Genomic DNA, 72089 nt, shown 5'->3' on the forward strand with positions numbered 1-72089 from the left:
AAAGAACTGTTCAGCATTCTGAAAGAATTGGAAACACCCATTGTACCCCAAGAAAACTGCACCAAGGATAAAAAATGGTGCTCTAGCATACAACTTGCCTTAACAAACAAGGTAGCAAACCTACAAACCAAAATTGCCATCAAGAAGGCATCACTAACACCACACATCCCTCAGAGCTCAGCGCCACCGCCACAGCCCAAGTTGGGAGCCCGTTTCTGCTTCTCTAAGGTATCGCCCATAGAAGTAGAAAAGGTCATCCTGGGACTCAAACCGTCTAACTGCAAAGGCGACCAATGGCCAGCACAACTCATCAAGGATGCTGCGAGAGAACTGTCGCCATTTATAACCAAACTAATCAACTCTTCCTTCACCTCAGGCTCAGTACCGATCAACCTAAAAGAGTCCTGGGTACTGCCACTACTAAAGAAGCAAACCCTTGACCCTACCATTCCGACTAACTTCAGGCCCATCACGACTGTGCCCTTTCTCCTAAAAATTTTAGATAAAGTGGCTTACTTGCAAATTCAAAGTTTCCTAGAGTCGAACCACCTACTTGGAATCCGTCAATCAGGATTCCGCCCGCAACATGGGACCGAGACAGCGTTAATAGATCTTAAGGCCCAAATAGACGATTGCAGAGACAATGGCCAAGCGGCCCTACTTCTCCTCCTGGACCTATCAGCGGCATTCGACTTAGTGGACCACACAGTCCTCTGTAGTCACCTCGACTCGGCAGCCCACTTTTCAAAAGAGGCCATAATTTGGATCAAGTCATTCCTGAGTAATCGGACCATGAGAGTCTTCGCTCCATCAGCCTCAGCAGATCCAATCCCCATAACATGCGGTGTTCCACAAGGGTCTTGTGTGTCACCCACCCTCTACAATGTCTTCACGAAGCCTCTCTTTGATGAAATGGATCATCTGGGTATCGCCTACACTAACTATGCAGACGATACCCAGATCCTCCTCCCGCTCTCAGGAGACTACGCCAAGGACCTGGCCCTAGTGAACAGGATCTATAGCATCGTTCAGGCATGGATGGCCACACACGGCCTATGCCTGAACGATGATAAAACTGAGCTTATCATCCTGGGCACCACTACCTATATATCCAAACTCACCCCTGAGTACGACAGCTTCATTATTGATGGGAACATCATAAAAGTAGCGCATGAAGTAAAAACCTTAGGATTCTACCTTGACGCCACCATGAACTTTACCAAACAAGTCAACTCTCTAGCTTCTGCCACCGCATATACATGCAAACTTATCAGAGCGAGCAAACAATTCCTCTCCACAAATAGTTGCATTACACTTGCCAGAGCCTTGATACTGTCCAAATTAGACTATTGTAATGGACTTTACATTGGAGCTAATAAACAGACCATCCACAAAATTCAAGTGCTCCAGAACAATGCCTTGAGAGCAGCACTCAAGATTAATAGAAACGAACATATATCCTCGACAAGAAGAGAATACAAATGGCTCGCCACCGTAGACAAAATTCATCTCAAAATCGCTTCCCTCACCCACAAATGTATCAACAACAAAGCTCCACCTTACCTCATGGATAGATTACGCAAAAGGACCTCTTCCAGACCTACCAGAATAGCCAACGCAAACTGCCTCCAAGTCCCGCGTTTCAAACTTGCCACTATAGGAGGAAATAGCTTCCCGGTCAAGGCTGCGCAGCTATGGAACTCCCTCCCGCATGATGTCAGAGAACCTCAGCCTTTCGCAAAATTTAGACAAAACCTCACTAGGTGGCTGAGAGCCAACGACAGCTAACTAGTCCACTTGTCACATTGTACATTACTGTATATAACTATATATTACGTGAACAGGAGCATGCTCCTCGCTCCCCTGTCCTGATCCCTCCTTGCTCCCCTGTCCTTGATCTCTCCCAACGACTGCTAACTAGTCCACTTGTCACATTGTACATTACTGTAAATAACTTTATACTATGCGAACAGGAGTATGCTCCTTGCTCCCCTGTCCTTGATCTCTCCTTGTTCATATCTGCTTGCTGTAATATTGCTGATGTCTATGTCTACACTTCCTGCCTTTTCCTGTACTTGCAATCAGCCGAGCATATCTGTAACCAAGCTCAGCGCATCTCTGCACCTTCATCTGATTTCTATGTACCTGTAACCAAGTCGAACATATCCTTGTCTGTTTGCGCCCTGATACTCCAGGGTATGGCGCGCTATACAAATAATAAACTAAACTAATGTTACAGTGTTCTCTGGGCTATGAGGTCTTTTACCCCATAGGTCTCATATGTTTTTACTATGTGTGTTACACAGCACCCTCCGTGCCGTAACACAGGGGTGTCTTAGACGACCACCACCATAGACTCCATACCCTGGGACTGACTGTCTCCCAGGGCATGTAAAGTCACCATTGGCTTTACTAGACCTAAATTCCCAACAGAACCAGTACAAACCATCTTAATGTGGACGTACTGGTCGGGGCAATTCGATTGCCTCGGGGTCTGTTGTTCGAGGGGGCACGTCTCCGTCCCCCCTGATCGAGTTTTGGCTGGTGGCAGTGGATACTACTTGAAATATTCGACCGCGAATATTTCCCTATGGGATTTTCCCATTGTTCGAGGCTAATACTTTTTCTATGTAGCCTTGGTCATACCGCCGGTTTATTAAATTAATATAAATTCACCGGTTGGTATTTTCTGCCAGAACTCGGTTTTAAAATGGCGTATGTGCTCGCCTCTGTAAGTCCAAACCCAAGGTTGAGCCCTTTGTTCACTTTTGGCGGGCTTCTACTCAGAAGCCCTCCGGAGTGGTGCCATTCTGTCTGGGTTACCACAGGGGGTGTGGGAGGGGGTTTAGGCACCCTGGACTGAGTTGCCTTGCCAACTCAGGTCGCACTCTGGTGTGATTGGCCCAAGTGGTGAGCCACCCCGCTCACCACTTAGCATGTTTGAGTGACAGCTAGGCTGAATGAATGGGGGTTTTCTGCAAAAAAGCAGGGTCTTTGGGACTGGTTCTTCAGAAGTCGCCACAGGACCTAAGAATCCGAAGAGGGAGAAGCTGAGCCGACCTGCCACGACGACACCTACGGTGGAGCCCTGCTGAACCGACTCACCACTTCCCGACGACAGAGGAGATCTCCCTGCTGGAGAGTCTTCTTCCCTTGACTGGTGGGAACAACCAGTCCCTTGCTTTTTCTTCGCTTCCAGGACGACTGGTTGGTCGAATTGCCCGTGTACAGCACCCTGGCAACCGGATAACCGCTTACCTGCCTTGCGACCAAAAGGTGGTGCCTTGTCCCTGAGCCTCCGCGGCTGGTCTCATCCCTGGTGGTGCAACGATCTTCAACTTTCCTCGACGACGGGAGAATCTCATCTTCAGGCAAAGCCTCGACCTTGCATCCACCACCAGGAACGTCTGCCCTCCGCCGGAGCTGCTCCAGGACACTAAGGTACTGTTTCCCGCCAGGCGTCCCTAGTCACGGTTAGCGTAAGGTGTTTTAAATCCTTGCCGGACCCATAGGGTGCCTCCAGACCCTTCTTAACATTGTTCTCTTTACTGGTCCAACCTTTCTGAGACATTGCTGCTACAAAGACTTTAAGTGCATTTTCACTGTATTGTCTTGGGACAATTCGCCTTGCCCCTCTCCAAGTGGGCCTGGCCTCTGAACTTTAGGATATACAGCTTACCCTGCCTTACTTGCCTTGCATCTATCTCATAGAACTGTTGGTATTGAGTTGGTTTCGTACCCTGTCTTTTTCTCTCCCTCTCACAAAAATATTAGAGTGTCAGTTAGGTTAAGCACTCACCTCTGTCTGCAAATAAGTGGTGCCTCTTGAAACCTAACGTTGTCGAAATACTGTTGAAGGGTTGATTATACTCATAGTATTGTGTTTGAAATTGTTTGCCATATTAGTGCCAGTGTGTTTTCATAGATGTGTTCTTTTTAAATAAATAATTATATATCTTTACACCCAAGCTTTGATCAGTGTATACTTGTTCTATTGTGTGAATTGACCTATTTTGTATACTCTACATACTGCCTAACTCTTCTTGAGAGAAGTCTGACTGCTCAGCCACAGCTACCAGGTAAATCTGGGTGGTGCAGACTGCTACCAATTGGGTTTACTGACAACACCTGTAGTCTTAAATCTTTTGCAGTGGTCCCAGAGGGAACTGCACAGGTTTCTGCCTAACAACATGGTCTGGACACTGGGGAATCAGGTGGTGGGGACTAACCTGGCGGACCTTCGTATCCATTGATGGCATCGGGTGACTTTTCCGTTCCACCTTTCTGCAATCACAGAGTCCATGCATTGACATGGTCTGGACAGTGGGGAATCAGGTGGTGAGGACTAATGTCATGATCTCTGCTTCCAAAAGGTCAGGGTTTTCCCAACTCCCTTGGAAGCAGATCCATAACCCAGGTTCCGAGTGCCAACCAGTCCCAATTGGGACCTTTTGGACCCAGTCCTGGCGCCAGTGGCACCAGGCTCATAAATATGCCCAGTCCCAGCGCTGGAAGCGCCGGGCTCATAATGCTTGGGTGGACTTACCTGCAGCAGACCATGCTGCTTACTTGCCTGCCAGTTGAGCCTCTGATCCTCTTCTGTTTGGAACTACTTTTCCTGTTGGGTGGGGCAGGAGCCACTCCCTAGGTTCAGAACACTGGAACTCTTCTGGAAAGCAGGAACTCTTTTCTTACCTAGGCGTGGCTGTGGAAGGAGACACCTAAGCACTACAGGAGGCTATTTAAACCACACCCGATGGATGAATCTTGCTTTGCGTTATTCTGCATCCCCTGCAGCAGAACGCTCATCGTGTCTTCTGCATCTGATCCTGGGCCTAAGGAAAAAGGCTTACCATCCTGAATCCAGTCTTCAGCAACACCTATAAAGACAAGAAAGAACAGGTTAGCATTACGGTCTTCAGTGACAGCGCTTCACTTACCTGACCCATCGGCTGTCACCAACGCCTCGCGCTGCATTCCGGCATCTGAAAGACAAAGGCTTACCTACTCTTCGTGCGCTCCGGAGGTCTTCGCTCTGCATTCCGGCATCTGAAAGACAAAAGCTTACCAACTCTTCGCACGCTCCGGAGGCCTTCGGCGCTGCATCCCGCATCTGAAAGACAAAACAAGGTGCGTTTAAAGACATTGGGGAACTTTAATACTCACGTGCCATTACTCCGTTCCACATCTAACCCAGTGGGTATTCCGGCACACTGCAGCCGCTCCGAACTTGTACCTGCAAAAGAAAAAGACAGTTAGAGCGCATCGTGAAGCAGGCAACAAGCGCTTACTTACGTGCTTCCAGGCGCTTCTATTCATCACACGGGCTCCATCTTCAACTCACTTCAGCCCATCATCCGCCATCGCCGGAACCCTGCAAAACAAAAGACATCATTACTAAAGACTTTTAAAGACATTAGAATTACTCGAAACTTACCGTTCGTGAAGTAAACGACGGACAGCAGTCCTCTGAAGTCAAGAGGCCTGCTCCCCTTATCCAGTGAAGAAACTGGTTACAGCACCCTGCCCCGAAGCAGATGGAGAGCACGGCGTTCACTTACCTAAGGTGAGCGCGTTAACCTTTGGGGTTCTACAGGAGAGGAGAAAGGGAAGAAGAGAGAGACATTCAATAACCCAGTTCATTAATCCCATATTTTCTATCTGCAGACACCTTACCCTTCGAGTCAGACATACAGTGCACAGGGGTCCAGCCCAAAGAGCCAGCTGTGTGTTACACATCACCTTTGAAGATACGGTATACGCCCAGTCAAGACCGGCGCCTCTACGGGAATCAGTTGAGCGTTACAGAACGCAAAGCCTACTGCAAAACTCCCGTCCAGGCGCTATAGAAACCTCGGATACCGACCAGCTAGCCCAGTTACTTGGGGAACTAAGGGCAGAAGTGCATGCAGCCCGTCAGGAAACAAACGCTCTAAGAAGGGAACTGATTATTTCTAAGGAGCGAACAGATGATCTTGCTAGACAATTGCTACAGTCACAAGCCGGACAGACCCCGTTACCCGCATCTGGGGGAAATCTTCCTTCTACATCCTCTATGAATCCAGTGCAGATCAACCTACCTGGGAATGTACCTCTGGCTCCGCCCGAACGATTTTCTGGTGACCCAAAGAGGTTTGCAGTATTTATCAATCAGTGCTGGTTGCATTTCTTATGCCGGCCAGCAGCATTTCCAACTGATCAAGCTAAAGTAGCTTTCGTGCTTTCGTACCTTAGTGGTAATGCGGCAGACTGGTCGATCCCTCTAGTAAATCAAGATGATCCGGTCCTCCATGATTTTCAAGATTTTCAGCTCAGTATGGAAAAACTTTTCGCAAGACATTCACAGGGGCAGGCCTTGGACAATGAGCTTCTTTCGTTGCGACAAGGTAATCAAGACCTTTTGGCTTATATTGCATCTTTCAACAGACTGATAGTGGAAACTCAATGGCCTGAGGACAAAAGGATTACGCTGTTTTATAGAGGTCTACGTGGAGAGCTCAAAGATGTGTTAGCCCAAGTAGTGAATCCCCCACAAGATTGTTCGGACTATATAGACTTAGTCGTTCAAATAGATCACAGACTGCAGAACAGGAAGGCCGATCGTTCCAAGTTTGATGCTCGAGTATTTTCCAAACCGCCAACTCCTTCCAAAGGAGTAGACTCCGGGGAACCCATGCAAATAGGGGGCCTGAAAGGTCCTCTAACACAAAAGGAGCGGGAAAGGAGAAAACAGTTGCAATTATGCCTCTATTGTGGAAACTCAGGGCACTTTCTTCGAGACTGTCCGGTGAAACCTGCCAAGAAGGCAGTAGGAGCTGCAGTTACCAAAGTTACAAACTCTGAGCAGGGAAACAACCTCGCCCGACAAGAATAGAGGTCCTCTTGCCGAGCGTGAAAACCAGTTCCGTGACCTCGCATTTCGTGATACCTATGGTCCTCATCAGCCCTGATAATCCGGATCGATTACATGCAATTGAAGCTTACGTCGACAGCGGTGCCATCGGCAATTTTGTGGATCATGAAATGGTTTTGAGGATGAATCTAACTCTTTGTCCCAAGGCTGTAAAGGACGTCATTACTACCGTGGATGGGACGGAGATAGCCTCCGGACCAGTAACGCATACCACTCAAGAAGTGACGCTTGTAAGTCAAGATGGACACCATGAGAAGATCGTGTTCGATGTGATCAAGGCCCCTCAGTTTCAGATTATTCTAGGAATACCTTGGTTAGGGAAACACAATCCTCTGATCGATTGGCGAGCAAGAACGGTCCAGTTTCCAGAATGTGTCTCTACTTGTCACCCTCCACCTGGTGTTGCACTGGCAGCAATTTCTTCAGAGACTCCCCAGTTACCTCCCGAATACCTAGAATACCAAGATGTTTTCCGGAAGGATCAGGCTAACTCTCTACCTCCTCATAGGTCTTATGACTGCCAGATAGACCTGATACCTGGATCTACTCCTCCTTGTAGTAGAATTTATGCCCTCACCGAGCCTGAGAACCTTCACCTTCGACAATACCTGGATCAATACCTGGCAAATGGGTTTATTCGTCCTTTCAAGTCCCCTGCTTCTTCAGCTTTGTTCTTCGTTCCAAAAAATGAAGGAGACCTTAGAACTTGTATAGATTATCGCTCCCTGAACCAGATCACCGTCAAGAATAGATATCCGTTACCTTTGATCCCTGAACTCCTGGTCCAGGTCAGAAAAGCATGCATATATACAAAGTTGGATCTTAGAGGAGCCTACCACTTGGTTCGAATAAAAGAGGGCGATGAATGGAAGACGGGCTTCCGCACCAAATATGGGCTATTTGAATATCAGGTCATGCCCTTCGGACTTTGCAATGCCCCGGCCGCCTTTCAATATTTTATGAACGATGTCCTCAGAGAGCTCATAGATGTGTGTGTTGTTGTTTACATTGACGACATCCTCGTTTATTCTTCATCGGAATCTGAACATCGGAAACACGTGAAAATGGTCCTCGAAAGATTGCGTCAACACAAACTTTTCGCTAAGTTGGAAAAATGTGTTTTCAACGTGACTGAAGTTGAATTCTTGGGATTCATATTATCACCTAGCGGAGTGCGTATGGATTCAAAGAAGGTCGATGCAGTTCTCAAATGGCCATCACCATCCTCCGTAAAAGGTGTGCAAAGCATGTTAGGCTTCGCTAACTTTTACTGCAGGTTTATCCCCGAATTTTCTCGAATAGTCCAGCCCATCACTGCCTTGTTAAAGAAAAATAAACATTTTGAATGGTCTACCGAGGCGGAACAAGCTTTCCAGGATTTGAAGACTAAATTTATCTCTGCACCAATCTTAAAACACCCTCGCCCCGAACTCCCCTACATCGTGGAAACTGATGCTTCAAGCCTTGCCATGGGGGCAGTTCTATCACAAAAGGACCCGGTAACCAATCAGTTGCATCCCGTGGCATTTTGGTCCAGCAAATTCTCGCCTCCTGAAATCAATTACACGATTACTGACAAGGAACTTCTGGCTATCAAGTCTGCTTTTAAGGCTTGGCGGCATTATCTGCTGGGGGCCCGACACACCGTTACTGTGATTACGGATCACCGAAACCTGCAATATTTGAAAACTGCAAAAGCCCAATCCTCTAGACAACTCTGTTGGGCATTATTCTTTGCCGAGTTTGATTTCATAATTACCTATTGACCTGGTACAAAAAACGGTGAAGCCGATGCCCTTTCTCGGATGGGAGTGGAAGAACACTTGATCAACCCTAAACCTGTACCAATCATTCCCGAACAAAGAATTCTGGGTGTAATCGCCACACAATCCATAGAGGAAGTTAAGGATAAAGCCAGGCAACTTGTAACTCCAGCAGACATACAGAATTGGCATTTGCAGGGAAAGGACTTTGCAGTAAAGGACAACTTGTTGTATTTCCAAGAACGATTATACCTGCCCAGCACAGATTTACAGAAAAAAGTAATCTCTTGTTATCACGATTCTTTAATGGAAGGACATCCCGGTATGGCCAAGACCTCAGAAAAGATCAAGCGCTACTTCTGGTGGCCGTCTTGGAAAAAAGATATCAGAGACTTTATAATGTCCTGTGGAGTATGCGCCCAAAACAAGAGTCAAAAGGAAAGACCAGCAGGCCTCTTACGCCCTATTGACATCCCACCTCGCCCTTGGCATACGCTTTCTATGGACTTCATCACCGATCTACCTCCATGCTCCGGATACAATACGATTCTAGTAATCGTGGACTTATTCTCCAAGATGGCGCATTTCATTCCACTCAAAGGCTTGCCAACAGCAGCAACTCTGGCCCGAGAATTTCTTGAAAACATCGTCCGACTGCACGGTTTTCCTTCGGTTCTAATATCGGATCGAGGTAGTCAATTTATTTCTCATTTTTGGCGAAGTTGCTGTCGGTCGGCTCAAATTGATGTGAGACTATCGACCAGTCACCACCCTCAGACCGACGGACAAACCGAGAGGACCAATCAAACTCTGGAACAGTATTTACGCTGCATGCTGCAACAAACTGAAAAAACTTGGAAAGACATCCTTTGGATAGCCGAATATGCCTACAATAACTCTGTCCGTTCGGGAACTGGGAAAACCCCGTTTTTTCTTTTATACGGCAGTCACCCTCGAACCTCGGAGTTGGATCCCCTCCAAGATCTTGAAACACCAGCAGTAGACTACCTGCATTCTACAATCACCCAAGCCTTTAAGGAAGCTGTTTCTCACCTTCAAAGGGCTAAAGAACAATACAAGAAAGGAGCAGATCAACATCGGAAGGAAGCCCCTCAATATCAAGTAGGGGATCAAATCTGGTTATCCACCAAATATCTACCTCTAAAAGGGCCACGTACATTTAACCCAAGATACCTTGGTCCCTATTCCATCACTACCATAGTAAACCCAGTAGCGGTCAAGTTGGACTTGCCCCCGCACATGAAGATACATCCGGTCTTCCACGTCTCTCTATTAAAACCCGTGCAACCTCAAACCCGACTAACTAAATCTCCAAAACCTATCCTAGTTGACGGAGAACTCGAGTTTGAAGTCAAGAGTATTCTGGACTCCAAGATCTCCAAATCTACACTATTTTACCTAATTGACTGGAAAGGCTACGTCCCCCAAGAGAGATCCTGGGAACCTGCTGAATATGTCCACGCTCCTCGCCTAATCAAAAGATTTCACCGAACATTTCCTGACAAGCCAAAACCCCCGGAGAAGCCCGGTTTGGGAGGGGCCTTGAGAGGGGGTACTGTCATGATCTCTGCTTCCAAAAGGTCAGGGTTTTCCCAACTCCCTTGGATGCAGATCCATAACCCAGGTTCCGAGTGCCAACCAGTCCCAATTGGGACCTTTTGGACCCAGTCCTGGCGCCAGTGGCACCAGGCTCATAAATATGCCCAGTCCCAGCGCTGGAAGCGCCGGGCTCATAATGCTTGGGTGGACTTACCTGCAGCAGACCATGCTGCTTACTTGCCTGCCAGTTGAGCCTCTGATCCTCTTCTGTTTGGAACTACTTTTCCTGTTGGGTGGGGCAGGAGCCACGCCCTAGGTTCAGAACACTGGAACTCTTCTGGAAAGCAGGAACTCTTTTCTTACCTAGGCGTGGCTGTGGAAGGAGACATCTAAGCACTACAGGAGGCTATTTAAACCACACCCGATGGATGAATCTTGCTTTGCGTTATTCTGCATCCCCTGCAGCAGAACGCTCATCGTGTCTTCTGCATCTGATCCTGGGCCCAAGGAAAAAGGCTTACCATCCTGAATCCAGTCTTCAGCAACACCTATAAAGACAAGAAAGAACAGGTTAGCATTACGGTCTTCAGTGACAGCGCTTCACTTACCTGACCCATCGGCTGTCACCAACGCCTCGCGCTGCATTCCGGCATCTGAAAGACAAAGGCTTACCTACTCTTCGTGCGCTCCGGAGGTCTTCACTCTGCATTCCGGCATCTGAAAGACAAAAGCTTACTAACTCTTTGCACGCTCCGGAGGCCTTCGGCGCTGCATCCCGCATCTGAAAGACAAAACAAGGTGCGTTTAAAGACATTGGGGAACTTTAATACTCACGTGCCATTACTCCGTTCCACATCTAACCCAGTGGGTATTCCGGCACACTGCAGCCGCTCCGAACTTGTACCTGCAAAAGAAAAAGACAGTTAGAGCGCATCGTGAAGCAGGCAACAAGCGCTTACTTACGTGCTTCCAGGCGCTTCTATTCATCACACGGGCTCCATCTTCAACTCACTTCAGCCCATCATCCGCCATCGCCGGAACCCTGCAAAACAAAAGACATCATTACTAAAGACTTTTAAAGACGTTAGAATTACTCGAAACTTACCGTTCGTGAAGTAAACGACGGACAGCAGTCCTCTGAAGTCAAGAGGCCTGCTCCCCTTATCCAGTGAAGAAACTGGTTACAGCACCCTGCCCCGAAGCAGATGGAGAGCACGGCGTTCACTTACCTAAGGTGAGCGCGTTAACCTTTGGGGTTCTACAGGAGAGGAGAAAGGGAAGAAGAGAGAGACATTCAATAACCCAGTTCATTAATCCCATATTTTCTATCTGCAGACACCTTACCCTTCGAGTCAGACATACAGTGCACAGGGGTCCAGCCCAAAGAGCCAGCCGTGTGTTACACATCACCTTTGAAGATACGGTATACGCCCAGTCAAGACGGGCACCTCTACGGGAATCAGGTGAGCGTTACAACTAACCTTGCAGACCTGTGTATCGATTGATGACAGCATGTGACTTTTCCCTTCCACCTTTCTGCGATCACAGAGTCCATGCATTGACATGGTCTGGACAGTGGGGAATCAGGTGGTGGGGACTACCCTTGCGGACCTTCATATTGATTGATGACATCAGGTGACTTTTCCTCCCACCTTTCTGCGATCACAGAGTCCATGCATTGACATGGTCTGGACAGTGGGGAATCGAGTGGTGGGGGCTAACTTGGCGGACCTTCGTATCCATTGATGACATCGGGTGACTTTTCCCTTCCACATTTCTGCGATCACAGAGTCCATGCATGAGATGGTCTGGCCAGTGGGGAATCAGGAGGTGAGGGCTAATCTTACAGACCTACCTATGAATTGATGACATCAGGTGACTTTTTCCTCCCACCTTTCGGCTTAGTTCCTGAGCAGTACAGTTTATTTGTTGTCCAGGGAAATGTATTTAGGGGTAAGTCCCGCTGGATGCTGCAATGACGTCATCTGTCAAGCACAGAAAGTGGGGGACGAGGGGGCTCAGTAAGCCACTTTCATACCGATGCAACCCCGGGCGGCAGTATATCGAAGGCCGCCCACCCCCAGAGTCACTTTCTTCTTTCTGCAGAAGTTATTTTGCAGCAGTAACAAACATGGGTGAAAACATGTGGGTTTTCACGGCTATCATGACCGGTTAGGAGGCTTGCAAGCTAGCTTGCACTGGGAGTAAACTGTAGAGTGTATGATTAGCACTTGAACCCACTCACGTTCCTTTTCTGATGCTCAGATGTAGGGACAGGTGTAGGGAAGCGGTTGACCCCCTCCCATGCCCCTAAGCGCTTCTTGGTAAGGTGAGACTACTTCGAGGGGCTATGATGATCCGGGGGGGGGAGGGATGATAGTAGAAACTTATGAGGTTATAGTTAGGGTGCACAATATAGCACAAAAGATTTGGGAAGGATAGGCATCAGTTTTAAAAACGGTTCTATGTGATATCGCCGACCTTTTTTTCATCCCGTGTTTTTTCATCGAATATTTTTCATCGGAAAAAGTTATCAAATTTTTTTCTTTTTTTTTGGGGGGGTCCCCCCCACACCCCCTGTTTTTTTTAATTTTTTTAAATTCCCTTTTACCCACAACTATTTATTTATTTTTTAAACCCCCCCAAAAAAAAAAAAATTCAATGAAATTCGATGAAAAATAGGCGATGAAAAAACACGGGATGAAAAATATGGCGATGAAACAACGGTATACCTTAAAAACACAATATTCGGAGATCATTAGAGCCGCCATTTTGCATAAGATGTATGTTGATAACGGTTGTGATGGTTTTGGCTTGGTGCAGCGAATGTGACATTGAGACAGCAGGCCCCAGATACGAAAGTAGACGAGAACCGCAATGGATTTAAAGCCTATTTAGTAAAATCTCTCTGTTGTCAATCAGCTCTGCACTCATACACAGACCTGCAGTGGAGTCCCGAGTTGGTCCAGGTAGAGCTTTATTATACATAATTATATATGTACAGTCAACCAGTTACTCTTGGAGTATTTACATCAGTTCATTTGACAGGACAGGAACAAGGATGGGTAATTAACACTACTAATAGAGGAGCAGACCCACTGGCCATCCTACCATACCCAGCTCAGGCCCCAACTGACACTCCTAGAACATTCACTCACAGATCCACACAATATTCTACTGAGCTGCTCATTCATACATCAACATTCTGACAGCATGCACTCCAGGTCAGTGACAAGACAAGACTACAATATAACATCTCCCTTTCCTACCAGATTCAACCACAACATCTCCCTTTCACACAAAAGCCTTCCAACCACAACTAACACCCTTCCATCTGGACCCGCCACATCCAGACACAGAGCCTGCCACACTCTGGCACACAACCAAAACAATCAGGGGAAATAACAATCATGCAACAGGTGGGGAACAGGAGGGGGGACCACGGATTGCCCCGCAACGGATCCGGGTGCAACCACATCCGTGAAGCAACACCCAATGGAAACTTTTGTCTGTGAAATTTCAGCAAGCTAACCAACAGAGAGAGGTGTTGACAGGCCCTGGACAACGATTGTAGAAGGGATACGTTGATCGCACTTCTTCCACTCTCACATTCATATCTCATTCAACCACAACCGCTCCCACTTATCTCCCTACAGACATCCCACAGGGCACAACCATTGAACAAACTTAGCAATCACCAACCAAACTTCAAGCAACCTCCAACCAAGCTCATCACTCGCAACACGCATACAGAGGTCCCATAAATGTAGGGGGACGGTGGAACAAGACGGCATAAACACAGCCAGTCCTTTCAACAACAGATGGGCAAATCATTCCCAACCGCGCCACGTACATTCTTACCCATACACCCATGCAAGCATCACACAACCCACACACTTCCAGAATCATGCGCAAAAACAACATGTAACAAATAATGTGCTCCCGGTAGCACTAATGCATTGAACAGACTTAAACTTTACCCCTATAGGAAACAATAGCTACATTTGCATGACTAATACCTATTAACTAGAGTGCACTCTATATACATATAAATACATTCACTGGCCAGTTCAACCCACTTTGGTTCATATAACTTGACAGGATGGGTGGATTTCCCTCGGCGGCCGCTGCTATGCTTGCCCAAAGAGGAGCAGCGTTAACTGGATCGCTGCTGGGGGTCTTCTCTACGATCCCATCCTCGTCGCCATTGTTATGAAGACGCGCATCACACCAGGCATATCTTCATCAAGTATTTATTAAGGTAATTGGTATAAAGACCCCCAACAACAGCAGAGGCCCACCAGCAATCAAAGGTAACATCAACTGACAAAATACAGAACGTTAAGAACACCACAAGTAAACACAGGTTCTATGACCTCACTGGAACCTCAGACAGAGAAACATTCCATAGGTCATTAACCCTCGCTGAACATAGCTCATTCTCCATAAGAAACCACATTACAACACATCTTCCCTTTTTTCACAAATCACATTCACAAAACACTAACACCCTCAAATGTGGCCTCTTTTCACTGTAGCAACTCTATCCTTATTCCAGACCTGTCCACCCGCAACACGCACCGCACCTTTTAACACAGCAACTACCCTGACAGGATCTGAGTATAGCGAATCACCCTTTGTTTTCACAACACCTTTTTTTATTCTTACCCAATCACCACACTCTACACGCAACTCCTTTCTCCCTCTTCTTTCATTCTCACGCATGACCCAATCACTCTTTTTCCTCTTCAACACATTCCTCACCTCATCAATTACTACATCCGACTCTCTACTCCTCCCTAACCATGGAGGACATGCCATAGAGAAAGGCTTCCGACCCCTCATGAGTTCGAATGGACATAAACCAGTGGTCGCATGAGGCGCCATACGCAACGCCCACATCCTATTTTTTATGGTTACCATTTTGTCGAAACCACACTCTTGCCCCATGCGAATGCTTTCCATCACACATCTGTTCAACCTTTCGACTACCCCATTGGTTTCAGGGTGATACAAAGCAGCTCTTTTATGTATTATCCCACACTTCTTCAGATAACTTGGAAAGCATCCACCAGTAAACTGAGTACCATTGTCTGTAAGGACATTCTCTGGAAGGCCCTCACTCGCAAAAATCCCTTGCAACACATTCACCATGCTTTCCCCCGAGATTTCTCTCACAACTCTGAAATCTCACCACCTGGAGAATAGATCAACAACCAATACCACAAACCTTCCCCTACCATAACCTAAGTCAACAGGTCCCAGAATGTCCATGGCTATGTCACTCCACACCTTAGATGGAACACTAACATCCACCAGTGGCTGATTCCTAGCTTCGATCCCATTTCCACTCTTAATGCACATGTGACATTCGCTCAAACACCTCTCAACATGCCCGGACACCATTAGTCCGATCTCAATACACCCTTGGTCTTGGTAAGGTCAATATGACCACTATGTGCCAAATCAATAACTTTGGTATGAATACCTGCTGGAACCACTGCTCTCTTCCATCTGAACAATATTCCGTCGGCAAACGACAATTCATCTTTCACCTCCCAATAAGGTCTTTCTCCTTCAGTGAACTCCGACTTAATGGGCCAAACCGAGGTTAACACATACGTCATCACCTTGTTAATCACTTCGTCCCTTCTTACTTCTGCTAGCCACTCCTCCTTAGACACAATCCCTTCCGTGTTCACAAACACCATCTCCATGTCAACATCCTCCACCACGTCCCGTGTTACGACTCTTACTCTCGATAAATTATCAGCCAAAATATTCTCTTTCCCAGGGATCACTTCCATTCTGAAGTTATGAGCTTGCATTCTGGTAACCTATCCAGCTACCCTGCGCGAGACCTTATCAAGACCTCTGCTCTCAAAAATAACCTTCAGGGGTTTGTGGTCCGTCCGAATCACAAAATCCACCCCCCACACAAAATTTCTGAACCGCTCTACTGCCCAATAGCATGCCAAATCTTCTTTCTCAAGAACAGAATATCGTAGCTCTGCACCTTTCAGGCCATGTGACGCATGTGCGATCACTTCTTCTGATCCATCCTCTTGTGTTTGGGAAAGGACAGCACCTAGACCACCCTCACTAGCATCCACAGTAATCATAGACAACCTTTTTGTGTCAAAACAGCCTAACGGGCGAGCTAGATCTATCTCCTCCTTAATTCTCTGACACTCCAATTCACAAGCTCGGCTCCATATGAAATCAGTAGTGAAAAAGAAGATGATCAGCCTAAGAAACAGTGGTGGCGCTCTAGGTGGAAGATGTTTGACAGAATGATAATTGTGAAAAACTGGAGATGCTGCAACTGAAGGATATGAAATCAGTACCTTTCCTTAAAATTTTCCTCATTTCCAGAACTATCGTGGCATAATTTTGGGCATAATTCTCTACACATTTTTGGTAAAATTCGGTCATGCCCAAAAATGAACGTAGTTCAACACCCTTGGTAGCCGGCCTCTCAATTTCTTTTATCGAGTTCACAATACTCTCCTTTGCTTTCACACCCTCACTCAACACCTTGTGACCTAAATAATCCACCTTGGACACAACAAACTTGCACTTTTCTTCCTTTAAAGTAATACCCTTCTCTTCAAAAATCTTCGATACTCTATCCAGGATTTTATCGTGTTCTTCTAAAGTCTCTCCACATATCAACACATCGTCTTGGAAGCAAAAAACTCCCTTCACACACCTGAGAAAATGATCCATGATCTTTTGAAACACAGACGAGGCTGATGCCAGCCCAAAAGGCATCCTCCTAAATTGATACACGCCTTCATGGGTAATAAATGCAGTACCCTTCCTACACTCTTCTTCCAGTTCGTCCTGAAGATATGCTGATGCCATGTCGAGTTTTGAGAAAACTTTGCCTCGTCCAACCATCGTTAGCATCTCACACATGTTCGGCAATGGGTGCCTATCCACTAGCACACATTTGTCGAGTTTGCGCATGTCTATGCATAATCTCAAATTACCTGAACTCTTTTTAACAACTACTACAGGCGAAACCCATTCCACACCTCCTGCTTTCTCAATCACACCCATCTTTAAAAGTTTTTCCAGCTCTTTTTTGACACCCTCTCGTAAGGAGAAAGGTACAGGCCTAAGTTTTGCAACAACAGGTGTACTACCTCTTTTTATGATGATTTGGTGCTGAAACCCCTTCTGTCACGGAGTTCCCCCCTTCTCACCTGAGTCCGTTCTTTGCTGGAGTCCTTGGTCGATGCCTTCTTGCGGACGGACCTGGTCTTGAATAAGGCTGCCCGAGTCTCTTCCGACTCCAGTGTGCGTTCAAGTTCCGGGATGCAATGATCCAGGAATCCGGGAAACGAGGAAGGTGCGCAACTAGCACACAAGTCCAGGAGGTAAGAAGAAGAGGGAAGGGCTAGGAATGGGTTTAGAAGGGACAGAAACAGGGAAACAATACCGCCAGCTACGGAGCACACGTCTGGTCGCTACTTCGCAATAGCATTGAGATGCAAAGAGCCGCGGAGGGCGTGGTCTATTAATAGAATACGCTACGTCCAGCGCGTGGAGCGAGAAAGGGGTTTCACGCTGGACGACAATGTTGGGAGTACCAGGAAGTGCAAGCCCCGTTGTGACAAGGACCAGGAAGCCCAAAAGGGGCGCGTTCTGTAGTTCATGACAGCATGCCTCCTCCGAAGACCCGTTCGCCGGGGTGTATGAGGTGAAATCTTCTGAGCAGCCGAGGGGCCTTGATATTAGAAAGTGGTTCCCAGGTTCTTTCACTAGGAGGATATCCTTTCCATTCAACCAGGTATTGAAACTGGCCCCGTTTATACCTGGAATCACAAATTCGGAACACTTCATATTCCAGTTGGTTGTCAACCAGCCGAGTAGGAGGTCTGCAGGGTTTCCGGGAGGATGGAATGTAGGGTTTTAATAAGGATGTGTGAAAAACTGGGTGAATTTTCTTCCAGGAGTCTGGTAGTTTGATCCGGTATGAGGCAGGATTTATAATTTCCTTGATGGGAAATGGACCATAGTACCGGGGGGCCAATTTGTTTGGCCGTAGATGTCAGGGTTGTAATTTTGAGGACAACCAGACTTGGTCACCAATTGCATAAGAAGGGCCTGATCTTCTTTTGGAATCCGCATACGTCTTGGTCTGTGTTCTGGCCTTCTCTAAGTATTCCTTGGCCTCCTGGTGTACGTTGATGAGGGTTTCGATCCAGGAGTCGACAGTAGGTGCCGGTGTGGAATGAGGGAGAACAGAGGGTAAAACCGATGGATGGAACCCTTGGCTACAATAAAAGGGACTGGTCTTAAGTGCTGAATGATCGGAATTGTTGCAGGCAAATTCAGCCACGGGTATCAGGAGCGACCAGTCATCCTGAACCTTGGTGGCAAAACATCGAAGATACTGTTCCAGGGTCTGATTAGCACGTTCTGTGGCCCCGTTGGTTTGGGGGTGATAACCTGAAGAGAGGGCGCGTTGAATTCCCAAAATGCGACAGAGATGTTTCCAGAATTATGAGACGTATTGAGGTCCTCGATCAGATATGATCTTGGAAGGGAGTCCATGCAGACGGAATATGTGTTCCAGAAAGATTCCTGCTAGTTCGGAGGAGGATGGTAGTTTACGCAGGGGTGTAAAATGAGCCATATGAGTGAACAAGTCAATGGTAACCATGATGGTAGTGTACCCTCGTGAAGGTGGTAGTTCCACAATGAAGTCTGTAGCGATGAATTCCCATGGCCTTGTTGGCAGTGTAGGTTGCAGTAGAAGACCCGCCGGTCTCTTGTTATCATGTTTATTTTGACTACAGATAGCACAAGCTTGGACGTACCGCTGTACGTCAATCTTCATCCTAGGCCACCAGAACTGTCTTTGTATGAGGCGGAGGGTATTGGTGATGCCACGATGTCCGGAGTGAAGGGTATCATGACAGAGGCTTATTATTCTTTGTTGTAATTTCTGTGTAGGAATGACCAGTGCATTGTCCTTGAACAAATATCCTTCCTTAACTCTTAGATTCCATTGATTCTTCCTTGAAATATCCTTCCACAGATCAGAGGATTGGGTTTGCGCTCAAATTTATTCCAGGAGGTTGACTGCTTGAGCTACAAAAATCGTGGGGGGAACATCTTAGGATAGGCCCTATCTTCAGTAGTTACATAGTCAGGACGTCGAGACAAGGTGTCAGCAATCAGGTTTTGGGATCCGGGAACATGAGTGATGTGGAACTGGTACTGGGCAAAGAAGTAGGCCCAACACGCCTGACGACTGTTCCTACACTCCAATGACTGTAGAATTTGAAGATTCCGATGGTCCGTACGGACCGGAACTGGATGTCTAGCTCCCAGAAGTAGATGTCGCCATTCAGTGAAGGCTTGGCGGATGGCTAACAGTTCCTTTTCCAGGACGGAGTAGTGTGTCTCACTAGGAGTCAGGGTTCATGAAAGGTAAGCAATGGGGTGTTCCAGCTTATCTTCTAATTCCTGCTTCAACACCGCTCCTATGGCGTGATTAGAGGCATCCGTTTCCACTAGAAATGGTCGATTTATGTCGGGTTGGGCTAAGATGGGAGCTTGTGTAAACTCTGCCTTCAAACGTTGGAATGCCATATCTTGCGGTGTAGACCAGATAAAAGGGGTGTCTTTCTTCAAGAGAGCAACGATCGGTTGGACAATCTCGGAAAAGGTGGATATGAACTTCCGGTAGAAATTGGCAAGCCCCAGGAAGGATTGAACTTGTTTCACGGACGTGGGAGCAGGCCATGCCAGAATGGCCTTTACCTTTGAAGGGTCCATACCAATTCCTTCTGGACTAAGGATAAATCCTAGGTAGTGAACAGAGGTAACGTGAAACAAGCATTTTTCGGGTTTGGCTAAGAGTTTGTGTTCATGGAGTCGTTGTAATACTGCTTTTACGTGCTCTTCATGCTTTAGAGGGTCCTTGGAAAAGATCAATATGTCATCCAGATATACAATGACGAAGAGGAATAACATGTCAGAGAACACCCTATCCATAAAACGTTGAAAGACTGCGGGGGCATTAGCTAGTCCAAAGGGCATGACTAGATATTCATAATGGCCAAAGGGTATTCTAAAGGCGGTTTTCCATTCGTCCCCTTCCCGGACACTGATCAAATGATAGGCACCCCGAAGATCCAACTTCGTGAATATCACCGCGCCTCTCACAGCTTCCAGGATATCCGAAATCAAGGGTAATGGGTACCGGTCTTTTAGGGTGCATTGATTTAAGCCATGATAATCGAGGCAAGGTCGGAGTTCCTTGGTATCCTTCTTGGGAACAAAGAACAACGAAGCACCAGCTGGAGATTTTGAAGGTTTTATGGTGCCATTTTCAAGGTTGGTATACAGGTATTCTCTGAGGGCCTTTTTCTCGGGTTCGGAAAGGATGAACATCCTGCCGAAGGGAATCACTGCTGAGGGATCTGTATCTATTGCGCAGTCTTCAGGTCTATGTGGGGGTAAGGCCTGGTCTATGGCAGTTGAAAACACATCAGCGTATCCTTGATAGGCCTCAGGGACTTGTATGATATTGGAAACCATGAGTGGTGTTTGTTGGTCTCTAGGCGGTTCCTTAGGGGGTGTTAAGGAGGGTTCCAGGAATAGACAGTGGGACATATAAAACTCTGAGCCTAGGAATAGTGATCCTGCTGTCCAGTTGATATACAGATTGTGTTTCTGTAACCAGGGCATACCCAATACCATGGGGTAATGAGCTGACTTAATGATGTCGAATCTAATCAGCTCTTGGTGATGGTTTATTGAGAGCCGGATCTCCTTAGTCTGCAGGCTTATGGGCCCTGAAGTGAGGGGTCTTCCGTCGATGGCTTCCACCGGCTGCATGGTGCTTCGTGTCTCGTATGGAATCTGGTGACAAACAACCCAATTTTGATCAATGAATATTCCCATAGCTCTGCAGTCTACCAAGGCCAGAATGGAATAGGTCTTATTCTTGGAGGGTGATAGGAAGGCCTGTAGTATCACCAATTTGTTTTGTCCAGGAGAGTTCAAGGATGGAATTGATGTGGAGCAAGCATTTCTCTCCCGAAGCTCTGCTCCATCTAGGATCATGAGCTGGCGTTTCCCAAACGCCGAGGGGGGGCTAGGGGACATTCCCTAACCAAGTGTTTATCTAAGGCAAAATACATGCACAACCCCGTATGAATCCTTCTCATCCTTTCTTGCGGGGATATGGTTCCACGGAAGGCTCCTATCTACATGGGTTCTGGTTCAGTGACTGAGCCTGGGTTTGTGTCCGTCTTGGTGGTGCTCTCAAAGGACACCTTGGGAGGATTTCCTCTGGATTTCTTCTTTTCTGCCTTCCTTTCCTGGATACGGACGTCTATTTGCATGGCAAGGTCCATTAGTGCGTGGAATGAGTTTGGTCGAGCCACTCTGGCCAACTCATCCTTAATCTCATCATTCAGTCCTCTCCTGAACAGGGTGAAACTCGCCTCAGAGGACCAATCAGCTTCCTTGGCCAATTGCTTGAATCGGGTTACATACGTGAACATATCCTGGGAACCCTGCTGAAAGTCTAACAGACGTTCCTGGGCACTATAGACCTGCTCTGGCCGATCAAACATGTTTTTAAGGGCCTGTATGAACCCGTAATAGTCATCTAGGAGATAATCGCCAGAGTTAACGAGAGGTGTAGCCCAGGTTAAGGTATTCCCGGAAAGGTGAGAAATTATGAAACCCACTTTAGCCCTGGGAGTCGAGAAGTAATAGGGCTTAAAAGTAAAGTGGACCAAACATGAATCCAGGAATCCATGAAGGGTCTTTGCCGACCCATCGTATTTGTCATCAATGCCGCCCAGCAAGACACTTTCTTTTGTGGCAGAATCCCGGGATAGGACTAATTGTTTGAGAGCAGCGTTTTCCGCTTTTAGATTCTGTACATCGGTTGTTAGTTCTTGCATGCGACGCATCAGGTCCTGAACGGCAGCTTCCATGTCAATATCGAGTTCGGTCGGGTGGCGTCTCAAACTGTCACGGAGTTCCCCCTTTCTCACCTGAGTCTGTTTTTTACTGGAGTCCTTGGTCAATGCCTTCTTGTGGACGGACCTGGTCTTGAAAAGGCTGCCCGAGTCTCTTCCGACTCCAGTGTGCGTTCAAGTTCCGGGATGCAATGATCCAGGAATCCGGGAAACGAGGAAGGTGCGCAACTAGCACACGAGTCCAGGAGGTAAGAAGAAGGGGGAAGGGCTAGGAATGGCTTTAGAAGGGACAGAAACAGGGAAACAATACCGCGAGCTACGGAGCACACGTCTGGTCGCTACATCACAATAGCATTGAGACGCACAGAGCCGCGGAGGGCGTGGTCTATTAATAGAATACGCTACATCCAGCATGTGGAGCGAGAAAGGGGTTTCACGCTGGACGGCCATGTTGGGAGTATCAGGGAGTGCAAGCCCTGTTGTGACAAGGACCAGGAAGCCCAAAAGGGGCGCGTTCTGTAGTTCATGACACCTTCACTCTCCCCAAGGTTTTGCTGAACACTTTAACATGCCCTGCAACATACGTGCTTGGAGTAGTGCAAGATGAAGCCACTTGTTCTGCCTCGTTGGGATCCAGCCTGATCCCTAAATTCTTTTGCTCCCTCCATCCCAGTAAAGATTGACCTTTCTTAGTGATGTACACTTTACCATTACAACAGCGTCCCTTAAATTCAAATTTACTCCAGGTATAACCTAATAACTCAATCGTATCCTGGTTATAGCCTCCAGGATTTATATCAGGTTTTATCAAACTGGGCACTTCCCCTTTCATCTCCTTTTCAAACACACTTCTTGATACCAAGGTAATCTTCGAGCCAGAATCAGCCATCATGGAAACTTTATGGCCATTCACACTTAACACAGCATATGGACGTTCACACTCATCCGCACTTTCACCCTCCGCCACAACAGTCACTGTATTGACAATAACATTTTGCAGCAGAAGTGTAATCTCTTCCTCCGATGACCTTCCATCTTCTTCTTCATTCACATATAAAACCTTCTTCTGATTGAACGGTCCATATTGATAGTTTTTACAACAGTTCGCGCATGTGGCTCTGCGACCAGGACACACAATAGACGATGCAAAATGCGTACTGCTCACATACCGAAAACATAGTCTCTCATCTTTTTTCTCTGTTCTCTGTGGTGGCTCTTGGTTTCTTTTCTCTTCTGCAGCTGCTCGATTCGTCTGCTTGTTTTTCCCTCTTCTTTTACTTTTCCCATCCACCACATTTAAGATTTCCATTTTATTCTCCTTTGGTTCTCCTGTTTCATTCTTTGATAGCTTTGAGCGTTCTACTCGTCTTGCAATGTCTAATACTTCATCCAAGTTGGGTTCATCCCTTAACCACAATTCTTCACGTATTTTGTTGGACCTGCAGTGTGTCATGAACTGGTCACAAATATGCTCGTCGAATGCCTCTTGGAACTTGCAAGACAAAGCTGGGTGCCGTAACACTGTCACATATTCTTCCACAGATTCCCCTTGAGCTTGTATCCGCAAGCGGAAATTATATCGTTCTAATATTGTGCTCGTTTTAGGGTTAAAATGCTTGTCTAGCTTCATCAGAGCCAAATCAAACTCATTCACAGCAGCACCGCCACCATCCCCTGATGGTTGGGGAAGTGTTTCATGAATTCTTTGTCCTTCATACCCTAAGAAGTGTAACAGTAGGGCCAGCTTCCTTTCATTAGAGTAGGATGTCCCACCAGCTGCTTTCATGTAGTGCATGAAACCCTTGCGCCACTGAGCCCACAAAATCTTTGCTGGACCTGTAATTGGCATAAAGATTGGGGGACCCAGCTATTCGAGGTAAACCCGCCATGCTCCTATGCTCGCACTTCTCCCCTTAAAGTCTCACACAGAAGCAGTGTGTGCGAATTTTAGTGGGTCTTCAATCTTGCTAACTTCCTCTGTTAAAGTCAATATGGATAAGTATGACTATATGTGCAGTAAACTCGCCCACAAGATACTATGCTCCTTTTTGATACAGTTTCCGGTATGACCGACTGTGTCTTTCTACTCTTCCTCCTGATGGACGTGCAACTGTCCAACTTGGTTGCAGCTCCAACTGCCTCTGCTCCACTTATCAGGGCACTCACTGTGTGCTTCCACGCACAGCAGCTCTGTCTGCGCACAACTTCTCTGGCCCCCTCCTTCCCCTTATGACTCGTTCATGTAGCCGTCCTCAATTAAGTTAAACGATGGATAACGAGCGCGCATGGGGAATAATGCTTGGGCAGACGCGAATGAAAGTTCAGAGTGTGCGTCTATTACCGCCCATACGGTGAATACTGCTTTCGTTGCCGGGCCTCTCCCTTCTCAGAGGTGCCGCGTCTGCTTCGGACAGACGCAGCGCCGTTGGGAGCAGCGTTACAGTAGAACGTAGGGGGCCAGGGGCGGCAGAATCACTTACTTGTGGAAACAGGCAGTACGGGCAAATTTCCCTCAGTGGCCGCTACAACGCTCGGGGATAGCGGAGCGGCCTATCACAAGGGGAAAACTTGACACGATGGGTGGATTTCCCTCGGTGGCCGCTGCTATGCTTGCCCAAAGCGGAGCGGCTTTAACTGGATCGCTGCTGGGGGTCTTCTCTACGATCCCATCCTCGTCGCCATTGTTATGAAGACGCGCATCACACCAGGCATATCTTCATCAAGTATTTATTAAGGTAATTGGTATAAAGACCCCCAACAACAGCAGAGGCCCACCAGCAATCAAAGGTAACTTCAACTGACAAAATACAGAACGTTAAGAACAACACAAGTAAACACAGGCTCTATGACCTCACTGGAACCTCAGGCAGAGAAACATTCCATGTGTCATTAACCCTCTCTGAACATAGCTCATTCTCCATAAGAAACCACATTACAACACTTTCCTTACAAAGTCCCACTAAAAAGCTTCTTCTATAGCTCACGTCTTAGCAACCTTTTGATGTTTGACCATATATCATATCAAATAATCCTCCACATTAAACATTATTAGTTATTGTCTGGCGCAACCCTTACCCAGTTGGCCACCCCTGTACCTCAAAATTGAGCGTACGCAAAAATATGTACATCATGTATGAGTGTACAGACCGCCACATTATATTGGCACATACGGTAAATTGGAAATCTTCCCCTCATTCCAAATACCACCAAAACCGTATTTCTCAGCACAGATATTACTTCCAGATTACCCGGCACTTCAACCATGATCATCAACACGTGCGTCATGGTCGGGATGAGACACTTAACACTAAGGGCCACTACACCTCACAAACGTCGACAAGACAACGGCCCGACACACTTACAGGGTATCCATACACCGTGCATTTTCTAAATACATTTCATACATAGGGTATTACCATAACCCTAATAATGTTTCCGAACTTCATGAGCAATTCCAATTGAAAACATACATTTGAGCTTACACTCTTGTATGCTCTTGTGCAAATATTCCATCATAAAAAGGATGCCTGTGTTTAAAACACTTTAAATAAATTCTAGCAGCCTGGACCCAAAACATTCCATCTTAAATTCATATTTACCCAGTTTCAATTCACACTCATATTATTACCTAATTTATTAATTTTGTATTTAAGAGCGCTGCATTCAAGAAAAAAACATGTTTCCCTTCTATATGCATTGCAGGCTTGATCAGGACCAGCATACATAAATAAAATTAACCCAAAAGCAGCCTCACGTCCTCCTAATGTGTCTAACACATCGGTACAAACCCAATGAAATAAAATCATTTTTAAACAACACCATCAATGCTTTTTCCTTGACCAATCACCCATCATATGCAATTTCCTCCGTGGATTGCGTTACATTCCGCATTGTCCAAAAAGCTTTAAAAGACATGTATGTTCACCCCAACGATTCTTACCAAAATAACAGCAAAGGCGGTGTTCCTTGTTCACCCTTCCTTGTCCCACCACCGTCCTGCATAGATGAAACGATGCGCGCCCAATCCTCAGGGCGGGTGACGTGCTGGCAACATGGAGGTCCTTTCCCTTGGCCGGCTCACATGCAACGTGTTCTGATGCACATCATCACACGGCCCTGGACATCAGGAAGCCCGGACCACTGGGCCTCCGGAACCCACCGCCACTGTGGCTGTGCTGTCCGACATACACAGAGTAAGCATTTCCCCAGGGCTCCCATTTCGCCATAGCGCCTTGATGCGCCCTGTCAATATCATTTTTTTTCCTTCACGAACAAAATTCCTGTCGCTGCCGCGCCGAGCTTGCATTTCTTATTTCCTTTTCCCTTGTGATAATTAGTGATGGATGCCATTATTCCAAACTCTAGCAGCACCCCTTGCTGTTACATGAAACCGGAATACAGTGAATCAAATCACTACCAGCAGTCAATTGAGTGTCAAGAAAGAGCAGTTTTGCAGAGCAACACGTGTGCGCTCGCCCTGGGAACAGCATTAAAACAATATCACAATACGATCTTGACACGCTGTAAGACGGGCTCAATTCAAAACAGCAAGCATGTGGCACTTTGTGTTTCCTTCTTGGTGGGAATCTCTGGGGACTTCTTCAATGGCGGGGACCTCCCTCCCAGAGTATCCACTTTCCTTAATTTCACAATGAGCTGGGCAGGATGGTTTATATTCAAGGCATGGGGGAACGGTGGGTCACTCAGACAGCTGCTCCGCCCCCACACAGCTCTCCTTACTGTGTTTTTCTGTTGCTGCAGCTCCACTCTGTTCTGTCCTTCTTTGCCCATTCTTCATCACTTCCAGTTTTCCTCGTCACCAATGTAGTAAAATCTCTGTTGTCAATCAGCTCTGCACTCATACACAGACCTGCTGTGGAGTCACGAGTTGGTCCAGGTAGAGCTTTATTATACATAATTATATTTGTACAGTCAACCAGTTACTCTTGGACTATTTACATCAGTTCATTTGACAGGACAGGAACAAGGATGGGTAATTAACACTACTAATAGAGGAGCAGACCCACCGGCCATCCTACCATACCCAGTTCAGGCCCCAACTGACACTCCTAGAACATTCACTCACAGATCCACACAACATTCTACTGAGCTGCTCATTCATACATCAACATTCTGACAGTAACCACTCCAGGTCAGTGACAAGACAAGAGTCCAATATAACAGGCCTTGGAAAGGGTAGCGTAGACTTTCAGTTCATGTAAGACTCCATTCATTGTCCTCCCAGAGAGAATGTGCCCCGCAAGGTGGCAGCTGGAGTTTGAGTTAAGGAGGGTAAGTTATCTCGCGGAGGCCGGAGCACATTCTGACCTACCCCAGTCAATAAATCAATGACTCGTGTAACGGAATTAGCCTGGGGAGTTCTGCATTTTATGGGTCCGATGACCGCAGGTCGCTGGTCTTGAAGGCCTAACACAGTTCAAGGAGGAAATGGTCAGTCCATCTTTAAATTATAGTGGTATCAATTTAATGGCGAGATACAGGGAGGGATACATTATAGCTAAAAATGTGGGAGGAGAGCTTGGAGCCAAGATGACCTGGCCAGGATGAGTGAAATAGGGTTTGGAATGAATGGAATGTGTGTGTTTGTGGATCAAAGAATTTAAGGAGTTCCTTTAGGCCGGACCCCAAGGTTGTCCGGTGTGCAGTGGGACAATGAACAAATTAGTAATTTAGTAATGTAGATAGCGTGTCCCTTTGACCCCAGCAGGTGACGAAGGAAGGGGAGCCGGAGGGAGCCACGCGATGGAAGAATGATGGACTGGGACCAATACTCTATCCCTTATGGATAGAGGTAGGATTATATAAGGTCTATCCAATCAGCCACGCAGGAATGTACTGTATCTAATGACATCAGGATGGCGCTGTGTTTCTTTGAAGTTTTCTGCTTGTACCTCTCTCTCTGGCAGAACATTCTGGGCAGCTGAGTCCTTTGCTGTCATTGTCACCTGTGAGATTAAACTCTTGTTATCCTAACAAGATCGACCTGGGTTCTTTTTCACTATTTGGTGTACTTTCTGTGGTGTGAGCGTTGAGGGACTGACATTCACAGGGGAGATCAGGAGACCACACACAGAGGCCACTAAACCCAAAGGTATAGGAACTACACAACAGAGCCGCGGAAAGGAGCAACAGACTGTACGATGGCAGCGGCTATCTTTCAGCTCTCACCGTGTGCAATCTCTTGCACTTATGGAACTAACCAACATAAGAATCAGGAAAAGCAATAATACCTGAGAGTAATTTATGGTGGGAAGGAGCACATCAAGTGGAGGCAGAACTTGGAGACCCGGAGAGAACGAGTGACAAAACTAACAAATACCAACATTTACTGGGGCACTTAAGAAGTCTCCACCAGTATGAAAGGAGGCAGGAGGAGACAGTCAGTATGGGACTTGAGAAGGAGGGACTGGATTCATGATGGGAAATGGAAGTCTGGATGACTTTGCATTGATGCTCCTGCCACCCAACAAGCAAATCCTGCAGATGAGGAGAACGCAGTGGAACTGGCAAATCTACCTCCAACCAACCAAAACCAATGCACATCACCCTTTCAAACCACAAAGCCCCCAGGACGAAATAACTACAGCCACAGCCATGCTCTACACCCTACACAGCCTCGGGTAAGGAGAGCACAGAGGAACTGGCCAATCTACCTCCAACCAATCCAAACCAATGCACATCACCCTTTCAAGGCACAAAGCCCCCAGGACGAAAGAACTACAGCCGCAGCCATGCTCTACACCCTACACAGCCTCAGGAAAGGTACGGTAAGGAGTCTTGCCAAGTGCACCTTTGCCAATAATGTTGGCCTTGCAGTGCGTGGCTCTGAAAAAAAAAAGATGGCTTGGGACTATTAGCAGAGCATAGGGGGAAGTGTATAGGATGAACGCTCCCGTTACCTGTGTGTCAGTAGGGATTCCATGTGCTCAGGGGGGGAAAAGTTGCCGGACTGGTGATGTATAAGGGAGGCCCCACAATGTGAAATATGAGAGGTAAAATCATCCTTAACTGAGGTTCTTGCTAAAATGAACACAATGGAGGGGTTCATCTTGGCTTGTGGGTAGATTATTCTCAATAAGAATGAAGGGGCGGTGAGGAGGCGAGAACATGGAGTATCGGTCGCATGTCAGACGCAGCTGAGACATGATGATAACCAGAAATCTCCTGTTCAAGTTTCTTAAGGCAGTCCAAGCCTCTCCACTTCAAACAGCAAGGAGCGGTGTAAAGTTGAGTTCTACTCCTGTGGGGGAGGCTAATCTAGAATATGGCCCTCATTACAGGTCGGCGGTCCGGAAACAACAGTGGAGGTAAACCCGCCGCCACTGGTAATTCTGGACCGCCCGATCTCGAGTCCAGCCGGCAGGAGGTGGCGTTCCCGCCAGGTCTGACCTATCGGGTTTACCACCGCCCGCCTTAAGGCAGACGTGGAAACACCGGCATTATCACGAGATGGTGGCGGTGTTTCCATGGTCCCCATTCCCATTGAGTCCTAAGGGAAAATACAAGGTTATAAGAATAGACAGCCCAAATACATTCATAGGCAGGGCAAAGGGTTTCAGTTAAATACAACCAGCAATTCTTCTCAACAGGCCTGGGCCAAAGTCAATGGTTCAGAGTCTTTTGTATAGGACAGCACAGTTCTGGTATATAATGTTTAAGCCTTGGCCACAGATTTTAAAGGATTTGGCTAGGGGAAAAGTTTGATGAATGTTTAGGGAAGGACAAGCCTTCATAATTGAGGAAAGTTTCACGCACTTTCTCGATGGCCGAAAAGATTTCCAGTCCGCGTTCACACAATACCTTTTTAAATGAAGAAAGCTGTAGCTGAGGCAGTTATTCCTGGCAGTTCGAGCAGATCTGGCTGTTCCTGTGCTTCAGTCGTGGGGACAAGAAGGAGGACGTCAGGAGGTTCCTGCACTGCCCAGGGAAGAGGCCAAAATGTGTAGCAAGACGTCGGTTTAAGGTGTGAGTGCCTTAAAGTCCACGAGCTGGTTTCCTTCCCTCTGGCTATCCGGTTTTCAACAGCACTCTGATGAGAATTCGACAAGAGTAGGACGGTGTCCAGGTGGCTTGCGAGTTGGTTGTTCCCACCAAACTCAAGGGAAGAAGTTAACCTTGAAGGGCTTCTCCGTCGTCGGAGTTTCAGGCAATTGGGACATGCAGCAGGGCTACACCGGTCGTCCAGGAGTTGCAGCAGTCCTCTTCCTTCCTCTCCTCTTCGACTCTTTCCAAGTCCCAGAGACCTGCTTTTAAACAGTTTTCCCCTATTCATTCAGCCTGGCTGTCACTCACACAGCAGGGTGGCTTCCTTGCCGGACAGCCAGCCGGCCAATCACACCAGAGTGCATTCAGGTCTCCTAGGAGACTAAGCACAGGGTGTTTCGGGCACCTCCCTCACATCCTGTCCACCCCAGACACTCTGGTACCAGAGGAGGGCTTCAGCACAGAAGTGTCATGGTGCATGCTCCCAAACATCGGGAGCCGACTGGCCTACCCCAGTTGCTGGCACCCATAAGGACCTGTAAAGCCCCAAAGGGTTGGGACTTCCTGGACTCAGTCCTGGCGCCAGGCTCATAGTGTTCTATCTGGTGGTAGACTGCATGGGACTGCATACAGCCCAGCCTAATGGAGCGGAGGGACTACTTTACCTGGGATTACTTGTGCAGGGTGTGGCTGAGGGACTACTTTACCTGGAACTACTTTCAAGGCTATTTAAACCACACCCTACACACAGAACACGCTTTGCGTTATTCTGCACTCCTGCAGCGTAACGCTCACCGTGTCTGCTTAGCTCCTGTACCCGATATTCAACAGCCACGCCTGTCCTGGGATCAGGATCCATCGGCACCTGTGAAGAAGGAAAGGAAAAGAACATGGATTAGAACAGCGATTGAGGCCTTACCTGAAGCTGTCCATCCTAAAAGGCTGTGCCTTTCAGCTGCTCTCCGGATCGCCGCACCTGCAGAAAAGAAGGCATTCGCATGGAGAGGCTATACTCACCCGGAGGCGGTTTTCTTCTTGGATTCCATTGAAGCGGTCATCCAACCGCTGCTCCGGAGCCGCGCCGCACCTGCACTGCAGAAAAAGAAAAGAACAGCAGGGTAATCGCGCAGGGGAAAGAAACCATTTAAAGACATTCAGCGCCACACGCTCGCGTTATACTCACCCGCGGGAAATCTGCTCAGCGTTGTAGGAAGAGACAAACCTTCATCAGAAAAAACGCCCAAGGCCGCACCTGAAAGAAATTAAGAACAATAGTGAGAACTTGGGCAATAAGGACATTAAGCAAACTATACCAAGGATCTATTGGCATAGAGACTTACCTGCTGAGTCAAGCCATTCATGACTCCGCTACAGCCCCGCAGGATCAGTGAAGCAACTTGATCCAGGGAAGAGGCTGGACATACCACGCCCCTGCAAGAGACTGCAGGACGGAGAGCCCACCATTCAAACACCCATGGTGAGGCATAAACAGAGAGGGGCACTAGGAGGTTACGGGAGGTGGGAGCAAAACCCGCTCCTCACGTCTGGCTAATATCTCATTTAGACATTTTAGGCAAACCCTTCCTGGGAATTGATAGCGAGGGAGAAGACGCGTGCAAGCATCATCACTCAACCTCGTGCAACGCGCGTGCAGACGTCCTTCTTGCAGCTTCGTGCAACGCCCCCGTGGAGACCAGGTGAGTGTGACAGAACACGAAGACTTACACAAAACCTCTACCTGGGCGTCATGGAAACCTCAAAGACTGACCAGCTAGCCCAGCTTTTTGGGGGAACTCAGGGCCCAGGTGCATTCCGCTCGGCAAGAAACCAATGCTTTAAGGAGAGAACTGATCGTAGCCAAGGATCGTACAGACGATCTAGCCAGACAACTGCTCCAATCACAGGCTGGGCAAACACTGCTACCGGGAATGGGGTCAACAGTCCCCGCTTCACCAAGCAATCCAGTACAGGTGGTCCTTCCAGGAGCCGTACCTTTGGCACCCCCTGAAAGCTTTGCAGGAGACCCAAAGAGGTATGCAGTTTTCATGAATCAGTGCCGTCTACATTTCCTATGCAGGCCGGGAGCCTTTCCAAATGACCAATCGAAGGTGGCCTTTGTGCTTTAATATCTCAGTGGAAGTGCTGCGGACTGGTCGGTACCACTAGTCAATCGGGATGATCCCCTCTTACGAGATTTCAGAGGTTCCAACAGGATATGATAATTTGTTTGCCCGGCATTCCCAAGGTCAAGCATGAGATAATGAACTCTTGTCTCTGCGTCAAGGGAACCAAGACCTGTTAACGTACATCGCAACCTTCAACAGACTGGTAGTGGAAACCGGTTGGCCGGACGACAAAAGAACAGCGTTGTTTTACTGTGGATTGAGAGGCGAGTTAAAAGACGTTTTAGCTCAAGTGGTCAATCCACCCATAGACTGTGCTGAATACATAGACTTGGTGGTCCAGCTTGATCACAGACTGCAGAACTGTAAGGCTGACCTAGCTAGAATGGACACTCGGGTGTTTGTGCGTCCAAGGGAAAATGCTTCTAAAACACATGTCCAAACCCATGCAGATTGGAGGGGTTCGAGGGCCGCTATCCAAGGCTGAAAGAGACAAAAGAAGGCAGCAACAGTTGTGCTTGTATTGCAGAACAGCCGACCACTTCCTCCGAGAGTGCCCGGTAAAACCACCCAAGAAGGCAGTAGGGGTTGCCGGCAAGATTGAGGGTGAGCCAGTGCCGGATAACTCCCACGCCCGACAAGCGTAGAGGTCCGTTTGTCGAGCGAAAAGAAGGACTCCCAGACCTCGCACCTAGCCTTGCCAATGATTCTCATCAGTCACCAACAGCCGTCTCGAATGCACGCAGTCAGAGCATATATCGACAGCGGAGCCATTGGTAACTATATGGATCAGGAATTGGCTACAAGGATGAATCTTCCTCTTTGCGAGAAGGCAACAACTGACTTAGTCACCACAAATGCAATATCATATCACTGTCTTCGGAACAGAGATTTCCTCAGGTCCTGTAACACATTCGACAACAGAAATGATGCTTTTGTGCCAAGATGGGCATCGGGAAGCCATTGTGTTCGATTTAATCAAGGCTCCACAATTCCAAATAATTCTGGGGATGCCATGGCTAGAGTCACACAATCCTTGCATCGACTGGCGTGCTAAGAGGCTGACCTTCTCAGTCGAATGTGCTCATACATGCTATCAAGCAGAAGAACCTTTGACCAAAGAAGTGACAACGATCATGAGTCTAACAAATCTGCTACCCCAGATATACCAAGGCTATCAGGATGTCTTCCAGAAGGACCAAGCCAATACACTTCCCCCCCATAGGCCATACGACTGCCAGATCGAACTTATACCCGGCGCACAGATCCCATGCGGCCGAATCTATGCGCTCACTGAGCCTGAGAACCTGCATTTAAAGGAGTATCTAGACCAATATTTGGAAAACGGTTTCATCCGTCCATCCAAGTCCCCAGCACCCTCACCCTTATTCTTCGTGCCTAAAAAAGAAGGAGACCCGAGGACTTGTATCAACTACCGCGCATTGAACCAAGTCACTGTTAAAAATCGGTACCCCTTACCTCTGATTCCTGAACTATTGGATCAAGTTAAAGACGCCCGAATTTACACCAAGTTAGACCTCCGGGGGGCGTACCATCTTGCATGAATTAAGAAAGGGGATGAATGGAAGACCGCCTTCTGTAGCAAATATGGGCTATTCGAATACCAGGTGATGCTCTTTGGCCAGCAGCGTTTCAATATTTCATGAATGACGTCCTGCGAGAGTTGATTGATGTCTGTGTCGTAGTATACATCGACGACATTCTGGTGTACCCCCCTTCCGAACAAGAACATGTGAAAGACGTCCGTGCTGTTCTTAACATGCTCCGGCAACACAAATTATATTCTAAATTAGAAAAATGCTTCTTCCATGTTACTGAGGTCGAGTTCCTTGGATTCGTCCTAACCCCTCGTGGTGCGAGTCTGCATTCGTGAAAGGTTGATGCCATCCTCAACTGGCCTTCTCCAACTTCAATCAAAGGAGTTCAGAGTATGCTCGGATTCGCAAACTTCTATCGTCGATTCATTCCGGGCTTTTCGCAACTAGTGCATTCCATCACATCTTTACTGTAAAAGAATAAACGTTTTCAATGGTCTGAAGAGGCGGAAAAGGCCTTCTAGAACTTAAAACAAAAATTAATCTCAGCTCCAATCCTGAAACACACTCGCCCAGATCTCCCGTACGTGGTTGAGACCGACGATTCCAGCTTGGCAATGGGAGCGGTCCTATCCAAAAAAAACCCTGAGACGGGTCAACTTCACCCGGTGGCCTTTTGGTCATGAAAATTCACGGCACCAGAACTGAATTACGCCGTGACGGACAAGGAACTTTTGGCCATCAAGGTGGCTTTCAAAGCTTGGCGGCATTATCTCTTGGGAGCAAGACACACCATCACGGTAATCACAGATAACCGCAATCTACAATACCTAAAGATGGCAAAAGCGCAATCTTCTCGCCAACTCCGATGGGCGTTGTCTTTTGCTAAATTCGATTTTGTAATTACTTACCGACCTGGTTGTCGAAACAGAAAGGCGGATGCACTGTCCTGTATAGGAGTAGATGATACATACACAAATCCAAACCCAGTACCCATCATCCCTGGAGGAAGAATCCTTGGCATTATGACGTCTCTGACATTAGATGACATCCATAGGAAATCGTGCGTCTCATTGATACCAACACTCTGCAGGAATGGCCAACTAAAAGTACTCACCACTCAGTCTCAAATCATTTGCCATATTTTCAGGGACGTCTCTATCTACCCAGAAAAGAAACTTCAAAAAAAGGTCATCTCAAATTACCACGAATCATTGGTAGAAGGCCACCCTGGAATTGCTAAAACCGAAGCCAAGATCAAGCGACACTTTTGGTGGCCAACATGGCGAAAAGACATCAAGCAGTTCGTACTATCGTGTGGTATTTGTGCACAAAACATGGCTCAAAAGAAGAGCTCACCAGGCCTACTACAACCTCTGGATATTCCACCTACACCTTGGCATGCGTTATCTCTTGATTTCCCTCCTTGTAATGGTTTCAACACCATTTTAGTGGGAGTAGACTTGTTTTCCAAAATGGCCTATTTCATTCCACTAAAAGGCTTACCTTCAGCTTCAATCCTGGCAAAGGAATTCCTAGAACTGATTGTCCGAATACACGGATTTCCTTCTATCTTGATTTCAGACCGTGGAGATCAATTTATTTCCCGTTTTTGGAAAAAATGTTGTGAGTTAGCTCAAATTGATGTAAGACTTTCCACTAGCCATCATCCCCAAACCGATGGTCAGACCAAGAGGACCAACCAAACTTTGGAACAGTACCTAATATGTATGTTACACCAAACGGAAAGTAGTTGGAAAGATGTTTTGTGGATAACCGAGTATGCCTATAACAATTCCTTACACTCCAGCACTGGGCAGAGTCCTTTCTATACTATACATGGGATGCATCCACGAACCTCCAATCTTGACCCGCCTCAACTTCTAGAAAAGCCAGCTGTAAGAAGTTTGCACACTTCCATCATTCAAGCCTTTAAACAGGCAACAGACCATCTGAGGCAAGCTAAGGAAAGATATAAGAAATTGGCAGACGGACATAGAAGTGAAGCTCCACGGTATCAGGTTGGGGATGAAGTCTGGTTGGCCTCGAAGCACGTACCAGTGAAAGGAACCCATACCTTCAATCCCAGATATTTGGGTCCATACACGGTGAAAGCCATCATTAATCCGGTGGCTGTGAAATTGGACTTACCTCCTCATATGCGGATTCATCCCATGTTTCACGTCTCGCTTTTAAAACCAGTGCAACCTGGGACCCGAGTACTGAAACCACCAAAACCAATCATGGTCGACGGGGAACCTGAATTTGAAGTTAATGACATTATGGACTCAAAGATTATCAAGTCAAAACTATTTTATCTAATAGACTGGAAAGGCTATGGACCACAAGAAAGATCATGGGAACCTAGTGATCACATTCATGCTCCACGGTTGCTAAAAAGAGTCCTTCATAATCATCCAAGTAAACCTGGACCAACGAGAGAACCCACTGTTAGGGGGCCCTTGGGTGGAGTGCTGTCATGGTGCATGCTCCCAAACATCGGGAGCCGACTGGCCGACCCCCGTTGCTGGCACCCATAAGGTCCTGTAAAACCCCAAAGGGTTGCCTTGGGACTTCCTGGACTCAGTCCTGGCGCCTTTGGCGCCAGGCTCATAGTGTTCTATCTGGTTGTAGACTGCATGGGACTGCATACAGCCCAGCCTAATGGAGCTGAGGGAATACTTTACCTGGGATTACTTGTGCAGGGTATGGCTGAGGGACTACTTTACCTGGAACTACTTGCAAGGTTATTTAAACCACACCCTACAGACAGAACACGCTTTGCGTTATTCTGCACTCCTGCAGCGTAATGCTCACCGTGTCTGCTCAGCTCCTGTACCAGATCTTCAACAGCCACGCCTGTCCTGGGATCACGATCCATCAGCACCTGTGAAGAAGGAAAGGAAAAGAACAGGGATTAGAACAGCGATTGAGGCCTTACCTGAAGCTGTCCATCCGAAAAGGCAGCGCCTTTCAGCTGCTCTCCGAATTGCCGCACCTTGTGGGATGTTTTTACCCATGCATCCGAGCCCTACCTCAAAAACTGTGCAGTACTGGCGTTGAAAACATCATGATGGCCAGAGCTTCCCAGAAAATGCTCAGGGAAGTGCATGAAGAATAGGCTGCCACCCATTTTTGCCGATGTTATGGGCACAGAAGGGCACTGCCTAAAAACCCCATTGGACTACCCACACAGCAGCCTGAAACCATTGGGAATGGCAATGCTGATTGCCAAAAGCAACCTAGAATTGTGGGGAATTCATTTCTTAAATCCCAAAAATGGGTGCATTACCAGTACTCACCACTATCAGAAAGCCGGCAGTTTAAAACCCCACCAGATTTTACTTTTTGTATAAAACTGAATAAATGAACCCAAAACAGGCCAAAGAAAGACTTACTGAGAGGTGGATACAATGTAAAGTTATATTCTAAAGTGACTTGAAGGTTTATAACAAGACTGGCTGAGCTGTGCATTTCAGCAGTTTAAGTAAATTTGGACTGAAAGACACTAAAAATCTAAATGTTTAAAAGAAATGAGTGACCTATTTCTGAGTGTCACATAGGTTGCAATTGTTTAAATGTCATAGTTTTGAACTTAGAATCAGCATTCTAGCTGCATATGTAAAAAATTGTCTTGACTTAAACTGGGGAACAAAAAGTGACATTTTATCTGAAACCTGGCTTAAGGAACTGAATTCTGCCCACCAGCTACCCCCATCAGGAGTGAAACTTGAGTCACAGCTGTGTTCCCAGGCCTATCTGCCTTTTGCTGGCCACACTAAGGATATGCCATCTCTCTGATAATTGAATTAAAGGGAGCCCCCACAGAATACAGGAGCTCTGAACAATGCAACCCCCTTCACCCAGGCAGATGGTTTATGGCGGGAGTCGTAAATGGAGATTCCTCCTGGAAGGAAAGGGGAGGGGCACTGCCTGTGAGAGCAAGCTGGCTTGGCAGAACTGGAAAAAACAGAAATTCAACCTTGTGCTGGGGGGAAACCACACCCCTTTGGGGCCAGAACATAACTCTAAAAAGATGGATCATTCATAGAGCGGACTTGTGAAAATTTTATAAATGATACCATAATTCTTGTGATTTTTCTGCCCACATTTTAAGACGTGTTAGGACCCGGTGGTATGTTCAGGGGGGTTTTAGCGGAAAAGAGGATATTACTCTAAATGTATGCATGTTAAAAATCTGACACTTCATCAATTAATGTCCATACTCCTTGCGCACATGTGTGTAAATTTGGGTCAATGTCCGAAATTGCAAAATCAGTTAAAAAGTGAAATATGTTGCCATTTCTGAATGCAAGCCCCCAGGAAGAGCAGAGTTTGAACAGGGTATACCTCCTGTGATATGTGAGGGGTGCATGTAATTTTAAACAAATGTGTACCTGTGCAAATATGTTTTTTTTATCAAATATAGATTGTGTGCAATTTGACAGGGGAGTGTCCTCTCTGCAAGCCATAAAATGACATCGCTCTGACTCACAGTTCCTTCCCCAATCATGGGAGAGGGGAGAATTGGGCCAATGACAAGTGGAGAGGGGTAGGGTCTAGTGATGCTGCACACACACCCATTTTAAAAACAGATAAAAGCAGACAGACAGGACAGATAGGGACATTCATTTCCATCTGCTGCGGGACGCTCTGCCGGAAAAATCCATACTTTACCTCCATCAACCTCCAGAAAGCCAACATAGAGACTTCAATCTATCCACCTTCAGAGACCCAGGCCAGACCAGCAGAGTAGAGCTGGCCAGACCGCTGTTAGCAGAACCAGAGAGCTGAACCGGAGTCCAGTCCAAAACCTGACCAGATCCGTGGCGAGGCATATTTTAAAATATATTGTGAGTACCTAGTAGAACTGTGCAGAACCAATCTCTTAGTTAAAATAATATAATTCAATCTATTTTAATCTAACCAGAACTGTCTCCTAGAAGTTGTACCTTGTCATTTTGCCAAACTGTCACTTGCCACTTTGAACTTTAAAATTGCAAATCCGAAAAACAACCTTCACAAAATCGCTCATATCTCCGCGACCGTTTGTCTTAGAGACTTGCAGTAACTTTCATCTGGAAGCTGAGATCCTAGGCTGTCCTAGGACCCCAAAAGGATATTGCTAGCCCTTGTAGTTCCTCTGTAATCGCGCCCGGCGCATTCGCAAATTTTACCGCGATTTGCAAATTTCTCCACGTGTAAAAACAGCGCTTCCGTGCTTCCATTTGCCAGAAATTCGTTTAACCTGCTAGTCATTCCGGAATCATTGCAAGGGTGAGCCTGGACTAATATTAACTAGATACCACTCCCCCTGAACCTCTAGAGGGAATTAAAAGCATTTTAGCATACTTTTCACTTCATTGCCAGCACACATAAAAGCATTTTGGGCCTGTGTTTCAAACTTTTGTAGTCTAAGCTTGCTGGGGTGAACTGAATCACATTTGATTGCATTTCTGAGAACTGTGTGCCTCCCTTCCATTTCCTTGCATTGCATAAAAGGGGGGGGGGTGAATTGTCCAAGAAAGTGATTACATTGTCTTTTGCTGAAATCCTATCAAGTTATTTTCTGTACTGCATTTCATTCCACATTGCATCCATTTGAAACCATAAAAGTATTGTTGCTATCTTATCCATTTCATGTCAACTCCTTAGTGATTATAAAGAAGTGTGCTAGTGCCAGATTATCCATTATTGATTACTGATCAGATTAAGTGTGATATTCAATTATTAATTTATTATAAAGTGTGATATATATACATATTGTTTAAATTCTCAAATAAACCTTTTAAACTTGCAAAACAGAACTACTTCTTGGCTCAGTGGGGTCAGGGGGATTCCAACAGAGGGGTGTTATATAGGGGTAGTCATCCAGAACGCATGAACTGGACATAAAGATATATCAATAAGGGTTTCCATTCAGTATCCCAGACTAGGCATTGACTTAGCTGTAGTGCGGGATTGAATCCTCTTACAACCTGCAGAAAAGAAGGCATTCGCATGGAGAGGCTATACTCACCCGGAGGCTGTTTTCTTCTTGAATTCCATTGACGCGGTCATCCAACCGCCGCTCCGGAACCGCGCCGCACCTGCACTGCAGAAAAAGAAAAGAACAGCAGGGTAGTCGCGCAGGGGAAAGAAACCATTTAAAGACATTCAGCGCCACACGCTTGCGCTACTCACCCGCGGGAAATCTGCTCAGCGTTGTAGGAAGAGACAAACCTTCATCAGAACAAACACCCAAGGCCGCACCTGAAAGAAATTAAGAACAATAGTGAGAACTTGGGCAATAAGGACATTATGCAAACTATACCAAGCATCTATTGGCATAGAGACTTACCTGCTGAGTCAAGCCATTCATGACTCCGCTACGGCCCCGCAGGATCAGTGAAGCAACTTGATCCAGGGAAGAGGATGAACATACCGCGTCCCTGCAAGAGACTGCAGGACGGAGATCCCACCATTCAAACACCCAAGGTGAGGCATAAACAGAGAGGGGCACTAGGAGGTTACGGGAGGTGGGAGCCAAACCCGCTCCTCACGGCTGGCTAATATCTCATTTCGACATTTTAGGCAAATGCTTCCTGGGAAGTGATAGCGAGGGAGAAGAAGCGGGCAAGCATCATCACTCAAACTCGTGCAACGCGCGTTCAGACGTCCTTCGTGCAGCTTCGTGCGACGCCCCGTGGAGACAAGGTGAGCGTGACAAGAAGCCCGCCAAAGGGCATGAACAAAGGGACCAAACCTGGTTTGGCGCACAGACTTACACACAAGAAGGACTTTTCCTAAAAGAAATGGCAAGAAAAGATGACCGGAGTCTGTTTTTACAGATAGGTCTGGGGCGCCATATTGAAAAACATGGCTACCCCTGATGTTGAGCTACCGTTGTTAGCGGTCGCTAAAAATCACGGCAGTTAATCTAAACCACTGCCACCAGCCATTTAAAATAACAAAAGGTAACATTTTACTGTTACATGAGTGTTTTGACTCAGGGGAAGCTAATCAACCCCCCCCCCCCCCAGCACTCTATAGTAAGATAGGGTGTGCTGGGTCAGTAAATTTAAAGAAACTAGTAAAGTCAATTTAACTTTACAGCCTCTGGGAGACAGTAGTCAGTCTCAGGGAAGGTATTTAAACCTTTGGGGAGTCTGAAAAGACACCCCTGTGCCACTGCACTGAAGGTGCTGTGTGACACAGAGAAAAAGATGATGCCACTGGAGTTGTCTTAAAACTCCATAACCAAAGAACACACAAGTAAAACACACACAAAATACATGGAAGAGTGGGACAAAAAGGCTCACATTCTTCCCAGGTAAGAAATCCAGCAAAGTTGCTGGGGGTCTCAAAAGGTAAGGGAAATTAGCACATTTGGAGAATTCTCCCTAAAAGTTTACTCCTGTGGGGGAGTGTTGTAATGTAGCCTGTTAATTAATTAGTGCCACATTGCTAATGTAATAGTTGATGCTTTCATTAGAACTTTAGCGAGCTCTGTGTTCTTTAGCTTTAGAGCATTCTTGTTTACCTTTGCGAGTTCTGAAGTTGTCAGTTGAAGTTGTTGTGTTGGCAGTAGAGTCCTTGGCTTCCTGCTGGGGCTATTTCTTGCTGTGTATCTTAATAAATCAAATGTTTAAGTGTCACAGCGTGTCATCCATCTTTACTATACTGGTGACGAGGATGGGATGTATGTAAAGGAGACCCCCAGCAGTCTCGCGAATTGAAGCCGCTCCACTCTGTGCTAGTGTTGTAGCGGCCATCGTGGGATCCATCTATGCTCCAGTGCCCTCTAGATCCCAAATAAGTGCCCCAGTGCATCCGCGTCCCTCCACAAGCCCTAGAGAACCTCCACACGAGCCTTCGTGAACGACGCGGCCCTCTGCAGCTCCCTCTGATGCGTACAAGCCAGCCGGGCTTGGCTGTATTAACTTTAGTAGATGCGCATCTCCCCTGCCGCATCAAACCGTTCCGACTATATGAAAGGGGCCGCCGGAGAAGCACAAGATCAAGAGACGATTTGCTGTTTGGAACGATAGAGAGGTTTACACTCGCTTGTTAGCTGCGGAGCCTGGGCAGAACTGTTAAAAAAAAATAGGGAAAAGAAGAAGAGAGACGTTTTAAGTGGAGGGACAAGCGACGTGTGCGTTTTTGCCTCGCAGCACAGCTGGACACACGTTCTAACTCGAACGAAAAAGTACTTTAGCACCGTGCTGCATAGCATCATCGCCCCAGATGTCAAGTGGCAGATAACGGAGTTGCCAGGGCAGCGGCAATTGCGAATTGAGACGTCATTGACAGAGAAGGCATTGTTGAGCCAGCACCAGCGTTCTTAAGTAAATCTGCTTTGCGAGATCTTTAAAGAAGACATGCATGCTGCTTCAGGAGAAGTCATATGAGAGACAAGCAGGATCCCACATTCTTTTTACAACTCACATCTGTGCATTCGAGTAAATAAAAAAAAAGGGGGGGGAAGGGGAGAAAATAAAGCTAAGATTTTAAGAAAGATCACCGTTTTAGCAGTGACTATACTGCACATAAAGCACAAGGACAAGTAGCTCTTCATGGCTCTACCAGGCATAGCGGGTCCTCCTAAATTTATGCCAGCTCCTGGACCGGTGAAGATCTTATGGGCCCAATGGCGCAAAGGTTTCATGCATTGTCTCAAGGCTGCAGGCGGTAATTCATATTCAAATGAAAGAAAACTTGCGCTATTATTGCACTTTCTAGCATACGAAGGGCAAAGAATCTATGAAACACTACCCCAGCCACCTGGTGATGGGAGTGGCGATGCAGTAAACGAATTTGAAAGTGCTTTGATTAAGTTGGACTTGCATTTCAACCCAAAAACTAGCACAATTTTGGAACGATTTAACTTTCGCACCCATGTCCAGGAGCAAGGGGAATCCGTCGAGGAGTATGTCACTGCTTTACGGCATCTGGCTCTGTGATGCAAGTTTCAAGAGTCTTTCAATTGAACACATTAGAGACCAGTTTATGAGTCATTGCAGGTCCAACAAAATTTGTGAAGAGTTGTGGTTGAGAGATGAGCCTAAACTTGATGAGGTGCTAGACATTGCAAGGCGAGTAGAACATTCTTTGGCTTATGTGGCAAAATTATCTAAAGGAGAACCTAGTGACTCGAAAGAGAACAAAGCAGAGATTTTAAGTGTGGGTGAAGGTAAAAGTAAGAGAAGAGGGAAAGACAAGCAGGTGTCCCGTGCAGTTATGGATGACAAAAGAAGAAATGATGGATCGCCCAAAACATTGCCAGGGTTTCTCGTTCTATGACTGAATAATTGTACTCTGCCCCCCTTAGCGGGCGCGAGGCAAAAGCTATCACTCTCTCCACATTGTTCTTATCATACTGTATCAAAGCCGCACCCAGGCCTACAATGCTGGCATCCACCACTGAACCACATTTGTTACCTGACATCAACTTTCCACACAAACTCTACTCCCTTCCCTAGTAAACTTCTCAATGGTGTAGAAATACTGGCAAAATCTCTGACAAATTTGATAGTACTCCGCAAGTCCGAGGAATGACCTTACTTGGTCCTTATTTTCTGGTTGAGGAGCATCCTTAATCTCCTCGACCAAACTCACTTTCACTCCCTCCCTGTCTACCACATGCCCCAGATATTCCACTCTTTCCACTCTGATTTTACATTTGCTTCTTCGCACAGTTAACCCAGCACCATTCAACCTGTTCAATACTAGTCTGCGGATGGCATTGTGTTCCTCTTCAGAACTGGCGTAAACCAAAACGTCATCTTGGAAAATTACTACATTTTCTATCCCTTCCATAACAGTTTCCATTACTCTCTGGAAGACAACTGCCACAGAGGCCAGCCCAAAAGGCATCCTGCAGTACTTGAAAGTTCCTAGTGGGGTCACAAATGCGGTGAGATGCTGGCTTGCTTCTGCCAAAGGCACTTGATGATATGCCTGAGACAAATGTATCATTGAAAAGAGTTTTCCTCCATTTAAAGTTGTTAGTTTCTCTCCATTATTGGGTAGAGGGTGCCTGTTGATCAGTATGTTTCTGTTCAAGTCCCTCAAGTCCACGCATAATACTATCTCACCATTAGCCTTGGCTGCAACTACCACTGGCGACAGCCACTCCGAACTCTCTACTCTTTCAATGATTCCCCCTTGGGAAAGTTTCTGTATCTCTTGCTTTACCTTTTCATTCAAGTGGTGTGGTACCGGCCTAACCTTATGTACCTTGGGAACTTCTCCTTCTTTGAGCACGATCTCATGTTCCAAGTCCTTTAATACTCCCAACTGCTCTGTGTACACTCTGGGGAACCCTTGTTCCCACTTGTCTTTTACTTCTGCCACAGTGATAGGATACTCCGCACTTGCTTGTATTCTTATGCCAAGGTTGCGTTGCTCTGCCCAGCCCAAAAGGGAAGATCCTTCTTGGGTCACATACACATCCGCCTCGCAGCTGCAACCCTTGTACTTTATGGAAGTACGGAATTTGCCTAGGATCTTGATCTTTACATTTCCATAGGCGTAAGGTTCAATCATATGTTCCCTCAGATGTTCCACTTTCCCTTGCACACACCCTTCGAAAGTTTTCCTTGATGTGAGGGTCCACGGTGAACAAATGTTGACCTTCATTGTCACCACCCTCCCGTCAACGAGGAAGACATCTGTTGGTCCATTTCCCTTTGGACACAGTTCGGCCACCTTCAACACGTGCTTCCCTTGATAAGGCACTGTATGACTTTCTTCTTGCTCAGGGACTCTAACTTCTACACTGTTCACTTGTCCCGCTTCTCTGTACACCCTCGCAAAGTGGCCTCTTTTCTTGTACTTTTAGCAATTGATGTTTCTTGCTGGGCAAAACATACTCGAGGATATATGGTGGTTGCTGCCAAATTTGAAACACTTAACCTCCTTGAAAGTACTGGGTTTCCTTGCATTTCTGACCGCCGCGACTTCTCCTCCGGGCTTGTCTCCTCTCATGTTTGACATGTATTTGCTGGACTGCTCCATGCTCCTGGCCGCCAGCTCTAAAGGAAGGTCCTTAGATAGCAGTCTCTCTTGAACCTTGGGGCTATTTGTACAGCAAACTAGCTGATCTCTTATATGTGAATCAGTAAGAAAACAAAAATCACAGGTATGGCTGAGTGTCCTTAAGGCAGCAATGAAGTTTTCAACTGGCTCATGTGGCTCCTGCACTCTCTCAAAAAATGTATGTCTCTCAAAGTTAACGTTCTTTTTAGGCTCAAAATGAATCTCAAGTTTCTTCTCTGCCGTGCTGTACGGATCAGATTCTCCTTGGCCCTCGTGAGGTGGTTCTGGTAACCCATCATATACCGTGCGGCCTTCAGCGCCAAAGTTGTGCAACAATATGGCTTCCTTTCTGGCTGAGGCAAATTTGTCACCGCATATAGTGACAAGATATGTGTCAAAAAGTATTTTCCACCTGTCCCACCGGATGGTAGGCGTGCCCGCTTCAGGCAAGAACGGGGGGGTGGTGCCATACTAGCCGCAGCCATTCTGACAAATCTCTCACTGTGGACTCACCAATTACTGTATGCTTTTCAATGATGTGCTTGTTTCCACAGTATAGTGCCAACAAAGGTTTACTGTGGCTCTTTCTCACTGGGCTTAGTTCACTTGTTTGGATTGTTAAATGGTCTCATCACTATTCAGCACTTGTTTGTGTAAGTTGTTTGCAGGCTGTGCTCTTGTTGTTACAATACTTCGGCCTCCCTGTTAACTTAAACGTCTTGTACACTCACTATAGTCAGTTGGATTGTAAGGACATGTGCTGGAGCCTCCCCTCCCCCGCCTCCCCACCTCTATTCGTTGCACCAGGGGGTGGCGTGTCTCTGCGATCCGTCGCAGGAGAGGGAGGGAGAGAGGTAGCAGGCTCACCCTCTTCGCGTACACGGCTGAAGCCAGGCGAAGTTAGTCTGCAGGAAGATGAACCGCAGCGCCAATGCCCCCTCCACCCTGTGGGTCCCAGCAGGGACGCGTAATCAGCTGTTCCAGCGAGCCGTCTGCTCCGGCGGGCCTGTTTAACTCACTAATCCCATCCTCATCGCCAGTGTAGAGATCACACTGGAGGCATGGCTAAGTAAGTATGCTTGAGTTTATTCACAGGCCCGCACAGAGTATGGACCGCCTGCTCACTTGAAGAATCACAGGTCGCGCGGCAGGGGGCTGGCTGGCAAGTGGCAACCACATTCCATTACCTAACATCTCTACACAAACATTGTCATATTATGAAGATGGCCTTCTGGGAATGGATATGCAACTCGATGATATGAAATGGGCTTCGCCCTCCCTCAAGAACTGTAAATCAACCGGCCAAGCTGTGCTAATGCTTCAATTTGATAACCATTTTTTTTTAAATGTCAGGTGTAATGAAAACAGGCTGACAAGCCTACCTGATGCAGCACAATTGTTAATTTCACAATCAAGAAACGATGCAATTCGGTCGGGCTCCTATCCCCTGATTATGCTTCTTAACCTTGATGATGGGTTTAGCCTCTCCCAGCACAGAGCATTGATTATTTGCTTGGACATGAACTGGATATGTTTTGGTGGAATGGATGGAATGGAATGGATGGAATGGATGGAATGGATGAAATGGATGGATGGAATGGATGCATGGAATGGATGGAATGGATGACATGGAATGGATGGAATGGATGGATGGAATGGATGCATGGAATGGATGGAATGGATAGAATGGAATGGATGGAATGGAATGGATAGAATGGATAGAATGAATAGAATGGAATGGATGGAATGGATGGAATGGATGGAATGGAATGGATGGATGGAATGGATGCATGGAATGGATACAATGGATAGAATGGATAGAAAGGATGGATGGAATGGGTAGAATGGATAGAATGGAATGGATAGATTGGAATGGATGGAATGGAATGGATAGAATGGATAGAATGAATAGAATGGAATGGATGGAATGGATGGATGGAATGGATGCATGGAATGGATAGAATGGATGGAATGGATGAAATGGAATGGATGAAATGGAATGGATGCATGGAATGGATGCAAGGAATGGATAGAATGGATAGAATGGAATGGATAGATTGGAATGGATGGAATGGAATGGATAGAATGGATGGAATTGATGAAATGGAATGATGGAATGGATGAAATGGAATGGATGCATGGAATGGATAGAATGGAATGGATGGAATTGAATGGATGGAATGGATGGAATGGAATGGATGGAATGGAAAGGATGGATGAAATGGAATGGATAGAACGGATAGAATGGATAGAATGAATAGAATGGAATGGATGGATGGAATGGATGCATGGAATGGATAGAATGGATAGAAAGGATGGATGGAATTGATAGAATGGATAGAATGGAATGGATAGATTGGAATGGATGGAATGGAATGGATGTGCTGTATATTTTTTTTTAATTAAACCAGATACCCAGATACCTTTGGGTTAGGAGCACTATATAAATAAATTAAATAAATAATTACATTATAAAATAAAAATATCCATGCAATCTCTTCTCTGGTACTCCACCCCTCTCTCTTGTGACACCTTATCCCTTCTTTCTGATGACACTCCACAATGCTCTGCCTTTCAGACACACCCCTCCTCCATGACACAGCATACCCTCTGTGATGTCACTGCCCCAGGGCCTATATATCCTGGGGCCGGCTGCCAGTACCCTAGTGGTGGGCAGCGAGGGATGCGTGCATGCTGTGGACGGGCCTTGCTGGAAGGACTGAGTGCCTTCCTGTCATCTCCTCCCCCTGTCGAGGGGCAGTCAGGATTGGCTCTTTTTGTCACCTGCTGTGATCTCTCCATCGGTTCCTCCATGCACTCTTTTGGTTGCATGTTGTGATTTCCTCCATGGGACCTCCTCAGGGATCGAGCTTGCGCCTCCTTCGCTGCCGTGACATGCTGCGGGAGCACCTGGAGGGGTCGTTCTCTGCAGCATGTGTGTGTGTGTGTGCCTGGGCCATGCATGGAGTGAGTCAGGGGTGAGTCAGGGGACTTTGGGAGCTGGAGCCACAGTGGGATGTCTCATTGTTTAACCGTTGTTTCGTGCAGCGGGAATCCTCTGCCTCGTGGAGTCCGCACATGTTCAGAGAGAGACGTGGACTTTGCAAACCATCTCTACTCTGGGACAGGTAGAGACCTGTCCCAGAGTAGCTTTGAAGCACCTCCCACGGGAAATGGCTTCGGTGTACAACCCTACGTGTGACGGGTGAATGGTGTGAATGGACAGTAGCGAGGGTCAGAACCGTGACGTGGTGCTACTGCTCACTAGTTCTAACACACTAGTGCTAATCTGACCTTTCTGTGTGCAAGGGGTGTGAGTACTGATGTGGAAGCCCTCGGCAGGTGTAGAAGTAAAGTTCTCAGGGGAGGTGGGCAGTGATAGGATAAGTATTTACTAACCCAACTGTAACCACCCTCCTGGGAAGGGGTTACTAAATGTCTCCATACCCTACCCAAGGTTCCATCCCTCACCAGGCCAGTGCATGTCCGGTCCTGTGATGAAAGTGGGCTCTAGGCAATCAGGTGTTCTCCTGTGCTCAGGCCCTGAGTGCATGCTGGCATAATTGCCCTAGCAATCACCTGCAGAGAATGCAGGAATCTGTAGGGTATTTTGTGGAGATTTGGGGCCTGACGGTATTTTCTTACCGCCGAAATATGACTTAGCAACAATCACTCCTTGTATTCAGATTGGGCCATGTACAACAATAATACAGTGAACATGCATTATTTCAGCACCCAGGCATGCATATTTGGTATGCGTGGGTGGTAGGCGCGGTTGGTGGTATTTTGGTGAGCATAATTCCCTTGTTTTATTTGTGGCCCCAATGTCCAGAATCCCTTATCTTTGCTTAGATTTTTCGTGTAATCACTAGAGAGACCTCAGACCTACATTTTAGGAATACCACATTTTTCAGTGTTAGTGTTAGTGTGCCACCATGGGCGATCTCACTGACTTATTTACGACAGAGAGCTATATATGGTAATCTTGTGGTAATTTCCACTACCTTATATACGGTAGGGAGCTATGTTCAGAGAGTCTCTCTTCCCGTTGGCTCATGTACCTCCAACGAGCTATGCTACAGTCACTCACAACTGTTCATACTGAATCTGACATGCACACATCTGTCTTAAAATGACCATTGCACTGTTTAAAATCTCCCCACATCATCAGCATTGTAATGGTAAATAGTAAATACACCACCCGTCTGTTTTCAAATATTTTTCTGTATTATAAAAGTTGCAATTAAACACGATCTCATTCTTTACAGAAATAAATAAAATGGTACAGTAAAAGCATTGTCTATGACACACTGCAAAGAGAGTGGCGGAGAACAGAACTCAAATTGCAACATTAGCATTTGATTAAGGCATGCACAGGAATCCTACACTGACTGCATATTATCGTACACACTCAGCTCCCACACTTCTGTAATTACCTTATCTTTTTAGTTGTTCTCTTTGGCTGTTCTCTTTCTGAATGTGGCTCCCTTGAAGATTAACTCCAGTAAAAAGGAACGCTTGCCTTCTCAAACCGGGGTCATTGCCTGGAATTCTCAGCTTTTGCAGATAGGAATGCCTCAGCCAGTGGAAAGGTCCTTCTTTCAGCTCTCCCCAATCTCGACTGCCTTTCTCCTCCCTCAAACTTCCCCCAGCAAAAAGCCTGATCACTCCCTCTAGCATGATACTTGCTATGACGCTGCTCCAATCAGAATTAATCACGCCATCTCCTCCTCTACACAATGGCTCATTTTTATAGTAATACTTTGTAACCAACTGATTTCCTGTTCTTTCGAGCCCATTTGCTTCCTGTAGTTATGTGGACAGGGCAGCAGAGAGAACAGAAAAAAAAATGGATGTGCGTTTAAAAGTTCACTTTCAGAATAGGCCTAATTCTGCAGTGGACACATTTTTATTAGTGGATTATGTTTCATTAGTCAGGTTAGTTGTCAGTAAGGTTAGTTATTATTTTCAAATGTGTCTCTCGCACCATAGGCATTTCAGGTGAAAAATAGTGTGCATTTTTGAATGTGCACGTGTACTTTTAACTGTAAAAATAGATTTGCATCTTATATGTTAAAATCGTTTTTGACTGAATGGCCTGTCTTTCCTTGTTAATCTGGTAACACATATAGCAATGCACCGCACCCTTGTGGTGGTGCTGCAAAAAAAAAAATTGCTACCTGTGCAGTAGTGCTGTACTCTGTGCTGTTTGCTACCTGTGTAGTAGTGCTGTACTCTGTGCTGTAACACGCCAAATATCCTTACAAATCCTGTCCTAAAAATAGGGGGCAGGCCACTCTGATCCAGGTGCATGCATGCTGGCATAATTGCCCTAGCAATCAGCCACCAGAGAATGCAGGAATCGTGTCCTAGAGATAGGGGAGCAGGCCTCTGTGATCCAGGTGCATGCATGCTGACATAATTGCCCTAGCAATCATCCACCAGAGAATGCAGGAATCCTGTCCTAGAGATAGGGGCAGGCCGCTCTGATCCAGGTGCATGCATGCTGGCATAATTGCCCTAGCAATCACCTCCAGAGACTGCACGAATCGTGTCCTAGAGATAGGGGGCAGGTCGCTCTGATCCAGGTGCATGCATGCTGACATAATTGCCCTAGCAATCGCCTCCAGAGAATGCAGGAATCCTGTCCTATATATAGGGGGCAGGTCGCTCTGATCCAGGTGCATGCATGCTGACATAATTGCCCTAGCAATCGCCACCAGAGTATGCAGGAATCCTGTCCTAGAGACAGGGGCAGGCCGCTCTGATCCAGGTGCATGCATGCTGACATAATTGCCCTAGCAATCAGCCACCAGAGAATGCAGGAATCCTGTCCTAGATATAGGGGGCAGGCCACTCTGATCCAGGCGCATGCATGCTGACATAATTGCCCCAGCAATCACCTCCAGAGAATTCAGGAAACCTGTACTAGAGATAGGGGGCAGGCCGCTCTGATCCAGGTGCATGCATGCTGGCATAATTGCCCTAGCAATCACCTCCAGAGACTGCACAAATCCTGTCCTAGAGATAGGGGGCAGGTCGCTCTGATCCAGGTGCATGCATGCTGGCATAATTGCCCTAGCAATCCCCTTCAGAGAATGCAGGAATCCTGTCCTAGAGATAGGGGGCAGGCCGCTCTGATCCAGGTGCATGCATGCTGGCATAATTGCCCTAGCAATCACCTCCAGAGACTGCACAAATCCTGTCCTAGAGATAGGGGGCAGGTCGCTCTGATCCAGGTGCATGCATGCTGGCATAATTGCCCTAGCAATCCCCTCCAGAGAATGCAGGAATCCTGTCCTAGAGATAGGGGGCAGGTCGCTCTGATCCAGGTGCATGCATGCTGACATAATTGCCCTAGCAATTCCCTCCAGAGAATGCAGGAATCCTGTCCTATATATAGGGGGCAGGCCGCTCTGATCCAGGTGCTTGCATGCTGACATAATTGCCCTAGCAATCATCCACCAGAGAATGCAACACGCCTGTCCTAGAGATAGGGGGCAGGCCGCTCTGATCCAGGTGCATGCATGCTGACATAATTGCCCTAGGAATCATCCACCAGAAAATGCAACACGCCTGTCCTAGAGATAGGGGGCAGGCCGCTCTGATCCAGGTGCATGCATGCTGACATAATTGCCCTAGCAATCCCCTCCAGAGAATGCAGGAATCCTGTAATATATATAGGGGGCAGGTCGCTCTGATCCAGGTGCATGCATGCTGACATGATTGCCCTAGCAATCCCCTCCAGAGAATGCAGGAATCCTGTAATATATATAGGGGGCAGGTCGCTCTGATCCAGGTGCATGCATGCTGACATAATTGCCCTAGCAATCGCCACCAGAGACTGCACGAATCCTGTCCTAGAGATAGGGGGCAGGCCGCTCTGATCCAGGTGCATGCATGCTGACATAATTGCCCTAGCAATTCCCTCCAGAGAATGCAGGAATCCTGTCCTATATATAGGGGGCAGGCCGCTCTGATCCAGGTGCTTGCATGCTGACATAATTGCCCTAGCAATCATCCACCAGAGAATGCAACACGCCTGTCCTAGAGATAGGGGGCAGGCCGCTCTGATCCAGGTGCATGCATGCTGACATAATTGCCCTAGGAATCATCCACCAGAAAATGCAACACGCCTGTCTTAGATATAGGGGGCAGGCCGCTCTGATCCAGGTGCATGCATGCTGACATAATTGCCCTAGCAATCACCTCCAGAGAATGCAGCAATCCTGTCCTGGATATAGGGGGCAGGCCGCTCTGATCCAGGTGCTTGCATGCTGACATAATTGCCATAGCAATCATCCACCAGAGAATGCAACACGCCTGTCCTAGAGATAGGGGGCAGGCCGCTCTGATCCAGGTGCATGCATGCTGACATAATTGCCCTAGGAATCATCCACCAGAAAATGCAACACGCCTGTCCTAGAGATAGGGGGCAGGCCTCTCTGTTCCAGGTGCTGGTGGAAGTAAGGGCATAAGGGGTGTGTGGTGACTTGATCATATGAGCAGTGGCAGAGCCAGGTTTGGATGCCAGGGGGGGGCAAAGTGCTCCTCGGCGGGCAGCAGCACCAATGCGGTCGGGGCACTACCATTTCCTTACTTTTTGAACCCAGCAGGAGAGAAGAAAGGAGCCATGCCAAAACCAGTGATTAAACTGAGCATGGCAAGTAGAACGGGTGCCCCTAAGCCCTCTGCCCTCATATACTGGGTGCCTATGCATATAGTAATGAGTCCCCCATGCCACAGGACTTGAGCCCTGGCAGAACCAGTGAATAATGAGCATGGCAAGAAGAACGGGTGCACCTATGCCCTCTGCCCCCGTATACTGGGTGCCTGCGCATGTAGTAATGAGTCCCCCATGCCACAGGACTTGAGCCCTGGCAGAACCAGTGATTTGGCTGAGCATGGCAAGGAGAACGGGTGCACCTACTCCCTCTGCCCCCCATATACTGTGTGCCTCCGCATATAGTAATGAGTCCCCCATGCCACAGGACTTGAGCCCTGTCAGAACCAGTGAACAATGAGCATGGCAAGGAGAATGGGTGCACCCACGCCCTCTGCCCCCATATACTGGGTGCCTATGCATATAGTAATGAGTCATCCATGCCACAGGACTTGAGCCCTGGCAGAACCAGTGAATAATGAGCATGGCAAGGAGAACGGGTGCCCCTACGCCCTCTGCCCTCATATACTGGGTGCCTATGCATGTAGTAATGATTCCCCCATGCCACAGTGATTTAGTTGAGCATGGCAAGGAGAACGGGTGCACCTACGCCCTCTGCCCTCATATACTGGGTGCCATATACTGAGTGCCTACGCATGTAGTAATGAGTCCCCCATGCCACAGGACTTGCGCACTCACAGAACCAGTGAATAATGAGCATGGCAAGGAGAACGGGTGCACCTATGCCCTCTGCCCCCATATACTGGGTGCCTACGCATGTAGTAATGAGTCCCCCATGCCACAGGACTTGAGCCCTGGCAGAACCAGTGAATAATGAGCATGGCAAGGAGAACGGGTGCACCTATGCCCTCTGCCCCCATATACTGGGTGCCTACGCATGTAGTAATGAGTCCCCCATGCCACAGGACTTGAGCCCTGGCAGAACCAGTGAATAATGAGCATGGCAAGGAGAACGGGTGCACCTATGCCCTCTGCCCCCATATACTGTGTGCCTGTGCATGTAGTAATGAGTCCCCCATGCCACAGGACTTGAGCCCTGGCAGAACCAGTGAATATTGAGCATGGCAAGTAGAACGGGTGCACCTGCGCCCTCTGGCCCCATATACTGGGTGCCTGCGCATGTAGTAATGAGTCCCCCATGCCACAGGACTTGAGCCCTGGTAGAACCAGTGAATAATGAGCATGGCAAGTAGAACGTGTGCCCCTAAGCCATCTGACCCCATATACTGGGTGCCTTTGCATGTAGTAATGAGTCCCCATGCCACAGGACTTGAGCCCTGGCAGAACCAGTGAATAATGAGCATGGCAAGGAGAACGGGTGCCCCTAAGCCATCTGACCCCATATACTGGGTGCCTATGAATGTAGTAATGAGTCCCCCATGCCACAGGACTTGAGCCCTGGCAGAACCAGTGAATAATGAGCATGGCAAAGAGAACGGGTGCACCTATACCCTCTGCCCCCATATACTGGGTGCCTACGCATGTAGTAATGAGTCCCCCATGCCACAGGACTTGCACACTGACAGAACCAGTGAATAATGAGCATGGCAAGGAGAACGGGTGCACCTATGCCCTCTGCCCCCATATACTGGGTGTCTACGCATGTAGTAATGAGTCCCCCATGCCACAGGACTTGCGCACTGACAGAACCAGTGAATAATGAGCATGGCAAGGAGAACGGGTGCACCTATGCCTTCTGCCCCCATATACTGGGTGCCTACGCATGTAGTAATGAGTCCCCCATGCCACAGGACTTGAGCCCTGGCAGAACCAGTGAATAATGAGCATGGCAAGGAGAACGGGTGCACCTATGCCCTCTGCCCCCATGTACTGTGTGCCTGTGCATGTAGTAATGAGTCCCCCATGCCACAGGACTTGAGCCCTGGCAGAACCAGTGAATATTGAGCATGGCAAGTAGAACGGGTGCACCTGCGCCCTCTGGCCCCATATACTGGGTGCCTACGCATGTAGTAATGAGTCCCCCATGCCACAGGACTTGCGCACGGACAGAACCAGTGAATAATGAGCATGGCAAGTAGAACGGGTGCACCTGCGCCCTCTGGCCCCATATACTGGGTGCCTGTGCATGTAGTAATGAGTCCCCCATGTCACAGGACTTGTGCCCTGGCAGAACCAGTGAATATTGAGCATGGCAAGTAGAACGGGTGCACCTGCGCCCTCTGGCCCCATATACTGGGAGCCTGCGCATGTAGTAATGAGTCCCCCATGCCACAGGACTTGAGCCCTGGCAGAACCAGTGAATTTTGAGCATGGCAAGTAGAACGGGTGCACCTGCGCCCTCTGGCCCCATATACTGGGTGCCTACGCATGTAGTAATGAGTCCCCCATGCCACAGGACTTGCGCACTGACAGAACCAGTGAATAATGAGCATGGCAAGTAGAACGGGTGCACCTGCGCCCTCTGGCCCCATATACTGGGTGCCTGAGCATGTAGTAATGAGTCCCCCATGTCACAGGACTTGAGCCCTGGCAGAACCAGTGACTTAGCTGAGCATGGCAAGGAGAACGGGTGCCCCTAAGCCCTCTGCCCTCATATACTGGGTGCCTGCGCATGTAGTAATGAGTCCCCATGCCACAGGACTTGAGCCCTGGCAGAACCAGTGAATAATGAGCATGGCAAGGAGAACGGGTGCACTTATGCTCTCTGCCCCCATATACTGGGTGCCTGCGCATGTAGTAATGAGTCCCACATGCCACAGGATTTGAGCCCTGTCAGAACCATCGACTTAGCTGAGCATGGCAAGGAGAACGGGTGCACCTACGCCCTCTGACCCCATATACTGGGTGCCTACGCATGTAGTAATGAGTCCCCATGCCACAGGACTTGCGCACTGACAGAACCAGTGAATAATGAGCATGGCAAGGAGAACGGGTGCACTTATGCTGTCTGCCCCCATATACTGGGTGGCTATGCATGCAGTAATGAGTCCCCCATGCCACAGGAGTTGAGCCCTGGCAGAACCAGTGAATAATGAGCATGGCAAGGAGAACGGGTGCACCTACGCCCTCTGACCCCATATACTGGGTGCCTAGGCATGTAGTAATGAGTCCCCCATGCCACAGGACTTGAGCCCTGGCAGAACCAGTGAATAATGAGCATGGCAAGTAAAACGGGTGCCCCTACGTCCTCTGGCCCCATATACTGGGTGCCTGCGCATGTAGTAATGAGTCCCACATGCCACAGGACTTGAGCCCTGGCAGAACCAGTGAATAATGAGCATGGCAAGAAGAACGGGTGCCCCTAAGCCCTCTGCCCTCATATACTGGGTGCCTGCGCATGTAGTAATGAGTCCCCATGCCACAGGACTTGAGCCCTGGCAGAACCAGTGAACAATGAGCATGGCAAGGAGAACGGGTGCACCTGCGCCCTCTGGCCCCATATACTGGGTGCCTATGCATATAGTAATGAGTCCCCCATGCCACAGGACTTGAGCCCTGGCAGAACCAGTGATTAAGCTGAGCATGGCAAGGAGAACGGGTGCACCTATGCCCTCTGCCCCCCATATACTGGCTGCCTATGCATATAGTAATGAGTCCCCCATGCCACAGGACTTGAGCCCTGGCAGAACCAGTGAATAATGAGCATGGCAAGTAGAACGGGTGCCCCTAAGCCCTCTGCCCTCATATACTGGGTGCCTATGCATATAGTAATGAGTCCCCCATGCCACAGGACTGGAGCCCTGGCAGAACCAGTGAATAATGAGCATGGCAAGAAGAACGGGTGCCCCTAAGCCCTCTGCCCTCATATACTGGGTGCCTGCGCATGTAGTAATGAGTCCCCATGCCACAGGACTTGAGCCCTGGCAGAACCAGTGAATAATGAGCATGGCAAGAAGAACGGGTGCCCCTAAGCCCTCCGCCCTCATATACTGGGTGCCTGCGCATGTAGTAATCAGTCCCCCATGCCACAGGACTTGCGCACTGACAGAACCAGTGATTTAGCTGAGCATGGCAAGCAGAACGGGTGCACCTATGCCCTCTGCCCCCATATACTGGGTGCCTATGCATATAGTAATGAGTCCCCCATGCCACAGGAGTTGAGCCCTGGCAGAACCAGTGATTTAGCTGAGCATGGCAAGGAGAACGGGTGCACCTACGCCCTCTGCCCTCATATACTGGGTGCCTGCACATGTAGTAATGAGTCCCCCATGCCAGAGGACTTGAGTCCTGGCAGAACCAGTGAATATTGAGCATGGCAAGGAGAACGGGTGCACCTATGCCCTCTGCCCTCATATACTGGGTGCCTATGCATATAGTAATGAGTCCCCCATGCCACAGGACTTGAGCCTTGGCAAAACCAGTGATTTAGCTGAGCATGGCAAGTAGAGCGGGTGCACCTATGCCCTCTGCCCCCATATACTGGGTGCCTACGCATGTAGTAATGAGTCCCCCATGCCACAGGACTTGAGCCCTGGCAGAACCAGTGACTTAGCTGAGCATGGCAAGGAGAACGGGTGCACCTACTCCCTCTGCCTTCATATACTGTGTGCCTGCGCATGTAGTAATGAGTCCCCCATGCCACAGGACTTGCGCACTGGCAGAACCAGTGATTTAGCTGAGCATGACAAGGAGAACGGGTGACCCTACGCCGCCCTCTGTCCCCATATACTGGGTGCCTATGCATATAGTAATGAGTCCCCCATGCCACAGGACTTGAGCCCTGGCAGAACCAGTGATTTAGGTGAGCATGGCAAGTAAAGCGGGTGCACCTACGCTCTCTGCCCCCCATATACTGAGTGCCTATGCATTTAGTAATGAGTCCCCCGTGCCACAGGACTTGAGCCCTGGCAGAACCAGTGAATAATGAGCATGGCAAGGAGAACGGGTGCACCTGCGCCCTCTCGCCCCATATACTGGGTGCCTACGCATGTAGTAATGAGTCCCCATGCCACAGGACTTGCGCACTGACAGAACCAGTGAATAATGAGCATGGCAAGTAGAACGGGTGCCCCTACGCCCTCTGACCCCATATACTGGGTGCCTATGCATGTAGTAATGAGTCCCCCATGCCACAGGACTTGCGCACTGGCAGAACCAGTGAATAATGAGCATGGCAAGTAGAACGGGTGCACCTGCGCCCTCTGGCCCCATATACTGGGTGCCTGCGCATGTAGTAATGAGTCCCACATGCCACAGGACTTGAGCCCTGGCAGAACCAGTGAATAATGAGCGTGGCAAGGAGAACGGGTGCACCTACGCCCTCTGCCCTCATATACTGGGTGTCTGCGCATGTAGTAATGAGTCCCCCATGCCACAGGACTTGAGCCCTGGCAGAACCAGTGATTTAGCTGAGCATGGCAAGGAGAATGGGTGCACCTGCGCCCTCTGCCCCCATATACTGGGTGCCTACGCATGTAGTAATGAGTCCCCCATGGCACAGGACTTGAGCCCTGGCAGAACCAGTGAATAATGAGCATGGCAAGGAGAACGGGTGCACCTACGCCCTCTGGCCCCATATACTGGGTGCCTACGCATGTAGTAATGAGTCCCCCATGCCACAGGACTTAAGCCCTGGCAGAACCAGTGAATAATGAGCATGGCAAGGAGAACGGGTGCACCTACGCCCTCTGGCCCCATATACTGGGTGCCTAGGCATGTAGTAATGAGTCCCCCATGCCACAGGACTTGAGCCCTGGCAGAACCAGTGAATAATGAGCATGGCAAGGAGAACGGGTGCACCTGCGCCCTCTGGCCCCATATACTGGGTGCCTACGCATGTAGTAATGAGTCCCCATGCCACAGGACTTGCGCACTGACAGAACCAGTGAATAATGAGCATGGCAAGTAGAACGGGTGCCCCTACGCCCTCTGACCCCATATACTGAGTGCCTATACATGTAGTAATGAGTCCCCCATGCCACAGGACTTGCGCACTGGCAGAACCAGTGAATAATGAGCATGGCAAGTAGAACGGGTGCACCTACGCCCTCTCAATCACTGGTTCTGACAGGGCTCAAGTCCTGTGGCATGGGGGACTCATTACTATATGCATAGTCACCCAGTATATGGGGCCAGAGGGCATAGGGGCACCCGTTCTACTTGCCATGCTCATTATTCACTGGTTCTGCCAGGGCTCAAGTCCTGTGGCATGGGGGACTCATTACTATATGCATAGGCACCCAGTATATGGGGGGCAGAGGTCTTAGGGGCACCCGTTCTACTTGCCATGCTCATTATTCACTGGTTCTGCCAGGGCTCAAGTCCTGTGGCATGGGGGACTCATTACTATATCATAGGCACCCAGTATATGGGGGGCAGAGGGCATAGGTGCACCCGTTCTCCTTGCCATGCTCAGCTTAATCACTGGTTCTGCCAGGGCTCAAGTCCTGTGGCATGGGGGACTCATTACTATATGCATAGGCACCCAGTATATGGGGCCAGAGGGCGCAGGTGCACCCGTTCTCCTTGCCATGCTCATTGTTCACTGGTTCTGCCAGGGCTCAAGTCCTGTGGCATGGGGACTCATTACTACATGCGCAGGCACCCAGTATATGAGGGCAGATGGCTTAGGGGCACCCGTTCTTCTTGCCATGCTCATTATTCACTGGTTCTGCCAGGGCTCAAGTCCTGTGGCATGTGGGACTCATTACTACATGCGCAGGCACCCAGTATATGGGGCCAGAGGCCGTAGGGGCACCCGCTTTACTTGCCATGCTCATTATTCACTGGTTCTGCCAGGGCTCAAGTCCTGTGGCATGGGGGACTCATTACTACATGCCTAGGCACCCAGTATATGGGGTCAGAGGGCGTAGGTGCACCCGTTCTCCTTGCCATGCTCATTATTCACTGGTTCTGCCAGGGCTCAACTCCTGTGGCATGGGGGACTCATTACTGCATGCATAGCCACCCAGTATATGGGGCCAGAGGGCGCAGGTGCACCCGTTCTACTTGCCATGCTCATTATTCACTGGTTCTGTCAGTGCGCAAGTCCTGTGGCATGGGGGACTCATTACTACATGCGTAGGCACCCAGTATATGGGGCCAGAGGGCGCAGGTGCACCCGTTCTACTTGCCATGCTCAAAATTCACTGGTTCTGCCAGGGCTCAAGTCCTGTGGCATGGGGGACTCATTACTACATGCGCAGGCACCCAGTATATGGGGCCAGAGGGCGCAGGTGCACCCGTTCTCCTTGCCATGCTCATTATTCACTGGTTCTGCCAGGGCTCAAGTCCTGTGGCATGGGGGACTCATTACTACATGCGTAGGCACCCAGTATATGGGGGCAGAGGGCATAGGTGCACCCGTTCTCCTTGCCATGCTCATTATTCACTGGTTCTGTCAGTGCGCAAGTTCTGTGGCATGGGGGACTCATTACTACATGCGTAGGCACCCAGTATATGGGGGCAGAGGGCATAGGTGCACCCGTTCTCCTTGCCATGCTCATTATTCACTGGTTCTGTCAGTGTGCAAGTCCTGTGGCATGGGGGACTCATTACTACATGCGTAGGCACCCAGTATATGGGGGCAGAGGGTATAGGTGCACCCGTTCTCCTTGCCATGCTCATTATTCACTGGTTCTGCCAGGGCTCAAGTCCTGTGGCATGGGGGACTCATTACTACATGCATAGGCACCCAGTATATGGGGTCAGATGGCTTAGGGGCACCCGTTCTCCTTGCCATGCTCATTATTCACTGGTTCTGCCAGGGCTCAGGTCCTGTGGCATGGGGACTCATTACTACATGCATAGGCACCCAGTATATGGGGTCAGATGGCTTAGGGGCACACGTTCTACTCGCCATGCTCATTATTCACTGGTTCTACCAGGGCTCAAGTCCTGTGGCATGGGGGACTCATTACTACATGCGCAGGCACCCAGTATATGGGGCCAGAGGGCGCAGGTGCACCCGTTCTACTTGCCATGCTCTATATTCACTGGTTCTGCCAGGGCTCAAGTCCTGTGGCATGGGGGACTCACTACTACATGCACAGGCACACAGTATATGGGGGCAGAGGGCATAGGTGCACCCGTTCTCCTTGCCATGCTCATTATTCACTGGTTCTGCCAGGGCTCAAGTCCTGTGGCATGGGGGACTCATTACTACATGCGTAGGCACCCAGTATATGGGGGCAGAGGGCATAGGTGCACCCGTTCTCCTTGCCATGCTCATTATTCACTGGTTCTGCCAGGGCTCAAGTCCTGTGGCATGGGGGACTCATTACTACATGCGTAGGCACCCAGTATATGGGGGCAGAGGGCATAGGTGCACCCGTTCTCCTTGCCATGCTCATTATTCACTGGTTCTGTGAGTGCGCAAGTCCTGTGGCATGGGGGACTCATTACTACATGCGTAGGCACTCAGTATATGGCACCCAGTATATGAGGGCAGAGGGCGTAGGTGCACCCGTTCTCCTTGCCATGCTCAACTAAATCACTGTGGCATGGGGGAATCATTACTACATGCATAGGCACCCAATATATGAGGGCAGAGGGCGTAGTGGCACCCGTTCTCCTTGCCATGCTCATTATTCACTGGTTCTGCCAGGGCTCAAGTCCTGTGGCATGGATGACTCATTACTATATGCATAGGCACCCAGTATATGGGGGCAGAGGGCGTGGGTGCACCCGTTCTCCTTGCCATGCTCAGCTAAGTCACTGGTTCTGCCAGCGCTCAAGTCCTGTGGCATGGGGGACTCATTATTACATGGTAGGCACCCAGTATATGGGGGGAGAGGGCGTGGGTGCACCCGTTCTCCTTGCCATGCTCATTGTTCACTGGTTCTGACAGGGCTCAAGTCCTGTGGCATGGGGGACTCATTACTATATGCGCAGGCACACAGTATATGGGGGGCAGAGGGAGTAGGTGCACCCGTTCTTCTTGCCATGCTCATTAATCACTGGTTCTGCCAGGGCTCAAGTCCTGTGGCATGGGGACTCATTACTATATGCATAGGCACCCAGTATATGAGGGCAGAGGGCTTAGGGGCACCCGTTCTACTTGCCATGCTCAGTTTAATCACTGGTTTTGGCATGGCTCCTTTCTTCTCTCCTGCTGGGTTCAAAAAGTAAGGAAATGGTAGTGCCCCGACCGCATTGGTGCTGCTGCCCGCCGAGGAGCACTTTGCCCCCCCCCCTGGCATCCAAACCTGGCTCTGCCACTGCTCATATGATCAAGTCACCACACACCCCTTATGCCCTTACTTCCACCAGCACCTGGAACAGAGAGGCCTGCCCCCTATCTCTAGGACAGGCGTGTTGCATTCTCTGGAGGTGATTCCTAGGGCAATTATGTCAGCATGCATGCACCTGGATCAGAGCGGCCTGACCCCTATCTCTAGGACAGGCGTGTTGCATTCTCTGGTGGATGATTGCTAGGGCAATTATGTCAGCATGCAAGCACCTGGATCAGAGCGGCCTGCCCCCTATCTCTAGGACAGGCGTGTTGCATTCTCTGGAGGTGATTCCTAGGGCAATTATGTCAGCATGCATGCACCTGGATCAGAGCGGCCTGCCCCCTATCTCTAGGACAGGCGTGTTGCATTCTCTGGTGGATGATTGCTAGGGCAATTATGTCAGCATGCAAGCACCTGGATCAGAGCGGCCTGCCCCCTATATCCAGGACAGGATTGCTGCATTCTCTGGAGGTGATTGCTAGGGCAATTATGTCAGCATGCATGCACCTGGATCAGAGCGGCCTGCCCCCTATATCTAAGACAGGCGTGTTGCATTTTCTGGTGGATGATTCCTAGGGCAATTATGTCAGCATGCATGCACCTGGATCAGAGCGGCCTGCCCCCTATCTCTAGGACAGGCGTGTTGCATTCTCTGGTGGATGATTGCTAGGGCAATTATGTCAGCATGCAAGCACCTGGATCAGAGCGGCCTGCCCCCTATATATAGGACAGGATTCCTGCATTCTCTGGAGGTGATTGCTAGGGCAATTATGCCAGCATGCATGCACCTGGATCAGAGCGGCCTGCCCCCTATCTCTAGGACAGGCGTGTTGCATTCTCTGGTGGATGATTGCTAGGGCAATTATGTCAGCATGCAAGCACCTGGATCAGAGCGGCCTGCCCCCTATATCCAGGACAGGATTGCTGCATTCTCTGGAGGTGATTGCTAGGGCAATCATGTCAGCATGCATGCGCCTGGATCAGAGCGGCCTGCCCCTATCTCTAGGACAGGATTCCTGAATTCTCTGGAGGTGATTGCTGGGGCAATTATGTCAGCATGCATGCGCCTGGATCAGAGTGGCCTGCCCCCTATATCTAGGACAGGATTCCTGCATTCTCTGGTGGCTGATTGCTAGGGCAATTATGTCAGCATGCATGCACCTGGATCAGAGCGGCCTGCCCCCTATCTCTAGGACAGGCGTGTTGCATTCTCTGGTGGATGATTGCTAGGGCAATTATGCCAGCATGCACTCAGGGCCTGAGCACAGGAGAACACCTGATTGCCTAGAGCCCACTTTCATCACAGGACCGGACATGCACTGGCCTGGTGAGGGATGGAACCTTGGGTAGGGTATGGAGACATTTAGTAACCCCTTCCCAGGAGGGTGGTTACAGTTGGGTTAGTAAATACTTATCCTATCACTGCCCACCTCCCCTGAGAACTTTACTTCTACACCTGCCGAGGGCTTCCACATCAGTACTCACACCCCTTGCACACAGAAAGGTCAGATTAGCACTAGTGTGTTAGAACTAGTGAGCAGTAGCACCACGTCACGGTTCTGACCCTCGCTACTGTCCATTCACACCATTCACTCATCACACATAGGGTTGTACACCGAAGCCATTTCCCGTGAGTCCCAGAGTAGAGATGGTTTGCAAAGTCCACGTCTCTCTCTGAACATGTGCGGACTCCACGAGGCAGAGGATTCCCGCTGCACGGCTCCAGCTCCCAAAGTCCCCTGACTCACCCCTGACTCACTCCATGCATGGCCCAGGCACACACACACACACATGCTGCAGAGAACGACCCCTCCAGGAGCTCCCACAGCATGTCACGGCAGCGAAGGAGGCGCAAGCTCGATCCCTGAGGAGGTCCCATGGAGGAAATCACAACATGCAACCAAAAGAGTGCATGGAGGAACCGATGGAGAGATCACAGCAGGTGACAAAAAGAGCCAATCCTGACTGCCCCTCGACAGGGGGAGGAGATGACAGGAAGGCACTCAGTCCTTCCAGCAAGGCCCGTCCACAGCATGCACGCATCCCTCGCTGCCCACCACTAGGGTACTGGCAGCCGGCCCCAGGATATATAGGCCCTGGGGCAGTGACATCACAGAGGGTATGCTGTGTCATGGAGGAGGGGTGTGTCTGAAAGGCAGAGCATTGTGGAGTGTCATCGGAAAGAAGGGATAAGGTGTCACAAGAGAGAGGGGTGGAGTACCAGAGAAGAGATTGCATGGATATTTTTATTTTATAATGTAATTATTTATTTAATTTATTTATATAGTGCTCCTAACCCAAAGGTATCTGGGTATCTGGTTTAATTAAAAAAAAATATACAGCACATCCATTCCATTCCATCCATTCCAATCTATCCATTCCATTCTATCCATTCTATCAATTCCATCCATCCTTTCTATCCATTCTATCCATTGCATGCATCCATTCCATCCATCCATTCCATTCTATTCATTCTATCCATTCTATCCATTCCATTTCATCCATCCTTTCCATTCCACCTATTCCATTCCATCCATTCCATCCATTCAATTCCATCCATTCCATTCTATCCGTTCCATGCATCCATTCCATTTCATCCATTCCATCATTCCATTTCATCCATTCCATCCATTCTATCCATTCCATTCCATCCATTCCAATCTATCCATTCCATTCTATCCATTCTATCCATTCCTTGCATCCATTCCATCCATCCATTCCATTTCATCCATTCCATTTCATCCATTCCATCCATTCTATCCATTCCATGCATCCATTCCATCCATCCATTCCATCCATTCCATTCTATTCATTCTATCCATTCTATCCATTCCATTCCATCCATTCCAATCTATCCATTCCATTCTATCCATTCTACCCATTCCATCCATCCTTTCTATCCATTCTATCCATTGTATCCATTCCATGCATCCATTCCATCCATCCATTCCATTCCATCCATCCATTCCATCCATTCCATCCATTCCATTCTATTCATTCCATGCATCCATTCCATTTCATCCATTCCATCATTCCATTTCATCCATTCCATCCATTCTATCCATTCCATTCCATTCCATCCATTCCAATCTATCCATTCCATTCTATCCATTCTATCCATTCCTTGCATCCATTCCATCCATCCATTCCATTTCATCCATCCTTTCCATTCCATCCATTCCATTCCATCCATTCCATCCATTCAATTCTATCCATTCCATTCTATCCATTCCATGCATCCATTCCATTTCATCCATTCCATCATTCCATTTCATCCATTCCATCCATTCTATCCATTCCATTCCATCCATTCCAATCTATCCATTCCATTCTATCCATTCTATCCATTCCTTGCATCCATTCCATGCATCCATTCCATTTCATCCATTCCATTTCATCCATTCCATCCATTCTATCCATTCCATGCATCCATTCCATCCATCCATTCCATCCATTCCATTCTATTCATTCTATCCATTCTATCCATTCCATTCCATCCATTCCAATCTATCCATTCCATTCTATCCATTCTACCCATTCCATCCATCCTTTCTATCCATTCTATCCATTGTATCCATTCCATGCATCCATTCCATCCATCCATTCCATTCCATCCATTCCATCCATTCCATTCTATTCATTCTATCCATTCTATCCATTCCATTCCATCCATTCAAATCTATCCATTCCATTCTATCCATTCTATCCATTCCTTGCATCCATTCCATCCATCCATTCCATCCATTCCATGTCATCCATTCCATCCATTCCATGCATCCATTCCATCCATCCATTCCATCCATTCCATCCATTCCATTCCATCCATTCCACCAAAACATATCCAGTTCATGTCCAAACAAATAATCAATGCTCTGTGCTGGGAGAGGCTAAACCCATCATCAAGGTTAAGAAGCATAATCAGGGGATAGGAGCCCGACCGAATTGCATCGTTTCTTGATTGTGAAATTAACAATTGTGCTGCATCAGGTAGGCTTGTCAGCCTGTTTTCATTACACCTGACATTTAAAAAAAAATGGTTATCAAATTGAAGCATTAGCACAGCTTGGCCGGTTGATTTACAGTTCTTGAGGGAGGGCGAAGCCCATTTCATATCATCGAGTTGCATATCCATTCCCAGAAGGCCATCTTCATAATATGACAATGTTTGTGTAGAGATGTTAGGTAATGGAATGTGGTTGCCCCTTGCCAGCCAGCCCCCTGCTGCGCGACCTGTGATTCTTCAAGTGAGCAGGCGGTCCATACTCTGTGCGGGCCTGTGAATAAACTCAAGCATACTTACTTAGCCATGCCTCCAGTGTGATCTCTACACTGGCGATGAGGATGGGATTAGTGAGTTAAACAGGCCCGCCGGAGCAGACGGCTCGCTGGAACAGCTGATTACGCGTCCCTGCTGGGACCCACAGGGCGGAGGGGGCATTGGCGCTGCGGTTCATCTTCCTGCAGACTAACTTCGCCTGGCTTCAGCCGTGTACGCGAAGAGGGTGAGCCTGCTACCTCTCTCCCTCCCTCTCCTGCGACGGATCGCGGAGACACGCCACCCCCTGGTGCAACGAATAGAGGTGGGGAGGCGGGGGAGGGGAGGCTCCAGCACATGTCCTTACAATCCAACTGACTATAGTGAGTGTACAAGACGTTTAAGTTAACAGGGAGGCCGAAGTATTGTAACAACAAGAGCACAGCCTGCAAACAACTTACACAAACAAGTGCTGAATAGTGATGAGACCATTTAACAATCCAAACAAGTGAACTAAGCCCAGTGAGAAAGAGCCACAGTAAACCTTTGTTGGCACTATACTGTGGAAACAAGCACATCATTGAAAAGCATACAGTAATTGGTGAGTCCACAGTGAGAGATTTGTCAGAATGGCTGCGGCTAGTATGGCACCACCCCCCCGTTCTTGCCTGAAGCGGGCACGCCTACCATCCGGTGGGACAGGTGGAAAATACTTTTTGACACGTATCTTGTCACTATATGCGGTGACAAATTTGCCTCAGCCAGAAAGGAAGCCATATTGTTGCACAACTTTGGCGCTGAAGGCCGCACGGTATATGATGGGTTACCAGAACCACCTCACGAGGGCCAAGGAGAATCTGATCCGTACAGCACGGCAGAGAAGAAACTTGAGATTCATTTTGAGCCTAAAAAGAACGTTAACTTTGAGAGACATACATTTTTTGAGAGAGTGCAGGAGCCACATGAGCCAGTTGAAAACTTCATTGCTGCCTTAAGGACACTCAGCCATACCTGTGATTTTTGTTTTCTTACTGATTCACATATAAGAGATCAGCTAGTTTGCTGTACAAATAGCCCCAAGGTTCAAGAGAGACTGCTATCTAAGGACCTTCCTTTAGAGCTGGCGGCCAGGAGCATGGAGCAGTCCAGCAAATACATGTCAAACATGAGAGGAGACAAGCCCGGAGGAGAAGTCGCGGCGGTCAGAAATGCAAGGAAACCCAGTACTTTCAAGGAGGTTAAGTGTTTCAAATTTGGCAGCAACCACCATATATCCTCGAGTATGTTTTGCCCAGCAAGAAACATCAATTGCTTAAAGTACAAGAAAAGAGGCCACTTTGCGAGGGTGTACAGAGAAGCGGGACAAGTGAACAGTGTAGAAGTTAGAGTCCCTGAGCAAGAAGAAAGTCATACAGTGCCTTATCAAGGGAAGCACGTGTTGAAGGTGGCCGAACTGTGTCCAAAGGGAAATGGACCAACAGATGTCTTCCTCGTTGACGGGAGGGTGGTGACAATGAAGGTCAACATTTGTTCACCGTGGACCCTCACATCAAGGAAAACTTTCGAAGGGTGTGTGCAAGGGAAAGTGGAACATCTGAGGGAACATATGATTGAACCTTACGCCTATGGAAATGTAAAGATCAAGATCCTAGGCAAATTCCGTACTTCCATAAAGTACAAGGGTTGCAGCTGCGAGGCGGATGTGTATGTGACCCAAGAGGGATCTTCCCTTTTGGGCTGGGCAGAGCAACGCAACCTTGGCATAAGAATACAAGCAAGTGCGGAGTATCCTATCACTGTGGCAGAAGTAAAAGACAAGTGGGAACAAGGGTTCCTCAGAGTGTACACAGAGCAGTTGGGAGTATTAAAGGACTTGGAACATGAAATCGTGCTCAAAGAAGGAGAAGTTCCCAAGGTACATAAGGTTAGGCCGGTACCACACCACTTGAATGAAAAGGTAAAGCAAGAGATACAGAAACTTCCCCAAGGGGGAATCATTGAAAGAGTAGAGAGTTCGGAGTGGCTGTCGCCAGTGGTAGTTGCAGCCAAGGCTAATGGTGAGATAATATTATGCGTGGACTTGAGGGACTTGAACAGAAACATACTGATCAACAGGCACCCTCTACCCAATAATGGAGAGAAACTAACAACTTTAAATGGAGGAAAACTCTTTTCAATGATACATTTGTCTCAGGCATATCATCAAGTGCCTTTGGCAGAAGCAAGCCAGCATCTCACCGCATTTGTGACCCCACTAGGAACTTTCAAGTACTGCAGGATGCCTTTTGGGCTGGCCTCGGTGGCAGTTGTCTTCCAGAGAGTAATGGAAACTGTTATGGAAGGGATAGAAAATGTAGTAATTTTCCAAGATGACGTTTTGGTTTACGCCAGTTCTGAAGAGGAACACAATGCCATCCGCAGACTAGTATTGAACAGGTTGAATGGTGCTGGGTTAACTGTGCGAAGAAGCAAATGTAAAATCAGAGTGGAAAGAGTGGAATATCTGGGGCATGTGGTAGACAGGGAGGGAGTGAAAGTGAGTTTGGTCGAGGAGATTAAGGATGCTCCTCAACCAGAAAATAAGGACCAAGTAAGGTCATTCCTCGGACTTGCGGAGTACTATCAAATTTGTCAGAGATTTTGCCAGTATTTCTACACCATTGAGAAGTTTACTAGGGAAGGGAGTAGAGTTTGTGTGGAAAGTTGATGTCAGGTAACAAATGTGGTTCAGTGGTGGATGCCAGCATTGTAGGCCTGGGTGCGGCTTTGATACAGTATGATAAGAACAATGTGTAGAGAGTGATAGCTTTTGCCTCGCGCCCGCTAAGGGGGGCAGAGTACAATTATTCAGTCATAGAACGAGAAACCCTGGCAATGTTTTGGGCGATCCATCATTTCTTCTTTTGTCATCCATAACTGCACGGGACACCTGCTTGTCTTTCCCTCTTCTCTTACTTTTACCTTCACCCACACTTAAAATCTCTGGTTTGTTCTCTTTCGAGTCACTAGGTTCTCCTTTAGATAATTTTGCCACACAAGCCAAAGAATGTTCTACTCGCCTTGCAATGTCTAGCACCTCATCAAGTTTAGGCTCATCTCTCAACCACAACTCTTCACAAATTTTGTTGGACCTGCAATGACTCATAAACTGGTCTCTAATGTGTTCAATTGAAAGACTCTTGAAACTTGCATCACAGAGCCAGATGCCGTAAAGCAGTGACATACTCCTCGACGGATTCCCCTTGCTCCTGGACATGGGTGCGAAAGTTAAATCGTTCCAAAATTGTGCTAGTTTTTGGGTTGAAATGCAAGTCCAACTTAATCAAAGCACTTTCAAATTCGTTTACTGCATCGCCACTTCCATCACCAGGTGGCTGGGGTAGTGTTTCATAGATTCTTTGCCCTTCGTATGCTAGAAAGTGCAATAATAGCGCAAGTTTTCTTTCATTTGAATATGAATTACCGCCTGCAGCCTTGAGACAATGCATGAAACCTTTGCGCCATTGGGCCCATAAGATCTTCACCGGTCCAGGAGCCGGCATAAATATAGGAGGACCCGCTATGCCTGGTAGAGCCATGAAGAGCTACTTGTCCTTGTGCTTTATGTGCAGTATAGTCACTGCTAAAACAGTGATCTTTCTTAAAATCTTAGCTTTATTTTCTCCCCTTTTCCCCCTCTTTTTTTTATTTACTCGAATGCACAGATGTGAGTTGTAAAAAGAACGTGGGATCCTGCTTGTCTCTCATATGACTTCTCCTGAAGCAGCATGCATGTCTTCTTTAAAGATCTCGCAAAGCAGATTTACTTAAGAACGCTGGTGCTGGCTCAACAATGCCTTCTCTGTCAATGACGTCTCAATTCGCAATTGCCGCTGCCCTGGCAACTCCGTTATCTGCCACTTGACATCTGGGGTGATGATGCTATGCAGCACAGTGCTAAAGTACTTTTTCGTTCGAGTTAGAACGTGTGTCCAGCTGTGCTGCGAGGCAAAAACGCACACGTCGCTTGTCCCTCCACTTAAAACGTCTCTCTTCTTCTTTTCCCTATTTTTTTTTAACATTTCTGCCCAGGCTCCGCAGCTAACAAGCGAGTGTAAACCTCTCTATCGTTCCAAACAGTAAATCGTCTCTTGATCTTGTGCGTCTCCGGCGGCCCCTTTCATATAGTGGGAACGGTTTGATGCGGCAGGGGAGATGCGCATCTACTAAAGTTAATACGGCCAAGCCCGGCTGGCTTGTACGCATCAGAGGGAGGTTCTCTAGGGCTTGTGGAGGGACGCGGATGCACTGGGGCACTTATTTGGGATCTAGAGGGCACTGGAGCATAGATGGATCCCACGATGGCCGCTACAACACTAGCACAGAGTGGAGCGGCTTCAATTCGCGAGACTGCTGGGGGTCTCCTTTACATACATCCCATCCTCGTCACCAGTACAGTAAAGATGGATGACACGCTGTGACACTTAAACATTTGATTTATTAAGATACACAGCAAGAAATAGCCCCAGCAGGAAGCCAAGGACTCTACTGCCAACACAACAACTTCAACTGACAACTTCAGAACTCGCAAAGGTAAACAAGAATGCTCTAAAGCCAAAGAACACAGAGCTCGCTAAAGTTCTAATGAAAGCATCAACTATTACATTAGCAATGTGGCACTAATTAATTAACAGGCTACATTACAACACTCCCCCACAGGAGTAAACTTGTAGGGAGAATTCTCCAAATGTGCTAATTTCCCTTACCTTTTGAGACCCCCAGCAACTTTGCTGGATTTCTTACCTGGGAAGAATGTGAGCCTTTTTGTCCCACTCTTCCATGTATTTTGTGTGTGTTTTACTTGTGTGTTCTTTGGTTATGGAGTTTTAAGACAACTCCAGTGGCATCATCTTTTTCTCTGTGTCACACAGCACCTTCAGTGCAGTGGCACAGGGGTGTCTTTTCAGACTCCCCAAAGGTTTAAATACCTTCCCTGAGACTGACTACTGTCTCCCAGAGGCTGTAAAGTTAAATTGACTTTACTAGTTTCTTTAAATTTACTGACCCAGCACACCCTATCTTACTATAGAGTGCTGGGGGGGGTGGTTGATTAGCTTCCCCTGAGTCAAAACACTCATGTAACAGTAAAATGTTACCTTTTGTTATTTTAAATGGCTGGTGGCAGTGGTTTAGATTAACTGCCGTGATTTTTAGCGACCGCTAACAACGGTAGCTCAACATCAGGGGTAGCCATGTTTTTCAATATGGCGCCCCAGACCTATCTGTAAAAACAGACTCCGGTCATCTTTTCTTGCCATTTCTTTTAGGAAAAGTCCTTCTTGTGTGTAACTCTGTGCGCCAAACCAGGTTTGGTCCCTTTGTTCATGCCCTTTGGCGGGCTTCTTGTCACGCTCACCTTGTCTCCACGGGGCGTCGCACGAAGCTGCACGAAGGACGTCTGAACGCGCGTTGCACGAGTTTGAGTGATGATGCTTGCACGCGTCTTCTCCCTCGCTATCACTTCCCAGGAAGCATTTGCCTAAAATGTCGAAATGAGATATTAGCCAGCCGTGAGGAGCGGGTTTGGCTCCCACCTCCCGTAACCTCCTAGTGCCCCTCTCTGTTTATGCCTCACCTTGGGTGTTTGAATGGTGGGCTCTCCGTCCTGCAGTCTCTTGCAGGGACGCGGTATGTTCATCCTCTTCCCTGGATCAAGTTGCTTCACTGATCCTGCGGGGCCGTAGCGGAGTCATGAATGGCTTGACTCAGCAGGTAAGTCACTATGCCAATAGATGCTTGGTATAGTTTGCATAATGTCCTTATTGCCCAAGTTCTCACTATTGTTCTTAATTTCTTTCAGGTGCGGCCTTGGGTGTTTGTTCTGATGAAGGTTTGTCTCTTCCTACAATGCTGAGCAGATTTCCCGCGGGTGAGTAGCGCGAGCGTGTGGCGCTGAATGTCTTTAAATGGTTTCTTTCCCCTGCGCGACTACCCTGGTGTTCTTTTCTTTTTCTGCAGTGCCGGTGCGGCGTGGTTCCGGAGCGGCGGTTGGATGACTGCGTCAATGGAATTCAAGAAGAAAACAGCCTCCGGGTGAGTATAGCCTCTCCATGCGAATGCCTTCTTTTCTGCAGGTTGTAAG

The sequence above is a fragment of the Ambystoma mexicanum genome, chromosome 10, assembly GCF_040938575.1.
Source record: "Ambystoma mexicanum isolate Mex_15411 chromosome 10, UKY_AmexF1_1, whole genome shotgun sequence".
NCBI classification, from domain to species: domain Eukaryota; kingdom Metazoa; phylum Chordata; class Amphibia; order Caudata; family Ambystomatidae; genus Ambystoma; species Ambystoma mexicanum.